This window comes from Larus michahellis, chromosome 2 (genome assembly GCF_964199755.1).
Source record: "Larus michahellis chromosome 2, bLarMic1.1, whole genome shotgun sequence".
Taxonomy (NCBI): domain Eukaryota; kingdom Metazoa; phylum Chordata; class Aves; order Charadriiformes; family Laridae; genus Larus; species Larus michahellis.
The window spans coordinates 143,989,160-144,061,248 of record NC_133897.1 but is presented as its reverse complement, the minus strand read 5'-3'; the positions used below and the strand labels follow the sequence as shown (position 1 = coordinate 144,061,248).

Below are 72,089 nucleotides of genomic sequence, written 5' to 3'. Positions count from 1 at the left end.
CAGTCACCTAACAATGAGGCTCAGTCACGCCTGGATGTTAGAAATTGCTTTTTGGTTCCCTACATGCTTCTCCACACCATCAGAAACCATGTCTCTATTTTTTTAAAAGGCGCAAAAGCAAACCACAAACACAACTGGTATGTTTTAAAGCGGGTGGGGGTGGTTTATCCCACACTAGTGGAGACTCAGACTCTTTCTCCGAGACGCACCTAACTTCACATTAATTATACTTGAGCATCTTCCCCCTTTCCCAGGCACAGGTCTCATCTGAAGTCCAGTTTTCTCCATTAGCAGCACAGGACAAGGCTAGGGCCAGCCCTATGCTGAGGGGTGAAAAGGGGAGTTCTATCATCTGAAAGGCTACGCAAACCAAAAGCATTGTGCATTTTCTACCACATTATCCTCATTTTCTGCTGTAAACTCTGGAGAGACCTCACCCCCACAACCTCTTCTGTAGGACAAGTTTTTGCAGCAGATAGCTCGATGGGCCAAATGACTAATTGGCACTTTATCCCTGCAGGTAATGGCACGAAGGCAATCCTGCACCTCTCTGAGGGGTGGGCAGCATTTGCTCACCTCTCCATCACCCTCCACCCTGCATGGTTGGGCTGTGCCCGTTAGTAGCTCCGTGCCCACGGCAGCCCCATCGCCCAGCTGCCTGCCTCTCCCCATCACCCGACCAGCCAAGGGCCGGTTGTAAGCAGCAGCTCCTGGCCCAAGGATGGCCAGGCACCAGCAGGCATCCCAAAATCATACATGATGAAGGACTAAAAAACACGTGTCTCACCTTCATGAAGGGGTGCCCATTGGGGTGATGGAGTGGGCAGGGTGACGCAGGGTGCAGGGAACCACATCTGAGCTGCCGGCTGCCTGCGTGGTTACAAGAAGATCTGGAAAGTGCACGTTCTTACTGGTTTTTAAATAGAAAAATCAGATCCCAGAAAATTTCTGTTTCAGTCAGGAAGTTTATGTGGATTTTAAGCTGTCTGGAGGGAAAAGGGCTGCTTGAAGTAGGGGGTTTGGCATTTCATATGAGCTGTGCTGGTGCTGGGCTTTGCTCGGGGTCCATGTTGGCATCATCAGGGAAAGGAGACGTCCTCTAGCTCAGGCAGACCCTCGTGGCAGGCAGCGCCCAGAGCAGTGGGACCACAGCCAGTCCCCAAACATCAAACAGGGCCAGGGACAGCCCTGGGTTCTGCTGGAGCTGGGGACACCACCACGCTGTGCCCAAGCACCTGCAGTCAGAGCAGGGACCAGCAGTGCTGGCAGGCAGGGACAGGGCAGGGACCGCCTGAGCACCATTACTAATTTTTACATTATCACTTTCTACAAAACTACGGCTTAATTTCCTCCTGCCCAGGGAGAGAGCACTCCACCAAGAGGAACATCCAGCAGCACCACAGACATCCCGGACCAGACTGACCACAGCTCAAATCCTCGTTCTTCTTTTTTTTCTAACCCATTTTACCTTCTTGTTCTCTAATTTGTCTCCCCTTCCTCTTTCTTATCTCACTTCCAGGCCTTTCTCTCCCTTTTTTCCCTTTGCAGCCCCTTCCCTGGCTGCCCTCCCCTCCTCTTTTGCAGCATTGCGGGGAAAACCATCACCCCTAAACACGGCTGCTGGCACTCGGCAGCGGAGATGATGGCCTCACGTTCCACCCCTGCCCCCGGCAACTCTTACCTTGCAGGCTCAGCAGCTGTACTGCAGGCTCACAGCTCTTCCCTGTCTGCATCCGAATGGGCAGCAGTTGAAGAAATGTTCTGGATCTTGGCAGGAGCCCACACGGTGCCTCCAGCAGAGAGATCACACCACCAGCGGCCACCCAGAAGACAGAGGCTCGTTTTACCCAGGCCAGCCCCAGCTCTCCTCTGCCAGAGCTCCAGCAATGAAAGATGCTCCTAAATTATGAAGCGAGAAGAGGGGGCCGCTTTGCTTAAAGGGTTTGTACTTTTAGGCCATTACGCCATTTGCCACGGAGGCCAAGGGCAGGGATTGACCCTGGGAGGACAACCAGGGGTGAGGAGAGCAGCGATGTGCCCAAAGTGGTGGGATCAGGCTTTGGAAGGGGCTTCAAAGCCATTACGTACACTGTGGCTTCACCAGAAAAGACACCAAAGCTGCCAAATAAAAAAGAAGATAAAAAGCAGGAGCAGAGTAGCATGTTGCACGAAGCTGCCACCTCTCAAGAATTCAAAGATCACAAGTCAACGCTTAAAAAACATGAATTTACATATAATACACTTGGGCTCTTTATCTCTCCTTCAGATTGGGAGCCTTTAGGGTTCTGTTTCAGTTTTCCTCCCAAACCACTTACTGCATAATGAAACCTGACATTTTGATGTACTTCATGTTACTCTGGGGAGGGGGAGCTTTAGGAAAACACCAAATATATCAAGAGCCGGCAGCACTGCTTTCATTGCCCTCCGCAGCTGGCTGCGATGCTAATAGCCAGCAAGAGGGTTCCTCCGCCGTGGCCTGACGGAGCAAATTAACCGTTCTGACTTCCCTGCTGAAGGGAAAAGCTGTGTGGTGTTACCAACCCAAAAGGAATGACGGCAAAATATGAGAGGGGCGGAATCTGGTGAGGAAGGAAATGAATTTTCTCCCCCTCCGCTTTGTGGGAAGCTCGGCTGGAGCAGCACCTCGTCCTCACGCTGGGTAACACGGCAGCATCGTCCTGCCTGCTTTGCAGACAGGCACCCAGCCTTGCTTTGCTGTAGGAAAACACAGCGCTATATGGCTACCCAAAAACGAATGTACAGCGCTGCCCAGGGGTCTCCGTACACATGGCCTCCAGCTCGCCTTCTCCGAGGGCTCTTCTCATTCTTGGTTTCTCATCCTGTTTGTGTTTCGACACTCGGAGGTACGGTTTTAGGTAGGTCTGCCGAGGAAAGCAAGCCTTCTCTCTTACTCCACACACGCACGTGCCTGAACAGTGTTTGAACCTGTATTTTAACATAATTTGATAAGGGGAAAAAAAAAAAAAGTAGAAGCCTTGAAGCCTGCGGAAGTCTTGTGAAGACACAGATAGCAAATGAAGATCTTGCCATCACCGTCATGGCAGGACAGGCTGATAAATGAAGCCGACTTGCAGCAGGCATCAAGGAATCTCACGGCAAAGCGCCCTCCCAGAAACCCATCTTTCCTGGCGCACACAGCTGCCTCTTTACAGCACTTCTGCAAAACTCTTCCTGTGGACAGTTATAGCGTTTCAGAAACACCCGCAGCATCCCTCTCGTCCTATGCGGCAGCAGCTGCACGTTACAAACAGCAGCTCTGGCACTACTTGTCGGCTACACGGGTACCCAGGGAGGCGAAGGGTTCAATGCAGAAAGGCCCCGGAGGATGCGGTGACTCTGCACGATGATCAGCAGATACTCTTTGGTCCACGGAAAGCACAGCGTAAGCGAGGTTATGGCAATAAGCAGGTTTCTCTGCGTGCAGCACGGTCTCCCTGTGATGTTCTCCGCATCAAGGTGCCTACTCGGTTTGAATCATGAGCCTTCTGTCAGATTTCCTTCCATGATAAGGCTTTTAATAACTAACTGCGCATACAACAAAGTAAATATTCAACCGGCTCAGAGCTAGATTGCAGATCAAATATCTCCAAATCTTTCTTCTTTCCCTTTTAAAAACAAAAACACACACATGCAGCCTGCAGGGGAAGAGATTGCTCGCTTAGCACTTCCCTCGGCTCATCAGATAAATAAGCAACTACCAGTTTTGTACTTTACAGAAAACAGGCGAAGCAGCTGCTCCGCAGCATGCCGCAGTGATGCGATGGTGAAGAGCCAGATGCCTGCTGAAGTTTGGCTCCTCTCCTGTCCTTGCTCTTTAGCTCTGTCCTCCAACTCGCTGCGCCGGCACGGGCTGTCTCTGGCCGAGAGAGGAGGTGGGTGCCACCTCCCGTGTCCTTCCCCACTGAGTGGCGGTGCCGCATTCATAGAGACTCAGACTAAAGAAAAACTCTAGAGAGACTGTGGCTACAAAGCCCAGGCTCAAAACAGAGGGAGGAAAGAGTGAACAGGAGACGTATCCTCTTTCCCAGTTGTGGATCCTGCAAAAGCATGTGCCCGCCCCAGTACAGGATGTCCCTGGGGTGACCACACAGAAGCCGATGTCCTCCCATTTCTGTAAAGCACCAGGGCTCGACAGGAGCACCTTCTGCAGGGCACAGCGGTGGCTCTTGGTAAGGGGGGTAAACTCTCCTTCCCCCATTGCCGGGGTCATTTCACCTAAAGAGGGACACAGTCCCTCGTGGAAAGCATCTGTATGGGAAACGGCGGAGAGGGTTTGTGCCCGGCCTCAGCCAGATGTTCAACAAATCACAACGTCCTCGGTGTCCTCATCCCTAAGCCCCAGCACAACCACACCCAGCACACTCTGCAAATTGCTTTGGGACCGCTGGAAAGTTACTTTACCCATCTCATCCAGGTCCGGAAACTTTTAGTTACGAGAGCTAGCAAAACGGACCTCTGAATGGCACGTGTTTGGGGCTGACCAGCAGCGCTCAGTTTGGAGTGGTGCTTTGTTGCAAGCACCAAATCCAAGATGGGAACAAAGTCTTAAAGCTTCTCATCTGTGAAGAACTGAAACTTCAGAGACAGAGGAAAAACCTACAATTAACCCCGTACTGCTTAAGCATGGCTTTGGCTGCCCACTGAGCGTTACTGACTGCTATGACTGTCCCTCCACCTCTTACTCTGGTGCAATAACACATCTGGGTCTCACCAACAGCTCGGCATCTGCTCTGGTAGCACCAGGTACTGAACAATTTCCCCACAGGACAGGTAATGACTAACAGTCACTCACCTCCGAGCATTTTATCAGGGTGCTAACACCTATTCATGGGTTCCAAGTAAATTGTGCGCCTGTGTTCCCATTAGTTGTACTGCTGTGCTTGCTCTTGGGCCCACAAGGATAAGGATTCCCTTAAAGGGTTTTGACTGTTATTTCTATTAAGACTTGTGTTGCAAAAGCAACTTGGCAGCACCTAAACACTAAAGTTTTCCTTCTTGCCCTCAGCTTATAGGCAAACAGCAGAAACTGGCTGCCTCTCCCTTCCCCTCTGTACCTTTCCTGCCTTCCCCTGCAGCACGCTAGGGAGAGAGCAGCCAATTTCCTTTTGCAGCTGCTCCTCCGTGAACCCCCTGGGAAGCAGCCTCCATTTTCATAGAATGGTTAGAATTGGAAGGGACCTTAAAGATCATCTAGTTCCAACCCCCCTGCCATGGGCAGGGACACCTCCCACTGGACCAGGCTGCTCAAAGCCCCATCCAGCCTGGCCTTGAACACTTCCAGGGATGGGGCATCCACAGCTTCCCTGGGCAACCTGTTCCAGTGCCTCAGTACCTTCACAGTAAAGATTTTCTTCCTAACATCTAATCTAACTCTCCCCTCTTTCATTTTAAAACCGTTACCCCTCGTCCTATAACTACACTCCCTGATAAAGAGTCCCTCCCCATCTTTCCTGTAAGACCCCTTTAATTACTGGAAGGCTTTAATTACTATCAGGCCTCCCTGGAGCCTTCTCTTCTCCAGGCTGAGCAAACCTAACTCTCTCAGCCTGTCTTCATAGGAGACGTGCTCCAACCCTCTGATCATCTTCGTGGCCCTCCTCTGGACCCGCTCCAACAGGTCCATGTCTTTCCTGTGCTGAGGACTCCAGAGCTGGACGCAGTACTCCAGGTGGGGTCTCACCAGAGCAGAGGGGCAGAATCACCTCCCTCGACCTGCTGGACACCCTTCTTTTGATGCAGCCCAGGCACTGGATGCAAGCATTTCCTTATCTGCGCTTGGACGAGCTGCCCTCCCTCGCAGTTGCAAGGATTTTCATGCCTTGGTCTCAGTGGAGCGCACTGAAGCAGAGCCCCCACCTCGGCACAAGCAGAGGACAGAAAATGGCCGTAGCCCAGCCCTTGGGGAGCTCCCCACTTCACAGCTGCCAACAACAGCAGCTCCAGCAGCCCCCGCTACCGCACATTGTTCTTAATCCAAGCTGCATTGGAAATCTATTAAGCGCAGCTCAAATTATTATTAAGCACAATGCCAAGCCAAGGCGCAGGGGACAGCGAGGGGACAGGGGACTTAAAGATCTGGGGGAGGGTTTCTGAAGGCACCGAAGAGCTTCCTTGAAGGCTGCACGACGCGCTGCACTGGGAACCGGGCTCTGCTTGCCCCCAGGAATGGCCAATGCTCAGTCCGGGGATGCAGCGGGCAGATGCCGTCTGGGGGCAGGTGGGCACTGAGGCAGGGTGGGGGTTAGACCATTTAGAGCTTTGCAGAGCATCAGCTGCACCTTACAGCCACCAGCTAAAAAAGCCCTGCCAGCAGCCGGAACAGCAAGGGTGGGCACAGCCTGGGAACCCCTCTCCTTCCCCCATGGCCTCTGCAACTCCCAGCACAAGCAGTTACACAACTCCTTGTGTAATTCCTCTTGTAATAAGAGGAAAAAACCTATCCACAGCATTACTTTATTATTTAACTTTGGTTCAGCTACCCCCATGCCATTACATGCGAAACTTGCGCGTAATTCTGCTCTGACTTCTCCGTGCATAAAGACAGCCCCGGTTGCCTGGCCACTAACAGGAATTTACTGTAAACTGGACACACATCGCCTTCTCCCCGGTACCCACGAAATGCAGCTCTTAACGTCCAGATAGCACCGTTGTGTGGGTCGTGCACCCCGTACAGTGGAGGACCAATGCTAAGAGGACCCTGGTGCAGCTTTCCTGGAGCCACAGCAGTGTTGAGGGTGCTCCCGGTGCACAAAGGTGGTATGGGGAAGGGGGGTGGGGAGGTGTGAATTTGCACCCAGGTCCCCAGCACTGTCCTCTCCTCCCCAGAGACAGCAGATGCTGCTGCTTCTGTAAGCAATGGGAGGTCAGGCCTGGTCTCCATATCTCTGATCGACGAGAGGAGGAAACTGCTCACGGTGGAGAAAGGGAGCCAGGAGGAAAGGAGCACACCATCAGCTCCAAACCCTGCCCTGGGCTTCTCTCGCATTGCCCTGAACCAGTTGTTTCTCTGACTCATCTCCCCTTCTCCTTTATCTGCCCCTTTTTTCTTCCAAGCCTGTAAAAAAGACAGGTCTAGGCATTTATAAGAAATGAAGCAACAAAGGAGCCCTTGTCTCAGGGGGGATGTGGGGCCACTTCCGTAACAGCCAGGGTGTTGCCTCCCAGAGGGGTTGCAGCCCAGCAGGAGAAACACCACTCCCTGCTGCCCACATTAAACTGCTTTAGGCATTAAGGACAAGCACGTTCAGGTGAGGGAAGTCCTCTTCCCCCGGCCAGAAGCTGTCATGGTACCAACACCCACAGATGGGCTATTTTAGTCATAGGTGGACCCGCAGGTGAGGTGTGATGTGCCATGGGCAGTGTGTCATCTGGGACGCAACCACCCCAGCCGTGGCAGGCTACACCAAGGTGTTTGGTGCATGAATTCCAGGCTGGAGCAAACCAAATCACCGCATTATGCTGGCAAGGCCAAATCGAAGCGATGTCAGCACTTCTGCTAGAAAATAGAAAAGTGCTTAAGAGGTTGGATAATGGTTCTCCCACCACACTCACAGTATGGGTGAGAATGCAGGGCAGAGCAAAGGGATGGCAACAAGTGGAGGGAAACAAACTTGTGTGAAAAACCTGGGTACAAATAAAGAAAATACCAGCAACTGTTAGAATCTCTTACTCCATCTTTCCAAAACCATAAAAATTCAAGTTTTCTCTTTCTCTCTTTTTTTTGAGGGGAGGGGGATACGACAACACAGGGGGACCAACAAAACTGAAATAAAGAATCAAGTTACCAAAAGTTTATAGCCGTAAAGCAGCGTTTTATGATCCAACTTACATGAGGCAGAAATATGCCCTTGCAGCAAAGGCAGCTAATAATATCCCCAGCTGCATGAGGGAAAATATTGCCAGCAAGTGGAGGGACGTGATCCTTCCCTTCTATTCAGTACTGGTGAGGACCACATCTGGAGCACTGGGTCCACTTCTGGGCTTCCCAGTACAAGAGAGACATGGACATACTGGAAAGAATCCAATGAAGGGCCACAAGGATGATTAAGGGACTGAAGCACCTCTCCTACAAGGAAAGGATGAGAGAGCTGGGAGTGTTCAGCCTGGAGAAGAGTCGGCTCAAGGGGGACCTCATCAATGTGTGTAAATACCTGGAGTGAAAGTGCAAAGAGGATGGAGCCAGGCTCTTTTCAGTGGTGCCCCGTGACAGGACCAGAGGCAATGGGCACACACTGAAACACAGGAGCTTCCCTCCAAATGTCAGGAAACGCTTTTTCACTGTGAGGGTCACCAAGCCCTGGCACAGGTTGCCCAGGGAGGTTGTGGAGTCTCCATTCCTGGAAATATCCAAAAGCTGCCTGGCCATGTTCCTGGGCAACCAGCTCTAGGTGGCCCTGCTTGAGCAGGGGGTTGGACCAGGTGACCTCTAGAGATACCCCCAGCCTCAGCCATCCTGTGACCTCACACGGGAGGCAGGCAGACACCATCTTCCTTTCCCTCCCAGTTTACACAGGTACAGCAAGACTGACAGAAGAGCTCGCAGGTTTTTCTGCGGCCATGGAGTCAGGCCAGTCCCAGTTTCCTGTCACTGGTCCAACAGCCCACAGGACAGAGGAGCACAAGGGACCTTGCATGTCACTGTTGGTCCCTTGCTACTGCAGGCTACTGCATTACATAAATTCTGTGGACCAACAAGCTCTCTTTCAACCCTGCTTAGGTTGCCACCACGTGCTGTCATGAATAGCATCAGCCACAAAACCGGCAGGGGCAGAAGCTGGCCTGGGGCAGTAGTCACCTGTATGCCAGGCACCGACGCTTGCACAAGCAGGAGGACAACTCCACACACCTCTGACGCTTTTCTGACACAACCGAAACAGCCTCTTAACGCAGGTACCGCCAAAGAGCACTGGATCCAAGACAGAAACTGCAGATAAAGCTTCTCAGGCAGCAGCTTCAGTGCCAGGTATTCATCACCGAGCCCCACCTACCCCACCAAAGCCAGGCGACACGCACAAGACATGCTGACGCCTGCCCCTACCAGCAGATTGCAGTCTCTGGACTCGCTCTACTAACCAACTGCAAACTTCACCCCAAGCCGTCTGCGCCCCAGGGCGATCCTCCCTGCACCTCCCACCAGCCCTGAGCTACCCAGCCCCGCTCGGGGGGGGCTTGCCGGGGCACAGCCAGGCAGCAGAAGACCTCCCACCATGTTTGAGGAGCTGCTGTAGAGCAGCCAGCAGTGCTGGGCACCCCGTTTTTCCAGAGCGGACAGGCACGGGGCATTTCAGACACGGCATGGCTCCTTCCCGATTGTGGTTTTGGGACAGCATGGCGCAAAGTTACCTCTCTCCAAAACTACACCAAAGGAGCCTCCAGTGTTTGCAGCTGCTAAGGATCACACATTGCACTTTTCAGCATTAATTTGTACATGCTGACCAGCAGCAGCAGTACCTGTTCTCCCTTCCCAAATTGCTCCTGTCCCATGGAACAAAGGGTGGCAGGGACCATGTCAGCATCGTACTCATCTGCTGCTCGAGACCTGCTGTCATCACCTGAAAGCCTGAAGCCACCAGCTTCCACGGCACAGCACATGGGGGCTGCTTTGTTCTATGCATAAGGGGAACTGCACTCTGCTCAGCTGAATTGTGTTAAATATTTCCTGCAACACGTAAAATGGGTTTATTCACAAAAAGATGAGGTTTTTCTTGGACTTATCACCCTATTAAAGGAGGTAACAAACTCTTTTCATTATTTGCACTACAAACACTAGGAAGCAAGTACCCCAACAGAGAGTAACTTTCCTCTGCTTCCAGAGATCTCATACGAGAGGAGCTATATCCATCACTAAAAGGCAAGAGAATTGTATTCAAAACGTGGGTTTTCTCCTGTGTTCCTCCTCTCGTACCCTACTGTTTCAGTGCTGTTAAAAACATTACACAACTGTCCTGTTTAAAAGCCAAGTTGGTCCTTCTAACCTTTAAGGACTCCTCTACTCAAAATGCCAAGTTATATATAATAAAGGTCAGATCAGATGCACACAATGAGTAATACTATTACAGTCTGCCTTTTTCTTTTCTCCCCCCTTTTTTTTTTTTTTTAAATAGCAACTTTAGCTTCAGAAGAAAAGCCTCAGAGCAGACCACAGGTCCATTCTCACTGAAGCTGGCTGCCTTTCCTCCTGCATCTGGCAGTAAGCTCCACAGCTCTTTGCATGCTCACGATTGAGAGGCCAGGTCTTTCCTTCCAGACAATGTTAATTTACCAGTGTGTTCGTTTTCTCAGTGTAGCAATTAGTTCTGTTGCCCTCCTTATTCCCGGCACACAGGTACACATCTGTGCACATCCCACAACCCAGCGTAACAGGACAGCAGCGCTCACATCATCCCTGTCAGACAGGAGAGGCAGGCTCAGCCCTCGGTTGCTCATCTTCCAGGGTAATACCCTGATAAGGCAAGTATGAAGCAAAACCAGGTGGAGAAGGAAGGAAGTGACTCTACCTATATATTTATATACACAGCAGCAGGTGTCCCAGTTCATTTTGGAGCTGTCATTCTGGAGACACAGCACAGACCTGGACTGGGGCAAACGGGTACCAGAAGGAACCAACCGCTACTTCAGGCGGATCAAGCAGGTCCCCTTCCTTCGCCTTCTCAGAGACTGCTGCTGTTATGCAAACCCGTTACAAGCCCACAGGTTAGAAGTGCTCAACGCTCTATAAAAAGCAGCCAGCAAAGCCCTAACTCTTACTACAACACAGGCTATGATTAAATTTGCATATAGGCAACAGCTTTTGGAGAGAAAAAAATCTAAATAGTAAGTCTAGCCAGAAGCTAAAGTGACTTGCAAGCAAGCAAGCCACTCACACCTGTAATAGGGCCGACCACATCTACTTTTCATGACTAAAAAAGACTACCTAAGAAAGGTCAACAGGTGCTCTTGAAGATCTGATTGTTCAAAGTTTTGAGCCCTTGAACTCATTAGCATTACACCTCAGAACATCTGAACAAAATGAGCTCTTGCTTTCTGCCTGAACACTGCTTAGGCTGGGGGTATCATCTTGTGTAAAAGGATTTCTAAAGGTTTCTTTTAGATATGTTCTTACCATTTAATTCAGTTACCTTCTGTGTAACTGAGAATGATCCAGACCAGAGGGGACAGAATCAGGTCTCTTTGCATCACCTTCAGTTTTGCTGCTGCTGCTACTTGGTAGCTTTTTATGCTTGCAGAAATTAACCCAAGACAGAGTTTCTTAAAATACTAGATACAAGTAACTGCAAGCTTTATTATGTAAAACTTCATCCTAATGGAAAGATTCTTCCACTCAGGCAGGTTAAACAACAGTTAGATGCACTAAGTGACCCTGAAACGCCTCGTGCTCCTTAGCAGATTATTTCACTGTCACGCCAATCAATTTACATTGGTAGTTTTTATCCTAAATGTGTCTAAGTGCAGTTGAAGTGTTGTAATTTTTACTCAGGGCACAGGGAGTATTTCACAGACAATTAAAAAAATAACATAGAAAGCAATGAACCCCCAGTCTGAAGATCGAGATTCAGACTTCTTATTCCTGATGGAGCTTAAGAATATTTATAGAGATGCAGTAGGGCTGTCTATCACGCTACAGCAGGCCCATCGTCGCTGTGCCGCGCACCCCCGGTAGCTCCAAACTCCATCGCAGCAAGGGAACAGAGCAGAGATTCTTGGCAGTGAGAGTGCCGGATCCCCCATGAGCCACCGGAGCCGGCGCTGGAGAGAGACCGGCTGCAGGCACAAACAAGTAGCTCAGATTTTATCAAATGAAAGGCAGTAAACAGCCAAGATACTTTCTAATATTTACTACAATAATTTGCAACTGGAAGGGAGATGGGGGGAGTTGGGGGGGTGGAAATCAGTACTCTGACTCTTTTCCAGCTGTATCTGCTGACAGAACCAGACATTCTTCTATCAATTCAGGGAAATTATAGGAAAACAAAACAAAAAAAAAATCAAAATAATACAATCCATAATCTGCTTCTACTTAAACATTAACCAGCAACTACGATAACCACCGTTTCGTTTGCATTAAGAGATTAGCCAAAGCGTATCCCCCCAGGGGGAAAGCCCCACATAAATACAAGGTTTCCGCGTGTCATTTTCATAATCTCTCTGTTACAGAAGAGATCATGAAACCCCCACTGCAAACTCAACGCTCATTAATCCACCCGCCCTTTTTTTTTTAAGCTTCATTTTAAACTGAGTAACAGTGCTTGACCCTGACAGATTGCTCATTAGCTACAGGAAGTTCAGCTGCATCAAACCTGAAAGGAAAACAGTCTAATTTATCTCAAGATAACAACAGCAAGTTTAGGTGCAGAGGCTAAAATTAGTAGGCTTTAATTAAAACCTCCAGAAAAGAGACTTTTCCCTTTCCTTTAATACTTCTAGCAAATGAAGTACAAGCAAAGAGTGTGCAAAATGTGAACTCGTATAAAGCAAATATGTACTTATTTCTCCAATATAGCATCTTCTACAAAGCAGAAGCTGACTGCAGACCCTTGTGAGAGAGATGCTGCTGCTTTTGTTCCATTGGATTTGGAAAGCTTATAAAAATAAATGAGTGGGTTAAGTCTACCACAAACAAAAAAAGTACCTAAAATACACAGAGACTGACCGTATTTAATCACTAAGATCTTAAGAGCGTAGCAGTTCTGGGAGAAGCATTAGGTTACTCTCCAGTTTGATACCATGAGAAGTCTCATCCCCAGGGGTGGTTCAACGGGGCTGAGACCTGCAGCACTGGGGGGGCTGCCTGGCACCCCACCGCGCATGGTGGGGGTCCTCCAGCCTCTGACGCTGGCTCAATTGCCACCGGTGCAACAAGAGCCAAACTCTGCAACACACTTGGTCATCCTTGCCTTAAACAGTTACTCAAACACATAAGTGGCTTCTAAATCCATAACTACATTTATATCCAATTTAGTCTTAAATTTCTTGTGTGTTTACACTCACAGTTTATTAATCCCTCCTGACAATAACTACACTTGCTGCTACAATACTTGCCAAGACAAAAGACAGCCATCCTATCTTCTGTCACTCTTGAAGGCCCACAGTTAAAGAAAATTAAACACAGAGTTGAAGCTACACCGTATATTTGTAAATAAAATAACTTGACAGAACGAGATTACAAAGTACGAAACAAGCCCTTTCAGTAATTTTTAAGTACAACAGAAGTTGATGTTAAATCCGTTTTGTAAAGTTCTAAACAGATACCACGGAGGGATAGGAGTATTACCATAAAATACTTTTTTTAATGCTTTCTTAAAAAGCTTGGACCACATACATCAATTGCAGATGATAAATCCCACACGCACGCATTGGTTTGGTTACAGCTTCAGGGATCAGTGCAGCATAGTGCAATTTGCATTCACAGATAAAAAGATATTTGAAGTAAGTACAAGAACATTCTGCAAAATATAGGATGTGATCTAACTGTCGGCACCCCTCTTCCCACCCCCTAAAAAGTGCTGAAAAGTAAGCACAACATATAGAAACACAGGGAAAGTACACAAAGAGACGGACTCTTTAACAAGACAAGTTAATATTTGACAGCTTAAGAGGGAACAATTGCATCAGGAAGAAAACCATTGTTAGTCATCAGAAGGTATGTACAAGGGAGGTTTGTACTTTGATTCTGTAGAAAAACTGAAGCTGACAAGCCTCCATTCCTGAAATATAAATATTGAGTAAGAGAGGTACAAAAAGTAAGCACTATCAACTGAAAGTGCCTTCTCAGAAACAGATGGTTTTCCCCTGCTGCAGGTCACCATTCCCTCATCTTTTACGGAGTAAGTACATGTAGCTACTTATTTCAGACAGTCTTTGAGTATGTACAATTGTTTATTGCTTACTGGGCAATTCTACAGAATCTTCCTAGTCCCTAGTCTCCATCAGAAAGCATTTTCCCCTTTTAATGCTTATTTCAATGTAGATTAAATACTCTTCAGTGCTTTAAAAAAAAAAAAAAACAAACCACCCAACTTATTTTTAGATATTGCTCAAGCTAAAAACATTAATGCAATTTTCACCCAAAGCAATATATTGCAGACTATTAATGCAGAGAGCCTCCCCTAACGATGCTAAGTGCGTCTTTAGCCACCAGAAACCTCATGGAGGGCTACAGCTTTGAAGTGCTCTGCTAGTTTTTCTTAAAAAGAGATTCTGACTGACATTTACAGCGTACAGAATGGGAGACTAGTGCAATATGCAGCATTGATTGTTTATTCAATAAATATTTAACCCAATTATTGCCAACCAAGGCAAACAGTGCAGAAATTGTCACTTAGAGAGATACAAAAGGTTAACATTTTTTTTGTATAAAGTCAGTTGCTACTATACTCATACAACTATTTCAAAGAGGTTTTTCTGCTTCAAAATTGACACTACCAATATAAAAATATAGAAACATAGCATTTGGGGGTTTAACACGTCTTTGCAAGTCTAACTTTTACATTTATATAGGAATATGACATTTCTGTATTCAAGAACTTATTAAAAGTAAAAATGAATACTATGATAGAGACATTTTCTGCACTGACGATTTCATTACAGTTCTTAAATACATCTTTCTTGGTCCTGGGTATACATCTAGAATGAAATAACTTGCATGTCACATTTAACCTGAGGTCAGCTGTGTAAAAAGGAAAGCCAATTTTATAAGGATACTTGCAGGCTTTTTGTTCAGAATAGGAGGTTATTTTTAAACAAGCCAATAAAACTCCTGGAGAAAAAAAAAAAACCAACAAAAAACCCAAACAAACCAACCCTCTCACCAATGTTTTAAGAAACAATTTAGCATCGCTTGGGGGAATTATTTAAAAAAAATATAGAGGCCATCACATTCAAATGCTATATCACCCAACTAAAATTTCAATACACATTTGCCAAATTTGAAACTTACAAACTGTTCTGAAAAGAAAACACGGAAGTCCCCATGAAGAGTCACCCTAAGCTTCTCATCTCAAGATCCCGACCCGCAATGCAACTCCTGCAAGAAGAACCCCACTGAAGCCTGTGGGCATCTGTGGAGTCTTCGGGTCTGCCTGCACAGGTGAGGACGTGAGATTCGGGTCTCTATCACCCACCACAGGGTACAGTTATGACCTTGTCAAAGCTCCACTTTGAACACAGCCGTTATTTTCAATAGCACCAACAATCTCTCAGATACCAGCATCAGACAAATACAGAGGACATAAGTTTGCTTCTTCCTGAATCAGCACAATTGGTACAAGGCACTGCTTGGCATAGGAAGTCATAAATAAGAGCAAAACAAGACAATTTCCAAGTTTTGTGACATTTAAGTTTGTAAGTTATGTCACATTTCAACTTATTATCTACAATGGTTAGAAAAATAAGATGGTCTGAGGGATTAACCAAAACATCACCATTCCATGCATGCTTACAGTTTTCCTCCCCGTATGTAAAAAAACCCATATAACATATCAATATGAAGCATTAGGAAATATGGGTTGTTAAATTAAGAAAGTACATTTTATTCTCCAATCTTCCACAAAAGTCTAAACTAGACACAACTCAAGTATAAGAAGTTGGAAAATATTCTGATAACATTTGCAACAGTCTGTCCCTGCAGAGGAGTGAAAAAAATATTGTCTACAGAATTCATAGATTGAGGCACATCGCAATTGAAGTTATTCAGGCATATTTTATGGCTAGAACAGGGTTTTTCTGAGGAACCTCACTACAGACTTCCCCAAAAGCAGCTCCATATGGTTTGAAACACAAATTGCAACACATGGAAAAAATGTCTGGTCCTTAATCACTACTGTCTTCGTCATCATCATCATCAGATACATCATTTAAAGATGATTTAGGTGACTGGCTGTAGGAGTCTGATCTAGTGGACTGACAAGCAGTCATCTCCCCGGTAGAAAGAAGATCATAGCAGAAGTCGCAAATTCGCACAGGCTTGGAAGACTGGCTTGGGAGAAGAAACCTCTTTTCAGAGCAAGGCCCGCAGACAACAAAGCCGCACTTGCGACAGTGGTGACGACGGTTGACGGGTGTAAATTTTGCTTTCTGACAGCGCATGCACACAGTGGCTTCTGAGTCTGGTACCCAGACAGCTGCATGTTCATTGCTAGGAGTCTTCCCGCTTTTGGAAAGCAAATCGGAAACACACTTATTTATGTGGTTCATCCACTCAGACTTCTCTGTAGCGGTGGCAGCGTAAACCGCGAAAGACTTGGTTGGTGTCTTGATAAGCCACCCATTCCGTAAGTCTCCCTCATCCTGGATGGAATCAATAGTGACGTTTTCCAGTGGGATTATGTGCTGTTTATTGTATTTCTTCTTCTGGATGACAATGTTACCGTAAACAAGAATGTCGTTGAACAGGAAGAACTGCCTTGCTTTGGGCTTCTTCCTACACAGCTTTGTTAGCACTCCCTCTCCGATCAGAACACGACCAGGAATAGTTAGGGGTTGACCAGCTGCTCCAAAGCAGTTTTCCACTATACTTATTCTTCTAGTATTTGCCTCACTGTTTGCCAAGCGATCCACCATCTTTCACAACTATCCTAAAATTAGAAAAAAAAAGTTTGTTGTTAGAACAGGACTGATTCAACAGCAGCCTTCCTCAAGGAAGGTACCAACCCCGCATTTCTTAAAATATCTCACAGAACCTGCTGGCTCAGAGGCATCGACTTGGGCTAGATTTAAATAAGTATTAACACCTAAGAATTTTTAGCAGTCGATTAGTCTTTTTGTCGAAAGCAAAAGTGTTCCATCCAGCTGACAGCTATCTTTATCACACAGCCAGCACCTACAGCACTGCTCTTGAGAGCCTCTGGCAACAGACCAGGAGCCTTCCTCTCTAGTAAGGTTACTGCATCCTGGTTCAACGCTCATGTTTCTCTGTATATCCTCCTGCACCTGCTCTCTGGATGGCAAAAGAAAACATCATCCATCATTCCAAATTCTAATACTGACAGAAACACCAACTTAACTGAGCAGCTTGAAGACCCACGTTAGTGTTAACATCACAAACAAAAATGATATAATTGACATTCACACAGGAAACCACCATACCCAACCTCAGTATCGCTCTTTCTTCAGTACGTAAACCTTAAATCACAGGCCAAAACCATGAACTAGAAACATTTTGTACAGACCACAGCTTGCACCCCACGCACATCTGCTTTCATGGCAAACTGTTGAGCCAGGAGCAGGGAGCGAGTCACGGCTGGTGGCCCATCACCTGCTTGCTGCTGCCTTCTTTTGGCAGGGGCCCCACAGACCCACCCTCCTCGAGCCACATCTGCATCCATCATGATCAGGCAATGTACACAGACGGCCCAGCACAGAGGACAAGTCACACCGCTCACAACTGCTCCTGAGAAAGATTAAGTGACCTGCACCAGCTGAAAGTTGAGGCAAGAAGGCTTTGTGTCTCTCAGGAGGTGCTGATGAACTAAAGAGTACATACATTCCAGTTACAGCTTAAAACCACCCCTCATCCATCCACAAGTAGCAAATTAGATTCTCTCTTGTAAGGGTAAAATTCCTAACAGAGAACTGAAAATAAGAAGTCGCTATAGTGATTCATACCTCAACAAACCACTCTTTAGCATGTCTTTTACCCTAGAGCTTCCTGGGCAGATGTCAGGCAAAGGGAACTCCTGCCAGTCTGATCCAGATCTGCTCCCCACAAGGTCCTCCCAAGTACAGCCATGAACCCTTGTGCTTGAGACAGCCAACAGAGGCAACTACTGAGGGCAGACTTGTCTCTCAGCATGCAAAAGACAGCTCTCCTGTGCTGGCCTTTCCAGCCACCACAGGGCTGATGCTCATGACACCCTTTGGTACAGCCACTAAGGCCTGAAGGAGAGCAAACACTCCAGTGCCTACTGTTTGCACTTCCCAACACGATTGCAGTTTGGGAAGTCCCCTGTGTTCACCTACCTTTTATTTTAGATCTACGTTGCCTGTCATCAAGAACAAACTGGGCTGAAAAAAAGGCTCAAACTCACTCACTCTGCCATAACCCAGTCCAGTCAATCTTCCTCCTATGAATCAAAGCTCAGATACTTCCTTACAAAATATGGATGAAACTTCTTCACAGAAATTTGGCAGCAGAGAAACCTCTCACCAGGCCTCATCTAAGTAAGTGTGTTACCTGTGATTATACAAATCCACATGCCCAATGTTAAGTGTGATTAAAAAATAACTTCTAAGTTTCTGCTTTGAGAGTCTAATTAATTCCACACTAAAACAGTTTGACAAGTGGGCTTGCTCAGATGTAACTAAACTGACTTTTCTTTTTAAGCTCTGCACGCAACATTATCTTGTATGAAAGTCTGACACTGAAGACAGAAGAATCTATTAAAGATATTACTCAGCACTACTTTTGAGTTTTATTTATGTGCCTTACAGCACTAGTTACAATATGCAAGTATCATGTTAACCAGTTTTATGATTAGTGGAATTACAAAGCCACCAAATCTGGAATTATTTTGATCTGCAGAAGGCCAAGACCAAACAAACTGCCTTATAAAAAGGGTTCAAGAGATTTTATTGTGCTGCGTAAAAAAAGGCTGACCTCCTCCCTGTCCAGTGGCTCCCTATTTGATCAGTTAGAAAGTATTTTCTTAACAGTAAGCTTAAGTCATCCTCGCTGCAAAACAAACATTTCTTTTCACTCTTCAATGAGAATAACCATCACTGCTTCCTCTATTAAGCTTTCTGAGGACTGAAATGCTTGTCACATCTCTAGAGAGAAGACTGGGAGTCCAAGTGGAAGGAAAAAAAAAAAAAACAAAACCAAAAAACACCAACAACCCTGTTATTTCCCTCTCCTTCACCAGCCCTACTTTTCTGAACCATTAGTCTTGTCAAGGTTCTCGAAGCTTTGTCCATCATTCCCTCTAAGAGATGACCAGAAGTGGACACTGTACTAATTCCCTAAATCCTTCTGCAATACCAAATTTATGTGACACGGTTCTGCCTTGTTTCCTTCTGTGGCAATACCTATTTATGATATCTGCCCTGCTCCCTTGTGCCTTTTTTTTAAAGGCTCTTTTATCTTCACAGAGAATTAGATCAGGGCTGATCAAGTTAAGAACAAACCAGAAAGTTTTAGGTCTCAGGTTGGCAGGATAGCCGCAGTAGAGGGATACAATGGGAAAGGAGGTTCTTAAGACAGTGCCTTGCATACCTTGGCTTACACTGCTAAGTAAACAGAAGTATTACAGTTTGTGTTTTTTTCCTCCTAGAGAACAGCAGAAGACTCAAGTTATATCAATATGATTCATTTTTTTTAATGCTATGACTATACAGGCATGTCCAAAATTTACCTTTCAATAGACACCTTATTTTTTTCAAGCATTCCAAGCACCAATACTAACTTACACGCATGGGGACACACAATACCCACCCTCTACATGTTTTATTCATCATTAAAATCTAGCCACTTTCCCCCCCCCCCTTTTTTTTTTTTTTCATATACACCTTCCACCTACCTACTACCACACAGCAAAGAGCAACCATACTGGCACTTGGGAATGAATTTTTCGGGTAAGTGATTGGCTTCACTTCTACTACAGCCTTGTCTAACACAGAGGTGCCACTCCACAGAAGTGCTGTTGGCTTGTCCCAACTCTCATCTATCTACCAATGAGAAAGTACAAAGGAGGGAATGCAAAAGATAAACTAGGAACTTTTTGATGTGTATTTGCTGTAGCCCTAGTCTCAAAAATCAAATTCAGGTGCCTGACTGCTAAAGCCCAGGATTTGGAATGAGGGTTAATTGCCATTAACTACCAAATAACCATTTCCACCTAACAACATACTGGCCATAAACAGCCTTTGCAAGTGCCAAAGCTGAGCTGACAGCCGCTTTGGACTTAGAAAGCAAGGAGTCAGTCACAGGGTCAGTGTAAAGTTATTCAGTAATCCCATGTTCCCTGTGAAGCGGGCAAGGAAATCAGTCCTGAGAGTGCAACGGGGACAGACCAGAATACACTTTTCTGCAGGCACAAATCAACATGTGCCACTTATAAACTTACACTTTTATACAAGTTATCTGCAAATTACAGCAAGTTAATTGCTTTTGCTAGTCCACAAGGGAATTCCCTCCCATCTCCCCCCAAAAAACCCACCCACAATTATACTGATGAGCTTCAGTGAAGCAAGCTCTTGGTGTGAAGCTACAATGACCTGTAGGAAGCACTCCCTGCCCCACGACTTCGACTCCAACCCAGCACGCACTGCACTCCCTGCCAATAAACAGCAAACTTGGATCAAGGTCACCACGAAAGCTTTCAAAATACAAGTCACTGGGAGAAGAAAACAGGGGGAGAAAATGCTAAAGGCTTTAATTAGCTGTTCTCTAGGACAACCTAAGAGAAAACAGCTCCAACTAGGATCATTTAATAATCATCATGGCTTGAAACCAAGCCACATGACTCCAGAACTTGTGCTGAGGACTGTACTTTCAGCTTGTTGTGAAAATAATCACTTACCAGACTTAAAGCAAGAATCCACAGCAACTGAAGGACTAATAAGAAAGACAAGATAATCGCATCTCTTCTAGACTGAAACTCTTGTCTATAACATTCAACAAATTCTCACCTACCAGCCTCAATTAAGGCAATAAAAGCCACAGACTGCTGATGGATTATTCCACCTTTCCAGGACACGAATTGTATTTTCCTACACTAATAGATTAGACTTTTTAAAATAGGCACTCCAACATTTTTCTCATAAGTTTTTAAGAGAACTAAAAATTAAAAATCCATCTGAAATCCTATGCACGCTGATGCTCATTCACCTTCATTAGCCTTTTCTGAGAAAGGAAGGAAGTTCAGAAATGGATCATGAGAAACCACCTAGAAAGTATCACAATTACAAATAATAACGAAATGTGGAAAAAACAGACCAGACAAGCCATCCCTAAGTCACAAGACCTAAAGTTAGGAGAAGAGGTGCACCTCTTCTCATGAGCATGAAGACCAAGGAGCTGTTAAATTAAAACACTGTCTGGGCACACAAAGGAACATTTAACCCAAGATGTCATAGTCCAAAAGCTATGCAAGGTTATCGGTTACCAGTCTTTTAAAATTACAATCTTTTCTTAAAGCATATTCAGATATATGGTAAAAGGTAACAGATCAGACCCTGGAACTGCGTGACAACATCCTGTGCTCTGACAGCTAAAAACTTTCTTCTGAAGTTTCTACTGTTGGCCACTACAAGAAGCACATACGGGGTTGTCTTCAAGATACAAGGTCTCAAGACCCGATCAAACAAAGCAATTCCCAAGCGATGGCAAATCACTGAAAACATGTCCCAGATCTTTCCCAAAGCAAGTGAGGAATAACGCAGAACCATGGGCTTCAAACGACAGGCTACACAGCTCCACTTAAGGGGAAAGTGCGAGCATCTTATGCACAGTCCAGGCTTATGGATGCTGTGAAGTCAAAAACCTCAAACCTATTGTTCAGACTTTTATCATGTTTGACTCGTTTTACACTATTTGCATACAAACTCCCGAAGGTCCCCAGGCCCTTATGCAAGAAGGACTCCATTTGTCTATAAGGACCATCACACCAGATTCATTTTCTGTGTCCAGACTGTACTGTAGAACTAGCTGCTAGTCAAAACATTCCAAAAATAAATAGATAGCCTTGTAAGAAAAATTAGCTACACAGAGCTGCACCATGAGCAGGGTTTAGCAGCTTTTCCAAATAAATAGATTTCAACTCTCAAAATGCTGCAATACCTTCAGTTTGTCCTCCTCCTCATATGCATGCTTTCAGTAAGCCCATTTCACTATGAAGATGCCAGGCAAAGGCTTTAATCTCCATAGCGTAATACGCTATTTAAAGGTCACAAAATATTTCATGACACAGAAAGCCCCAATTCCTCTGCTATGCAGAACGGAGCTTCACACTAAGTTATTTCTACTTTTACTCACAAGTAGGTTCTACAGAAGTAACAATTCTGTTATCAAGACATCAAGATCTTGTTCCTCCCCTATTTCACTCCAGTTTTACATTTGTATCCTGTTGGAGAGAAGAGTCATCTTCAGAGTGAGACAACATAGATATTACTGAAACCTTTGAAAAACTAAGAAGTTACCCACTTACCTAAAACACAACCCATGTTGAGGAAGTCACGTATTTACTACAGTCATTAACATTCCAGACTACTACAGCAGGAGAATAATTGTTAGGGTTGCTGCACGCTGACAAGTCACTCCCCACATAGTTGTTTCTTTCTGCCACTGTATCCTGGTGACCAAACTGGTGATCTCCCACGACTCCATGCTTCTACGGGTCTTACTTAAAAATAGGAAAATGTTTATTTTATATGCTAGCTCTGCTCTTGATAGAGGCCAGACTAAACTGCACAGAAGAAAAGCTGTAGTTGAAGGCAGACAAGAGGAGTCAATTAAAGAGAAAGCAACCCTGGCTGACATAGCTACACCTAATTCGGCACTGCCAGAAAAGTCTTTTACTAATACATCAGCACTGTAGCATTTGGCCTGATCGCCACAGAGCAGAACCACAGACAACATAAAGGTGCTGGAGGGGAGAAACGAGATGAAAAAGAGCTAGTACGGCATAGTGATACGGCTTGCATACAGCTCAGCAAAAAAACATTTCCTCACCGCAGCTCAGGGCATACCACCATCATGACTGCACGACAGGCACAAACAGTATGCAGGAGAGGAACACAATCCAAATTCCCAAGTTTCTTTATCCACACAGCAGCGCTGGCAGTGCTCCATTACTTCCTGGCCTGGGCAAGAACGAGTCTTGTCCAATAACCAGTCCCTAACAAGCATTAATTAATAAGCATCTAATTTTTAGCATTATTTTTCTTCAAGGGAGGAAAACACTACTGGCCTTGCCACAATTACCAGTGTATTTATCATCATCTTTACAATTAGCAATTAGGCTGTTAACAGTTACATTTAACACATTGCATTAATACAAACCAGGCAGTCTAGATTTCTCAGAGCCATGGTATAAGGATGCAGGCACCTCATCCATTACTATGTACATTTACAGTTATAGTGACAGCTTTAAAGGAAAAAGAAGAAAAGTGTATTTAAACTGCTGAAAAAAGTACAAGAGCTCAAAACTAACCACACAGAGTCCCATCCAGTCCTAAAGCAGCAGCAGATACTGGATGTTTCCAAGCCAGATTCAGTAACACGAGTCCAATTAGAAAAAAAAAAGTCTCTAACCACAGTATCTGATCACACCATTAGATCAGATGAAATGAGATCTAGATATTGTTGCAGTGAAGCAAATGTAGAGAACAAAAGAGAGAAGACTCGGAAATGGCAGAATCCAAAAGGAATAAAGAAAAAATATGTAGAAATAGCAGATCTAAATGAAAGCACATTATACCTTGCAACCCAATAAACTTCCAAATAATTACCCAGCTGTCATACAGAGCCCTTGTTCTCACACCTGCATTTGTACATACAGCCATCAGCAACTATGTTCCACCACGTACATTCAAAGTAACCCATTTTCCTTCTTGCCTAAGGGTAACACGTGTTTCATAGGGAAAGTTTCTGTTTAGAGTCACTTGAAGGCAAAAGTCAAAGGTTTTACCACATCTGACTCCACCACTCGAAGGCTCTGAATAAAATAGAGATTTCAAGCAGAACTGAGTCTTGTTTTATTATACTTAATCACACAAGTTAAACATACATGAAAGGTACATAAGATCAATAAAACTTTTACAAGACAGAAACAAGTAAATTGTAAACCTAAAGTGGACAAGGACTATCTGCAGATCAGATATCTAATGTGCATTAAATGACTGGTTTGTAAAATGACTCATCTTTTGGATCTACAGAGGAAAACATCACACTCTCCTTAAAAAGAGTTCATCAGGCAGAATCAGTCATTTAGTACATAGTCACATATCTTTTTTTAATAACAGGTTTCAAATAATCATTATACATTATATTATCACGTCAGACTCATTCAGCTTTCCTCTTGCACTTTACCTATGCAAGGAAGATGTGCTAATTTGACTTACGATTGAACAAACACAAACAATTAAGTTACCCAGTACCCTCAAGCACCCCTCTGACTTAAAACTCAGTCTGAAATGGTAGTATCGCTACTTTTTGTGGACAAACTTTCAGCTATGAAGGCATCTCAGTATTGTAAATACAGTACTCTAATCTCTATTAATATTAGACATATTGCTCTTAAGAGCAACACTTGACTTAGGGCACCACTGCCAAGTAAAACACAGTGTAAATTTCTGAAGTGCAGCCTGTTTAAGGAAACTCATCAATGTCTAGTTTTGGTGTGTAAAAGTGCCAAACTAAACACATGCACAGCAGATACTCTTAAGTTTCTGATACAGGTCAGAAATCGGGATAAATTTTAAATCTTACTTTGGCCTCACTAGTTTCTTCTCCTACACAGCCTCCTCCAACACATACAGAGAAGGATGATACCATTGCTTGTCCTGAATGTTTCACTGTGTCATCTCTGTTGGCAAAATTAAGCTTTCTGTGCACTTAGATCTGATTAGCTGTAATCAGAATCCAAGTGTTCACGCACAAGTCAGCACCACCTGTCAAGGACCATAAAGGTAATACCAAGAGCTGGATTAAAGATTATACAGAAATACCAACAAGAGGTATTTAATTGAACTTTATTTCTACCATCCAGTATGTAGAATAAAATATTGAGGAAAATGAAGGTTTAAGTATCCATTAACCCATTTATAAATCCATTAATATTTCATTCTATATTTTACAGTTACTTAAATACATCTGTAACAATTAACTTGCAGGGTTTTCACTATATATTTCCATTATTCGCCAGTTGCATTTTATGAAAGAGTAAAAAGATCAATTTGACCATAAAGTTAAATGAAATTAAAAGAAATTTCACCCCAGAAATACTATGTTGAGAGGAGATACGTATATGACAAACGCTTTCTAAAGGTCTTTATCACCGCTAAGAGCTAATGCCTGTAACTGTGCTGGAGCTAGCTGTCCTGGATGCTATTTAAAACACAAGACAACAACTGTCACTTAAAGAGAAATACAGCCCTCTAACAAGCAGTTCTCTAATAATTCTCTTCACAAAAGTATTTCCAAAACTGTTGTATTTGACAAACTGTCTTGCTGTTGCTACTGTAACCAGCTGCTAAGGATGCAGAGGATAACCCTGATGGTATCTGAAATATACAAGTATCAAAAATGACAAAAAGCTACATCAGAATACTGCAAAGAAATAAGAAGGACCAAGAGATTAAAGATACTATATCAAAGTAGAGATGACAGCAGGAAAGGAGGCAATAAGATCCCTCTGAACTTCTTCAATACAGTCTTTATCCAGAATCACTTTTGACTAATCTGGTTAAGGGCTGCAGCATTCGGAAAGGTACCGGTAGCAAGACAGAAATTTTAACTTTATTTACAGACACACACACAAAAAAATATTACCTTGTCCTTAAGGCAATGTATGCTGTTGCCTCTTTGCACCATTTTTTCATGCTCTTATTAATTATGGGCCTTCAATAAAGTCAAAAAAGCAGCAAGAGAAAACACCGGAAAAGGATGGTGGCAATACCAAGGCTGCTTCGGACTACTTTAAGGAAGCAAAGATGTTTGTGACATTTTTCATCCAAACACTACAGAGACAACAGTGTAAGCACCAATCAATACTACACTGGCAGGAAAGCAGAAGAGAGGATACTGTGGACCTCTCCCAAGTCTCATTTCTATGATTCTCAGGGTAATGTTTTCTACATTAATATGATTTTTTTATTTTTTCTTCCCCACTGTGAAGACATGGCTTCCTGCATTGCGCAAGCCTGTGGAGCAATAGCTGTGACATGGGGAAACACAGATGAGCTAACTCACTCCCTTACTGGTATATCCAGTATGAACCAGCAGCCTTAACCTTTCATTTGTCTCAACCTGTTGGCTGGTGTTCTGGCATCAGCCACAGACTCACAGAAACCATGCTGGAAACACATTAAAAGCATCCACATAACATCATACTGTGCGAACTCCGAATACTCTGTCTTGCCAGTATTTTAGAAATCTTTAGATTATTTCTCAGTCCAGCATTTAGTCATGTCCAAATTAATCATGAAAGAAAATCCATGCATTTGTCTAGTCAGATGCCACCATAAACCTATAATTACCGTAACAACCCAGACAGATCTGTTTGTTTTTTGTTTTTAAACTGCTGCAAATGACTGTCACAAGTCTAGTCCCACTAAAACTCTTCTTGAAAGGTACAATGTAGAAATCCCTATTTTAACTGCCTAACATCTTACAGTTTAGTAATTCTTTCAATACATTGCAGTTAATTTTAGTATATTCTAATTTCTAAGTTACAAGGAAAGATTAACATTTCACTTTAATTGACCAGTGGTATAAGAATTGCTCATAGAATGTAAGTGATTCTAAATGAAGAACAACAAAAAAACCCTCTATTATCAAACCTGCATGGCAAGTGTGTTACTCTTCAAATTTGCAATAGCTAGTATCCAACTGAGCGAGGAATGCCTGGAAAGACCAATTCCTTTTTGGGGATGGAGATCATTTCTAGGTAGATCTTTCAAGATGTATGACCTTATATTCCCCAATCCACTCAGAAGCTAGTTTGGGTAGAGAAAGCTATTTTTAGCAAAAGACTCTCTCTTTTGCCAAGCAGCACATGTATTAGCACAGCAAGAGCAGAGCAATGCTGGTTTACTATTCAGGCTGCTCTGCTGAACAGTTAGCACACTGCCCGAGCTGCTGTATGCAGGCAAACCCATCCACCTTCTGCACAATCAGCTTCTCACCAGGTTTGGTATTTAACACAATAAACCTCAGCCGGAAACAGAACACCAATTCGACCTGCTTGTAAACAGAAAGACTAGCTCCCACATCCCAAATGAGTTGTAATGTTAAATAATCACAGAGGAGACCCGAGGAAAATAAAAGCATGCGTAAGTGGGCTGCCCCACCAGACGAGTCTGGCCAGTTTGCAGCCCGCCCAGCATGAAGGGTAAGAGGAACCACCTTGGCCATAACGCCACGTGCTGTCATGCCAGCATCCCTGCTCCAAGCAAGAAGCATGTGGCGCCCATTAAAGACACACGAAAATCCAGAATTGCTGAGTCTCAAAGCTGCTCTCACTACCTTCTCCCACTTGGCCGTAACAGAAAACAGGAAAGATGGAAACCCAAACAATACCACAGAGAAGTACATGATCAGGAGAGCTTCAATCCATTCCTAGACAAACTGGAAATGGTTGTGTTTCCCTTTTATCCCCAACTTCACTGGAGAAAGTCCCTGAATGCCTGTTAGGGGAGACGAGACCTCACTGCAGAAGCCCAGGAGCAATGTTCTTGTAAGAGATCCAGATTTTTAATGAAATCAGCTGCTTGTTACCACTGTCAGGCTTCTATTTATAATAAACTATGGTAGCTGATATTGTTTTTGTCTCCTGGCATGATAGAGACAGAGCTGCCGCTGGAAAGAAATACACAGTTCTCCATCCCCCACCTGGCAGTCAAGGGCTGAAGCAACAAAAGGAGCAACTTCTTAAACTCCTTTCATCTCCACATCCTTATCCATCTGCATCCCCAAGCACCAGTACAGGCTTACATGGCTCTGAAAAGCACTTATGAAACACAGTACTGCTGCCATTTAGATGAGAAAATTTTTAATGCCTTTCAAGATGTGAAAGAGGAGGTGCATGCATGTGGAAAAAAAAGGTAACGGCTAGAATTAAAGGAATCTTAAAGAAAAAAAAAAAAAAACAACAAAAAAAACCCACCCAAACAAGAAATCCAACCCTAGAGCCACACAACCCCGAAAACCTGAGTTCCACAAACAGGTGAACATGCAGGCGTGACCCACCATGAGCAGTGTTTCCAAACTCATCCATCAAAGCACAGAAAGCAAGATCCAGGCAGCTATGGGCATATCAAATACTTGCAGCTGTCAGCATAGTGAAATGAGTATAAGTAAAAAGGATGAGTTTTTGCAAGTATATATATAAAAACTATATATTTATAAAGCATGTAACACACATGTGCCCTTTTAAATTAATTAACAATCAACTGAAAAAAGTCCAATATTCAGATCAAATCTTTGCTGTTACAGGAAAATACCCTCTTATTTTGACTTTGCATTTGCATGTATTTAGGAGTGCTAGCGGCAGTTAGCTTAGCCTCTGGTGCTAGCAGACTGCATCTTTCACCTTAACCAAAGCATTGGGAACATACACCAGAATATGGTATCAAAACCAGCTTCCACAGATCTTAAGGCCAAAAAAATTTAAGATCCTTCCAGAGTTCTCCTCAGCTCTGAGTAGCTAAAAGCCATCAGAAAAACAGCAGACAATAGACCAACTCCTTAGAAACACACCAGAAGAGTCAAGGGAGGAGGACAGGAGCCTGGGATGCTGCTCCGGCTCAGGAAGCTCCAGCAGACACAAACCGCACATGCTGGGCCAGTGCCTAAAGGATCACTCAACCAGGCTGCAATGCCAATCACTGGAATAGGTTTTTCTGTTTACAATTTAACGTTTCCCTACTCCAGTTGTTTAGCTGTTTGAATACTCTCCCAGCAAATGTTATTTTCCAGTTTGGCAGCAGTGACTTATCCCTCCCTTCTAGGCCGCCTGGACAGGCACCGCTGTGCCCTTCCCATCCGAGACACTGCCTGCGAAGGAGCAGCTTAACTGATGACAGCCCACTCCAGCAGCACCGAGGCATCCACCTGGACATCTGGGCTAGCAAATAACTTGACATAGGCAAATACTACCACACTTAATACTAAATGGACATTGGGTGAGGGACATGGGGGGGGGGGGGGGGGGGGGGTGGAAATCAACCAAAAGGATCTGACCAATTTCAGAGCAAGCTTAAGTTTTGCCAGCCCCTCACACCAAGAGAATCCACAGCATCAACATACCTTTTAAGTCTTGAAATAGACTTATTTAAATCCTTTCAGGGAGGAGACCCAGTATCAGTATAGAAAAAACAGACAGCTCTTCTACAAGAAGTCTTGCCCAATCCACCTTGCAAGCAGTTCTCCAAAACCAGATTGGTTGTGTGGTTTGCTGTTGTTATAGACTATTGTATTTAGAGCACACACAGAGGCAACTTGCTTTCGGCTACATAGACCGTCTCCCGGTCAACGTGAAAATGAGGATTTGGTCTTCAGTGACTGAAATAAATAGTATTTGCTAGTATGCTTCTTGCAGCATCTTTAACCTACAAGTAGAGAACATTTACAGAAGGATTTCCGACGTATATATCTCATACACAAGTGTACACTAAAAATAGCACCTCCTAGATTTCAGAGCACCTGCGTGTTTTAGCATTTGAGAGCTACCAGAACATCTACATGTTCAAACGAGCTTCCTCAGGTTAACAGAATTTTATTTTCCCCTTCTTCAGGGATGCACACCTATGACACACCTGACTTTGATCACTGGCTTATGTCTTTTTACTATGCACAGGTACTTAAAACAGGCAGCATAATAAAAAAAAAATAAGTTTTCTGGTTTAAGTTTTTTTTAGTTTACTTTTATTACCATTACGAGAGAAGGTACGGAATTTTACTAACAGTCCAACGGGGACTAGACTATGGGTAATTGATTATAGCGTGACCAAGCTACAGAAAGACTTACCAAGTAGTCAAAGTTCAGCAAGAGACATTAACTTCCTACAAATTACTGCAACACAAAAGGACTTTTGCTTTTATCCAGACATGTTTTTTAAACAAAGTTTTCCATGCAGTCTCACAGTTTACAAGCACAGCTGCATAATCACATCATTATTTCATTTTTTTTATTATACCAATATTCATTATTTTCACTTGCATGTGTCCTTTAAATTCAGATACCTTGTTATAGGAAAAGAAGCTGCATGATAAAGAGGTTTCTTTTACCAGCTCAGTAATTCCAAACATTTCCACACAACTAAACAAGACACAAGCCAAGTAACAACACTCAAGTCTTCTGACCAGGTGCAACTACCTCACCTTTTCATTGCTCTTGACTTAAGTTAAGAAATCTCCACTTTAGGGGGCAACCCTAATACTGCAGAAATACTCTCAGGAGGCCAGGCAGCTGGCCACTACCTAACAGAGTCAGACAAAGCACTGCTGCAGAACATTTTCAATATTTTAATAGGAAACCAGAATATTCAGACATACTAAGGTCCTTAAAATCCTGAAGAAAACAAAACAATAAAAGGCAGCCAAACAATTCCTACCACTATTTCACCAGCAAGAACAGACTAAGGGCAAGTATGGCTGGCTGCAGGGAATCTTTTTCCTATCATTTAAACCTCTTGAAAGAAGCTGCTCAAATTGGTACCAAAAAATGGCTCAAGGCCCAGTAAGCATGCGCACAGCAGGGCCGTCATCAGGCTACAAACCACCAGCCCAGCAGAAACCAGGGGTTTGCAGGCAGCCAAAATACATTTTGGGGCCTGGAATCAAACTACATGTTGTGATTTTCAGGAAGCTTGACAACACTGAAGTGCTGCAATCATGGACCTGTCCCTGTCGCCTCCCAGCAATATTTAACATTTATTTATCCAGCAATATGTAAAATACATAAGCCAAGCACTGAATTGCTCCTTCTTGAGCAAGGGACATAAGCCCTTTTTTACACCCAATGGTGCTACCTGGTGACATAAAGGTGGACAGTGAAGGTCTAGAAAACCGACATCTGACAGCTATCAACCAAAACCAAAAGGAAAGCTTTAACAATGATACCATAAATATAACTTGTCGGTCTTCAATGTCACCAGCTTTTCAGTCATAACCCATGTGTTAAAAGGGTGTCTGTGCTGCTAACCTAGATCAGAACGGGGGGAGTGTTAAAAAAAAAATTAAAAAAAAAAAATCACTGTCACACACAGCTATCAGAACAGAAGTACATTGAAAAAAAATCAGTCTCAGAAGTTTTGCATTACCAAGTACTGACAGCTAAGTCAGGAGAAATTTAAAACAGAATCAGAAGGGAAAAAAGAAAAAAAAAAAAAGTCATTTCCTGAAAGAGCCCCATAACCACAGCAGCTTACTGTAGGTGGCCTTCCTGGGAAATGCACTCGCTGGCCTTTTTCCCTTTTACTGCTTGTCAAATGTGTTTGATGCATTTTAAAGTTATATGGAAAGCACTTGGAGTACAGACATTAGAGCACTCAGCACAGCCCAGGCCTCCGAGCGCAATAAACAGCGTCCAGAATACCGCAGGGGCTCGTGGCCCACGTGATTCTCTTCCAACAAACCATTTTCCTTTGCTCTTAGGCCCTTATTGCTGCAGCAAAGACAACACAATCCAGAGGAAAGTTTGAAAACTGCACAAAGGTTTGCACTGAAGTTAACCTGCACAGCTCACTGTTCTGAGAAAGATGGTATCTGACAACCTGCACAGCAGTGTGTACAGTACACTCTTTACTATTAATTTGCATTAACAAATTATGCTTACACTTTAGAAATGCAAATGTCAGAGAACATGCTGTAACTTTTCCTTTTGCAGAAGGCATACTAAGTACTTAAAGGAAAACGGTTACCTCTAGATGATATGCTTGAGGTACAAGAGGTATCGAGTGAAAGCTAAAGATGCTGATAGAAAGATACATCACTACCTGACAACCCCGCTGTATCTGTTCGAATCAGTATAGCTTCTCAAGAGATTGCATCTTAACACAGTAACTAACAGGTTCCACGTCATCTTATCACACTCAGGAAGGGGGCGGGGGAAACGTAGGGAGAACATTCCTGTATTTGAAATCCTTAACTTTCAACTGGGTTTTTTTTCCCCCCCTTCTTTTACACTTATACAAAATGCAAAAATCCTGCTATATTATATACAGAATATGGTTGAAACTGTTTTATTGTAAAATATAAGAATGCAAAGAAAAAAAACAGAAAAGAGGCACTCAAAAATAATTTTTAAAATCCACAAGTTTGCCTTATTAGTAGTAGGTTAAAAAAAAAAAAAAGCATCATTACATCCAAGGCAGTAGCACTCTTACCTATTTATGTAACTTTAGAAAACCAAAGTAAACATATGAGTGTATTTTTGACTAGGTAGTACTAAAGTGTCAGGCTGAAAAACATGAAGTACTCTTCTGTTCAATAACACTTACGCACAAGAATATTTATTTTCTTAAAAGGAGAATCTTTGTCCTACAACTCTCAGTCAAGCCGCTTCTCATGCAAGCAGACTCCTTTATTTCAACAGAACTACTCATGTGGCTCAGAATTTGTAGGACTCTACTTGCTAACACAGTTGTCATCTCATCTTATAGCTTATGACAATGCTAAAATAATCTTCAGTATGCTAAACATGTTCTACCACACCTATCTACAGAGTAGCTTTTCACCCCCCTCAACTGTAAAAACAAGTCCTCTGCTAAATCATGAAAACAGAAGTTATTCTACAACAGCCAACTTTGCATTTGCTGCATAGGGAAAGAGTTTTAAATATGCAGTTCTACTTCAAAAGCCTATTTTTGCACCTTATTTATTCTCTTTTGGAACAATCCCAATTATCACACTTCCACCAAATTACTCAATTAATCCTTGCAAGTAGTAAAATATGCACATACAAGCCTCATCTATCATTAAAAAAGAGTCATGAAAATCAAATGGAAAAGTATGCTTGACTATTAACAAAGCTTGAAATAAGGCGAAAACATGCCTTTAAAACTTGAAGCAGTACAGAACAAGGTTTAATTTCTTAATACAAAACCCAAGAAGTTAACAAACTTTCTTGCCTACCAAGAAACTTATCCATCATCAATGTTAGGGTTTCATTATTTGATATCACCCACTAATAAATGGCCTTTAAGACCAAAAACTTGCACGCTGTTTGTTTGCTTCACCACCGCTTCTAACATTTTAGCTAACAGACATCTTTCCAGAAAATGCTATCTGCAAGTATCAGAAACCTCAACTCTCCCCTATCTACATGCCGTTTGACCCTAACCTTTCACTTTAACACCTCTAGCCCTCTTTGGTGAGGACAAGTCACCAAAAATGCTCCAAGTGTGGCAAAGCCAGGTGCTTGTACCCTGCCTTTCTTGCCCTCACTTTGCTCTTGGCAAGGTCGGCCAGATGTGCCAAGCCCCATCATATTGTGCCTCACCTGAAACTGCAGTTCCATCTCTCTTTACTGCGCTGACTCAGGAGAGATGAAACCCTCCCGCATCCATTAACCACAACAGTGAAACCTAAAAGTCACGAAGCTGTGTGAACAGAACAACCATTTTAACGATAATTTTTGTAAAATAACGGGCTTCAGCATGTTACAGGTAGATCTTCTGTTCATCCATGGACATACGTAACACTAGATTTAAGTCTCAGCCCGTAATTTAAAGGAAACAGAGTGCAGCTCTTGCTAAATAATGATTTCATCACTTCATCTAATGAAAACTTGCTTCTAGGTGAAAAGACACTGCTCCATTTCTTTTTAGAAGATATGAGAGGAAACTGATCCAGCTTCCCCAGCTCCAAATTTCTACTCACCCGTTTTCATTTAGCATTTAAGAGATTTCCTTTATGTGGGTGTCTATGATGGGCAAAACTCACAGACACTCCAAAAAGCACACGGCCAATTTGCATTCAGAAGCAAGAATTTGGGACTCAGGCACAAAACGCTTCACTTTCACTGCTGTTTTCAACATAAGTAGCACTGCCCTCGTACAACTGGGAAAGCGTTATTTAAGAAACTCAGTGGCTATGCGCGACATTTAACTACATAAGGATTTTTATTTGTCACTTGATTTGTCAACAGTATTTAGATTATATAGTTTAACAGCAAAAACACTGCCTTCTGAGCTAAAGAACAATTCCTTTCTACATGTTGAGTGCATACAAAGAAAATCATCTCTAGCATCTCAGCATTGACTACATTGCCACCTTTAAATATTTGCCATCTTTAAATCTTCCCTCCTCTCAGGTAGCCATCCGTAAAATAATTCAATATACAAGCATCAGAACTTGAAAGCTGAGTATTTAAGTTCTCTTTATTTCAGGAGAGAAACAGGAATTGGCAATCTCAGTTCTGAAACCGATTCCCGTGTAGTTGCCTCCTGTATTAACCTCGCCTGAACTTAAACTGCTAGGCACATCGCAGCCTCAGATGTGGTGTTGGCCAAACAAGCACCAACCCCTTCGGCAAATACTCAGCACACCCCACAGCCGGAGTTAGGACCTAATGACGCTCCTGGAAGCGCTCTCATCAATTCAACCGAAATACAGGCAAAGGAACCCTCTCAATCTCGGGTTAAGGATACGACGGGTCATCTCGGTTATTAAAAACTATGGCACTGACGCTCCGTGTCAAGACTTGGCGCTTCCCTCGGCGGCGGCGGAGCCGATGCCAAGCCGCGCTGCCCGGCCGACTCGCTGCTCCCCTTCTCGCCCTGAGGAGCCGTTCGTACCGCGTACAACCGTCGGTGCCCGTGCTCGCGGCGTTTCGCGGGAGGCGAGAGGAAAAACATGTGGCTGCCTTCTCCCCAGCCGCTTCCAGACAACAGCTTATGCGCCACACGTACCTTCAGCAGAGCAGTCCTCTCCAAAATACAAGGATTTCACACACACACACACAAAAAAAAAAAAAAAACAACAAGAAAACCCCACAGCACCTTATGCTCGTAGCCGCACCACCCGCGGTTCCGCTGCTTTTTTATGTATGTTTTTTTTTACTACAGCATCCAGACTTCTCAGGCGACTCGCTCCCAGAACGACGACGACGGGGCGGGGGGTGTTAAAGCCGCAAAACGAGGCGCTTCCCCGCGGCGGGGGAAGGCTCCGGCGGCGGCACGGCCCGCGGGGAAGGAAGCTCCCTCCGCCCCGTCCCGCCCGGCCCCGGTCACGAGTGGGGGAGTTTCGGGCACTTATGTAACCCCGCGGGGCCGGGGCCGTTGTTGTTTCCCCCCCCCGCCGTCGTTTCCGAGGCCCCGCAACTCCCTCACCGCCCTGGGACACGCCAGCGCCCGCCGCCGCCGCCGCCATCTCCCCGCTCCTCCCCAAGTCCTTCCCGCCCCACCGCCTGCCTCCCGGCGGGAAGCGCCACTGCCCCAGCCCCACCACCTCCCGCCGGGCAAACCTCCTTCCCCGCCAGGCAGCCCCCAGCTCCCAACATGGCCGCGGAGAAGCGTCTGAAGCCCCGTCGGGGAAAAGCTCCGCCAGGAAAGTTTCCCTCTACCCTCCCCGACCAGCCCCAGCAGCCAAACACTACCCCCGCTCCCCTACCCAGAAGGCAGCCGGAACCACGCTGCTCACCCAGTACCGCTCCGCTCCGACTACCTCCACCAGCCCCACCACCCTCACCCAGCTCGGCCGCGGTCATACACCCCGCCAGCGGGGGACGGGCTCCGGGACACCGCCCGCGCGGGGCGGAGCCGCCGCCATCTTGGGAGGAGCCGCGGGGCGGGAAGGGCTGAGGCGGCGCCACCGTCCCAGCCGCGGCGGGCGGGTTGGCCGCGGGCCTGGCCCCGCCGAGCCGCCCTGCGTGGGCCCGGCGCTTCTCAACCCACGAGTGGCACCTGGTGGACCAGGGGATCTCAGGCCACGACAGATTTACCTCAGTTTCCTTTTTTTTAAAACCCCACATTTCCATTCTTTGCGGACCGTCCCAGGCTAATGTTTTACATCCATGGCTCCAAGCACGCTCTCCCAGAAGTAAATACGGATGGTCACGTTTTCCATTACCTCTCTCTACATAAACCTTTTGTAGTCCGTGGAAGGGAGTTACTAACGTGTTTTAGCTTGAAGAGTTGCCAGCCTGGTGAAGCTATGCCAGGTCTCCTAGTACGATTCCCACTGGGAACACCACGCAAGGAGCCCCTTCCCTGTATTACCATTTTTAGCATCCACGCATCAGGCCGTCTAGAGCAGCATTTTCCAAATTAGCAGCTGATCTGCTCCTCCCAAGATTTCAGGAGGCTGATGGGTGCCCGCAGAGCCTGGGGGTGCTCTGGGGAGCTATGGGGTGGGAGGGAAGGGGAGACAGCTTCCCCCATTCCAGCTGTAGCACCATGCGCTGCTCCAGTGCCGAAGTCTCTGCGCTGGAAAATATCCTGAGGGGCTTTTTTTTTTTTTTTAAAAGAAAGTTTTCACTTACATGCAATACAGCAGGGTTTCAATTTCCAAATTTCACATTATTGGGCAATAATGCGGCTGGCTTTTCTGGGGAAAAGAAATAGAGTAGTTAGGTGGTGGGGCTTTCCAGCGGTAATCACGAACGCACTGAAGTTTCTGAGTTTCTTCTGAATTTTTTATCCCAGCTCAGACCGGGGCATGGACAGGCAAGAGCCGCATCACCAAGTTCTTGGCAAACCCACCACAGCCAACTAAGCAGCTGACTACAGCCAAAGACGAACTGCGGAAACTTGCTGTTAATCATTTCTTAACACCTTGGTTCTCTCTCCCGCTGTGGGAAGACGGACACGGGGAAGGGAGCAGGACATGGAGGGCTGAGCATGCGTATCCTCCTACCCTACTGCACGGCAGCCTGGTGGTCTGCTTCTCTCCTCAAATCCACCTGGCGCTCATCCCGAGCCGAATGCTGCCCTAAGGGTTTATTTGAGGACAGAAATGAAGGAATGGGGCTCTGGAAGTGGGGCACAGTCAAAAGCTTCTGCATGGTGGTGTGACAAGTGACATGGACAGCTGTAAAAGACAGTGCTAAAGAGAAATGAACAGTGCTAAGGAGAAAGCACCTGGTGAAGGAGAGCAAATCTCCCCCCAAGACAAGAAACCCATGGCAAGCCACTTGGATTCCACGCAGAAAACCAGGCATGCGTGAAAAAGATTTTTATTAATGCTTTTTCTTTTCCTAAACAATATTGTGTTAGCTTCTTAAGCCCGGATGTAGACCCATATATGTTGCCTGTCAACAACAATTTTATTTTTTAGAGTGTTTCTGCGAAATATGTGAGTTTTCTTTTTCACCCTTATCACTTCCTCGCTCCTTTTTGGGATCTGTTCATTTTGTTGTAGACAAAAATAGAAGGGGGAAAAAAACCGCTAACAAATAAAAGCTCCATAATGCTCAAAAGAGACCCCTCTGTTCTTGAAACTCAGCAGCAGCCAGAAGTGGTGCTTGACGTCCGGTTAACTTTGTGCCTTGTTCCCAACAGTCACCACTACTGGAGACTTAAGAAAACCAAGTAAAAATAGAGCAATTACGTATTTATCTCATTAACTGAGCTTTTAATAAGTTGTCTTTTTAGGGGGGAGGAAGGAATGTGGGCTTCATGTGATAGGGGTTGCAATTAATATGTGCCTTAGTAGACACCAGCTAATAATGAACCCCTAAATTTATCTAATTCTTTTTTTCGCCTTCAAAATGTGTCAATTTATTTATTCTTTGAAAATTCACTATTCAATGATTGGATGGTTGAATTGATTATTTCAAAATAAATTAAAATATATATTATCTATAAATATATCTGACTCAAATTTTGCTGCGCTCTATTTCTATTCATTCTAGGGGATCCAGCACACCTAAGAGTATAGTTTGTATCTGGAAAGCTATTCCACCTGCTTGCTAACCTTTGAGCGCTTAATTCTTGACAAACCCAGCACAGCCAACTACGCAGCCGACTAGAGACAAAGATGAACCATGGAAACTTGCTGTTAATCATTTCTGCACCACTTGGTTCTCTAAACATAACTCAGGTCAGCGAGTGTTTTACCTTAAGTTGGGTCAACGTGGGGTTAGAATTTTACTCTCAGCATAAGGAAAAAGAAAATTGTTAGTAGCAAACAGACCACAGTTGCAATGGAAATAGCGAAGTGATAAACAGTCTCACACCATTTTTATGGAACTCCATTTAATGCTCGTAAAATTGATAAATTATGGTTCTTATTTTCCATGTAACATTAATGAGAAGAGGCAGTCAAAAGAACATAATTCAATGCCTTTAAGCATTTCCTTTTTAAAATAAAAACATGCAAATGTATGGGCTTTTTTTTTTTTTGCTGTGAAAAAGCACAACATTTGCCTGTCTCATGTATTATAAACAACATGCCCAGCAAAACAGGACCATCTGTAATTTTATATCCTTTTAAAATATTTTGTGGAGCTTATGTTAGTAACATGAATTTCTGTCTGTTAGATATCTTCCAAAAAAAATTGTTGCAAAGGTTTCGAGAGTTGCATTAAAATTACACTTACTGGTGCACAATGAAGAGCTTGCTGATGTATTATTGTGAAGGCTGGTATCTGTACATGTACAAACAGAAACTAAACCTGGGGACTCAAATGCAAGACCACAGACTGATTCCCAACCTCTCTGGGTTAAAATTAACTCAAGTGTGTTCTATAAATTTAGCCCCAAGCTGTGAACTTGAATTCAGATGGTTATCTGTGGTTTCTGTCTGGTTTTGGTTGAGCTCTGCCCATGTACAACTATTACCAGAATTTAACATTTTAACCAACCTGAAAAGCTAAATTGCAAATTGATAGGTTATTTTTTGAAGTGAGATCAAGAGAGATTACAACGCAGTGCTTTTTCTTTTTGGCCTTCTGCTGTACATCCCATATGGATGAGACTCAGCAATAACCATTTAACACTGTATCTTAACAAACAACAGAGCCAGAAAGACTCCAGCCAAGCTCATTTTCTGACGGATCGCTTCTCCGATACTGACAGAAAGGGATCACTGGTTTTGACACAGTAAGGATTTCTGCTCACCATCTGTATATTCAAAATCTCTTTGGAACCTGAGGGCAATTTCCGATTGGCCACAGGAAAACTAACAAAATCCATCATTTGTGGTCTGAGTATGATGAGAATTCATCATAACAAAGAGGCCGCACTCATTGTAAGCTTAAGGTATGAAGAATTTGGCAAAGTAGTAGCCACAACAAGCAAGGCCTGTCCCTAAAAATAATGTTTGTAATAGAAATTCATATAAACATAGAACAACCTTTCATTCATTTGGTGTTCATCCCATTTTCATTGCAGAAACTCAGTTTTCTTCCAAATAGCATTCTTTTTTCTCAGTTTCCACAGCCAAACTGCTAGCCAACAGCCTGAGAAGAAAGGGCTCAGAAGCTGAACCAGAAATACCTCTTTGTTTCCGAGGGATCAATGTGTCTCATTCTGTCTCTGCAAATATTCATGTAATTTTTAACTTTATCTTTCATTAAATAATCCATAATGCTGAATTCTAAACTTGCATGGTTGAAAGCAAAAGATGATTCTCTCTTCCTTATAAGAAATTAATCTGATAAGATAGATTTTTTTAAGGGGAAAACTTCAATAGCTCCTAAGTTTTATACTTTTAGTCTTTCCAAGTACCATAAAGGTACCATTTTTGCAGTTCAAAGTGTATTACCTTACTAAAAGTTTAGAGTATAGGATTTTTTAAGTATACAAATCATATTAACCCGGCTTTGTGGAGGGTTCCACAAAACACTGCAGGAGTTCAGCCCCATTTGCCAAAATTTGGAATTCCATCTTTAAACTGTCCTGGTCAGAGCTATTGTTTAAGAGGATGAAATCCTGTGTTCAGCTGGGGCAGAAAAGAGCAATAGCTCAATTAAGAAAATGTGGGTGGACAAATCTTCAGGGTGCTTTTACATCTCCTGACGCTAGAAGATGACAAATAGATGTTATGTTATATTTGGATCTGTGGGGATTTTTAAGCAATGATAACCATGTCTGACAGTGGGCTGGCAGGACCTCCATCCCCCCAGGAAGAGTTTGTAGTGGAGCTTCCCAACAGACTGAGGCCCAAATCCACATCTTAAAGGTACACAAATGCCTAGTTCCCAGCCTCAGAAGCAGACACCAGAGCCTGCTGCTCGGAGGTGACAAATACAACCGCTAAGCTGTATGGCCACGGTCCTTCTCACCGCTTTCCAAATGCACTGTGAATCCGGTGCTGCATGGTGGAATAACTCCTGTGGAAAAAGCTGAGTCACACAGAGCAGCCTGTTTACATCTCCAATAGCTTCAGGTTAGCTGTCTCCTGGTGGATAAGGCACCCTTCTGCATGATGAGGCCTTGAAAGTGCTACAAGACAGAGGGAAGCTGGGGTGGGGGTCTCTGTTCCTGGGATGCCCATGAAGGACTGCAGCCATGGCTGCGTTCTGGGAAGGCCCAGCTGTTATGTCCTTGGCTCGCTCAGGGGCTCAAGAGGCCTCAGTAGAAGGACACTGTATATCCAGAGTCTGTATGAGAGAAACATCAAACTACCCATACTGGGACAGCTCTGAGCCTGCCCAGAGACACAGCTGAAAGCACTTTCAAGAATTTGAAAGACAGGGGTCTGTAAAGATTAGCGGTGGCTCTTGGGCGGCAGGGTTACTTGCATTGTGATTTTAGATTTATGGGGTCAATTTCTCCTCTGCCTCACATTAGTTGCTTATGTCATAGAATCACAGAATGGTTCGGGTTGGAAGGGACCTTAAAGATCATCTAGTTCCAACCCCCTGCCATGGGCAGGGACACCTCCCACTAGACCAGGTTGCTGAAAGCCCCATCCAGCCTGGCCTTGAACACTTCCAGGGATGGGGCAGCCACAAGCTCCCTGGGCAACCTGTTCCAGTGTGTTCTTCACTTACACTACACAAAAAGAAGTATTTGCAGGCAGGCAGATTTCATGCAACTTCTGCAGCTACAGTTCATACCTCTCATTTCCAAACATTGTATCCGTTATGAAGCCCCTTACACATGTCCACCGTTGGCCCAGCCCTCCTATGGAGTTTTGTTTTGGGGGAAAAGTTGTGTTGTTGGGGTTGGGTTTTTTTTTTTCAGTTTAGAGTGAAAATGTCTGGGGGAGTCTGACTGAGTCTGGGAATCTCAAGATTTGTACAGAGCAAAAGCAGCCAACCTTGGCTTGGGCTTTTTGGTTAGAACAGAGACAGGACTTCTAAATCAGAATGCCATATGCAAAGGCTTTGTTGAAGGAATGTGGTCTTTCTGACGCTGAAGCAGCCCAAGAGTTACATCTTAACTATTTTTCTTTCCCCTTCATTTAATTTTATGCTTATTTAAGCATGACAATGTAAATAGGCATGGATGTCCTAGACCACAATGTTTTACTCTGCCTGGGGTAACTAAAGAAGGTGTGAAATTACAAAATCTAAGCTTTCACGCTTCAGCTTTAACTGATTATATGCAGTAATATGTCAAGGAACAGCATGAAGATACACTCTGGCAAAACTAGACGTGCGCTATGAATTTTTAAGCATTTGAGGGTTTGGATTTGTTTTTTTTTTAAACCACAGGCTGAGAGAAGTCTGATGGATCTCCCCACCCTAGCCCCAGCATTGTGGCTTTGATTCTGATGTAGAAAACCATACGAGGTTGATCAGTATACAAAATTTCCCCTGCCTATTATAGCGCCTCCCTTGTTGGCACAGATGAGAGCCCAGAGTAGTCACTATATGACAGTCACTATATGACTGAGAATCACCTGTAGATGTATTGCCCTCCGTGCTCCACTGACAGCCCAACGAGATTTTAAACATCCTTTACGTTGCTTTAAAATAATCCTGAAGAGTAGCTGTAAATCCTGAAAAACCAAAAGCAAAAATCATTCTGAGTCCTTTCTGCCATCTTCCTAAATTGTAATAAATTATAAATTCCAAATCTCTGACAATAAAAAAAGAAATCCTGTTATTTAATGCATAACTTAATCCATTTACGCATAACATTTCATCCATAAAATGGGTAACAGGATGCTACAGCTATAGTTGATTCTGCTAATAGATGGACTGGTACTTTAATTGCTTCCCAGGGTCCCTTTCGGCCCTATTTTTACGATGCTGCACTAAATATCTGAGTGAAATCATCAAGATGTTTGCATAACAGATCTGTATGCCCAATTGACCTGATTTGTTCCCACTAAGATACTGCCCATAGGGAAAAGCAAACAGAAGACTCGCATTTGTGGCTATTTGGGAAAAGGAGATCTTTCAGGCTATTAGAGCAAGTTGTCAGTGAACATGAAGGTTAAGTGGGCATAACGATTCATTAGGGGCTTACAGAAAAAAACGTTTAGGCTGATGAACTACAACTGGGCTAATTTAATGAAAGGACAAATCAATTTGAGATGAACTAGTGAAAATACCCTGTCTTGTCACACACTGCCTACCTACAACTTGAAATAAGCTGCAGGTTTTGTGCATTACGTACAAAAGGAAAAAAAAAGAAAATATTTTTGTTCTTAGGCAAATTCCAGCCTTCTAAATAGTGACTGACAGAGCTTTATATTTTTTTTTTTTAATTATTCTTTTGGAGACTTCAGATCAATAAAATATGAAGTTTGAACAGCCCAGGTAAGAAGGGAGTGTGGTCAGCATGAGATTCATGGGGCAAAATAATGCTCAGCTCCAGACAGCACTGCTTGGGTAGCTGCTCCTAGACCTTACAGCAGGTTACACAGGAATAGCATCCACATACAGGTTGCCTTCCACAGCTGACTTGCCAAAAAAACCTCCACCACTTACTATGGCACAATTATAGGTTTTGGAAGTTCCCCCTTTAGTAAGAAAAAAGAAACCCAGCATCCTCCTTTAAAGGCTCCCAGTTTTTTATCCACAAAACAGAAATGCGCATCTGTGCCGCCTTTCTGACTGTGCAGGTACTGAGAGGCCCATTCTAGCACACAGAATCTAAACTATCAATAGCTTAACCCACTGAATATACCTTATCCCCATTGAAGCAGGGTGCTAAACACCATTTGCTTCAGCTGAGAACACGTATCAGTGAATGATTGTCCACAAATGATTGCCTGCCTATAAAGCCAAACACCAATCAATGTATGTAGCATGACAGACTGCTTGTGTATTTTGTCCTGGTTTCTATTTATGACAATTTTTTACTGGATTGAGTTCAGTGGATTCAATGTGTTTGAAGGTCAGCCACATTTCAAAATATATTTGTGGGTTTAGAGCAAGATTCATGAAAGCTGAAAAAAAGATGGAGATGTTTTGAGACAGAAGGACAATTCTAGTTTTGAGAACACACATCTGCCATCAGCAAACGCAATGGGAAAATGTTCTGAGAACATTCAGCATAAAGCTGTTTCCCCTTCTAAATCCTTTTATAACTAAACCTTTGTAGTTCTTAACCTGGCATCAGAGCAGTAATAAAAAAAAAAACAAACCTTGCTATTTTGGTGCACCGCTCATAATCATCTAAATGGTTCCTCTTGTATCTTCCTTTGAAAAACACGGATACACGTGGAAAAGAAGAAGAGTGCATTGCCCTCCCCTCTGCGGTACAGCAGTTCCTATGTTTATGGCTGGAAAGCATTTTCTGGTACCGTTGAACGTTCTGACACTAAAGAAGACCAAAATAAGATGCAGATATTCAGATGCTAAGTTCTGAGGGAAGTGGGGAAAATCTGGAGGATGTATTTCTCAAATGTGATGATTGAGATTTTTGCATTTTTCCTTGAAAATTAATCTTATCTTCACTTTGCTTTTACTAAGTCTTTTATATGGTTAAGTGGGAAACCAATTAAACCACAAGATCACAGGGCAAGTGATGTCTGACGTGTTTCAATTTGTTCAGCACTTTTGACCCCACTGTTGTTACCAACCACGGACAAAATATGACCTGTTAGAGCAGTAATACCATTGTTATGTTCTGCTAGCCTAAACCTGCAAGTCTACTTGGGAAGAGATTCTGGAACAGACTCCAGCGAACTGCTCTGAAAAGAAATATGAAGATACAATTCTGTGCTTAACCCAAAAGAAAGCAAGACCATAAAGATGAAAGATACACAAAACACATAAGGTCACTGAGGAGGATAGCCGCTAGACTGCCGCTTTACAGGGACGAGGGTAACTAGACATGACGTAACTAGGCATGGAAATTATTTTCCAAAGTGCAATTAGCAGCTAGTAATAGATTTGCTAATTCTGTTAGTTGTTTTTCTGATAAAAACGACCAGTAGGTTAGCACCAATACGAGAAAATATTTTGTCAGATTAAATAAATAAAAACAACAATAGGACAATTTTTTGTAGGATGTGGAATGATAAATTACCAGAACTGAGGAATCGAATTTCTTATATGGCACCACTCACTATGGAGAAATAAAAGGAGACAATACTAGTGAAAGCAAACAAATTAAGACTACCTTGTTTGACAGGTATTTAATGCCTCCATTCACAACACTGTCCCTAAGGGCAGAAGCAGGCATGACCATCCCAGAGAGGCTGTTCCCCGAAGGATACAAAAGGAGACATCGATTGCTTATTCAAGCAGCCTCCTGGCATTTGCAATTCAAAGAGCTGCTTTTACTTTCTGAGGTCACTCAAAACTCTCTTGTGACTGAAGTCATAACTTGCATTTATTTATTCCATATCCTGTTTACTAATTCACTGATAAGTCCCTCTCACCATGCTAACCATTCACTGCCTCACACGGCTTCTTTTCTACACTAGAACAAATCAGCCCTTCCATTGATGCCTTTGGTAAGCACATTGTCAAGATTTGTTCCACTTCAACACCAAAGCGAAGCGCTGGCCTTGTGGCCTGGAAGCAAAATATCACTGTAGCAACGTACCAGTGATAATGGATGGCTTCCCTTCTCTTCCTCCTTACTGTACTGCGCTCCTGCCAAAAGTTAAACTTTACAGGAGAGCGATCCCTTTTGAGAGGACAGACAGGGCCGCCCCTATTGTCCCGACTGGCCACGCTCAGAACAAAACAAGGACCAACTGCAGAAAGAGACATTTGTAAGGCTTTCTCCAGAACATAAAAAAAACAGAGTGAATGCGCAGCTGGCCTGGTGGCAGCAACAGAGCCTGAGCCTTTCTCTTCGTTTGGCACGAAGAGCTGCGGTGCCTGCATAGGAAGGAAACATTTTCTTTTCACCAGGCCTCTTAAGCCACATTCAAAAACACCCATGATAAGATACAGCAGCTGACTTGAGAAGTGGACAGAGCCTGTTAAGATTTTACTTTTAGAAAATAGCCGGTATACTCCTAATCCAGCATACACGTGTTTTTCTAGTTCGTATCAACCTTGATTATTACACCTCTTGTAAAACAGATACCAAGATCCTGAGCTGAACAAATTCAAAGAGAAATGGCCTACTTGGGAATGGGAAACTGCAGAATTAACCAAGATCTGTACCACAAACCGACTTCAAACATGTAAAATAAAATCACTGAATGAAGGATCTAATTTTGGGTTCCTAAGATTTCTACCATGTTGACAGTTTCTGTGATTAAAAAAGCCACGAATCTTGTTCTCAGAAATTCATTACGTAGCATTGTACACTAAAATACGGGATGCTGTTATACAACCAAGCATCTGGGGAGATTAACCCTGATTAAAAAAAAAAATCCCTGGGAAAAAAGGCTATTTAATAGAACAAGGATGACGGCAGAATAAACTACCGGATTTGTGCAATTGAATCAAGCTGGATGTTAGGAAGCATTATTTTACCAAACAACAAATCGGGCAGAAATATTTACCTTGATCCTAAAAGACATTGAGTACAAAGCTCCCGGTAATTTCCCACCAAAAAAACAGAGCGTTATCTTTACAGAGGGGGGGGACTAAAATGACGTAGAACATTCAGGAATACTTTTCTTCACAGTACCAAAGAAAAAGAACTCCAGGAAGCCTGGCAGGAGGGTGTCCTGGGAGACATGGTGAATACAAACAAAGGGCAGTCGAACCCACGCTGCGATGACAGCTGGGGGCAACAAGAGTGAGACAAGAGGCCAGGAGGGAGATGCTGCCGAGCTAAGCGCAGAATGAAAACGCCTTTGGCTGAGTTGGAGATAAAAACCTGTATAAGGGTTCTCTTGTATGTTGTAATGCTCTTCTCCCACCACCTGTAGTCACTTCAAGGCTCGATCTCAACACGCAGTTAGATAATTTGTGTACTACATCTCTACTTCACCATTCTGAAATTCTACATAAACGCTACATAATTAAAACAGCTAAAGCTTTTCCTGACAGTTTTCTTGCATTCAAATATATGTGCTCATTCTTCCAACTATGAAGCATCATTAGTACTTGCAAGAAGTCTGTTCCTTGCACTGAACAGAACTGCTTAGCTGATTTATAAGGCATTTACTGTAACTGCTTTTGGGCACAAACAAAACAGTCATTTCTTTTTTTTTTTTCTTTTTTCAGTAGAGCGTCAGAACTGTCAGAAGTATCCATTAGCACAGAATTTGTCCAAGAAGAATTCTATCATATTGCTGTTATTACAGGAAAGACAAGAAAAGTAATCTCAGACAAGGACATATGACTTGGCAGACATGCAAAGCAGAGACATCAGCCTAATATTCCAAGAACAAACTTAACTACTGCCAGCAAGCTGACAGCTACGATTCACGCGCATCTGCTGTCTCCCATGAACTGCACTTTGCAGAAGTGTGAAGTCAGACACTTAACATTTCTATCAAGTTAAGACGTTAAAGAAAAAACTCAGCACTCTGAACCCATATTAAAAAAATTTAATATGTTTTTTTCCAAGATCTAATATATAAATGTAATGGTAATAATGTACTCTTCTTTTGTAAGCTTGGATGAAATATATTGAAGTCCACTTTTTGAATATTACATAAATAATCATCTAAAGCAACCTAGAAAAGAAGAAAAAAGCTTAGTCCGTATGATGCACACAAATAACGGGGCATTAAGTTTAAAAAGCAATATATGAAACCGAATGGGGAAGTGCAAAAATGTGTGACAGTTTGCCTATTTTATTAAATGGTAATGTAACCATTCCATTCAAAGGATACAAAAGAGGCAGGTCTTGTGAAGAGAAGCATTATTTTTACTAGACCAACCAGCACATTATAAAAATAGACCAGATTTTGTGCCCTTGCATCAGAACGATGGTCTATGAATATACAGACATCTCGGGCGAAATTATGTAGTTAAAGAAGGATTAGAAGTGTTGATCAAAACTACGAGGTTCCACAGTCAGACACACATTACGATATTCATATTTTTTAGGTATTACTTCTTCCCAAAATAGACATGTGAAGCATTAGTTAACCATGCTTAATTTGATACTCTACTCTTCACAAACAGATTAGCACAGAAATGAGTCCATCGCTTAAAGAGTGCACGATATCACACCCACCGTACAGAAAAAAGCAGGGTATGCCTTCACAGGAACTTTCTTACTGAAAGACCTAGCCTGAAAGTAAATGGGGTAAAGTGGGAGAAAAAAAACAAACGTACTTATCAGGAGAATTTTACATTTCAGATTAAAAATCAAGTACTATATATAATGGTTAGAGCCAAAAGACTGTATTATGAGCTTCATCCTTTTTTGACATCCTGAAACTATAATTTTACATTATGTGCAAGCCAGCACCATCCCTCACTGTATATAAAAGTAATTACACAGAAAGTATGTAATACTGGGAGAGGCCTGCTAAAATTCTTTTATGTCTTGACCTTACAGTTTACATGTAATAAACCAATGTAAATTAGCGTCCCGTGTTCCAACAAAGCTCCAGGTTGCACCTGATAAATACAGTTTAAGACTTTTTTTTCCCCTGCCAAATAACTCTTTGCATCCCAAGAGACAGATATGATGGAAGACCAGAAATACATTTCTCCAAGTGCATCTTTTTGCTCCAGTGTTCCATCAGTCCCACAAGTCCAGTTATGCTCCATTTACGTTTATGGGACTCTGAAAGGATCTCCATGCCTCAGGTCCTCAGAATCTATGTATAAAGAATCTAAACCATGGCTGAATCAAATCTACAATTTAAACCCATGTACAACTCAGGTACATCTAACAGACCTGAAGCAAATCTTCCGGTAATGCTTCTTTATAAATACAAAATCCCTCCTTGTTTGGCCTTTTCTTACAGTTTAAACAAACAAACCAACCCTTTATGAATACTGATGCGTATGCATGAGTTTCTGTTAGTTTTCCATGGATCTTTCCAGACAGCTGAGAAAATCAGGCTGAAACTTCAGGAGGGAAAAATACTGACTCTTTCCAGAGGGCAAATTATTTTAAAACTCTGAGATGTAATAATATATATGTATGTGCACGTATCAATAAAAAAGGAAAATGCTCTTCCCTGATCTATTGCTCTGCCTTACTATTATTAATTGCAAGATGGAAAAAGAAAGTAATCTTGCTTGACCTTCTTAACCCAGAATGGGTTGCACGTCATTCAGAAAGCACGTTATCTTCCTTGGTAAATTGAGTCCATAATGATCTAGCATAATTGAGATAAATGCAAAAAGCCAAAAGGAGACCTTATTTTTAAAGGGAAATGGGGGAGGGAGTGCTTAAGAGAAAAGAAGGGGAACATGTATATGTATTTGCAGGCTTTCAAAAGGATCACTATGGGACTGACAGAGCACTTTTATTATATGTTTTTATTCTAATACAACACAATTCCTAAAGAAAACTACAGTCTTCATTGTCTTATTTTGCCCTCTGCTGGTCATCAGTTGCAGTATCAGGAAGAGCTGACCACACTGCAGAAACTTTTCTCCCGAGATTAAAGCCACATTACAATAAAATTCATATAAAATCGCTGAAACTTAATTTAGCATTTGAGGATTATGTTTCTTCTGACCGTGAAAGGGGGCTGGTAACTGTTACCCTCATCCTCTAAAATATGTGGTTTGTGTAACAAATGCTGGGATTGTTGAAACCTCCCTGCAGGTGTAAACTTTATCCTACCCTGTAATTCCAACTAAAACAGAGGGTAAGTGGCTGAAAAGACCCTCAGGCAAAACAAGATGGTGGTTTTATACAGGAGAACAGACGCATTTAACGACATCAGCCCCTTACATTCACCTAAAGTCTTGAAATACCCATCAAATGTTGCCAGCAAAAGCCCATTTCATCCATTAGGGGAGAAAGTATCTTTATCCTTGCATTAACAAAGACCATCTGATTATCAAGGAGGCTAATCCCTATTATTACTGCCAATTATCGCCAGTTCAAGTGATTTGAACACTCTAGAGATCCTGCACTGTCAATTATTTTTCACTGATGATGATGGAGGCTGGAAGCAAGTATTCACAGAGGATTTTTTTTTTTATTTTAATTAAGACAATATAACCCATCCATTAAAAAAAGGGGGGTGGGCAAGGGTGCCAAGATCAACATTCAGTTGAACAAAATGCTAATGCTGCCCTAATCTGGTTTCCTTGTGTTTATACGTTTCTGTATAGTCTCCAATTACACGATCAGATTGCATATTTTCCACAGGACCCTCCCAGTGCATAACAAGGGCAGGGCTCTAGGAATGGAGTGGGAAGGAAGGCAGGGGAAAGGTTCTGCCTGTTCTCTTCAGAAGCTGTTTGGCACGTTGGGAACCAGGGGACCAACGCACTAAGAATTATCAAATTATCTGGAAGGCTCTGAAGAACTGAATTCTCTCCCTGCTTCTGTCCCAAAGTTTCCAAGCAATACCAGCAACCAAATTTTAAAGAGCTGGACAATAAATACACGTTGCTCCTTTTCCCTGCCTCCCATCCCTCATACGAGGCATTTCAGGCCAGGCACTTGGCATTTTTGTAAGCCACAATTGCAACCAAAGTCAATGGGTTTTATACACTGTGCATTATGGGTTGAGATGTGGGGAATAAAAAAAGAAAAATCAAAATATTTTAGCTTGAACAAAGATAGTAGTTTTGACCTTGCATTTTCTTTGTTTCTGTTCCCTGCTTCTACATGGAATAAACAGTTTCCTTGGGCATGTGACAACAAAAACTGAAACATCAGGTGAAACAACATGAACAGGAATGCATTAAATGCAAATTATAAATAGTCTGTATTAAAAATAAAGCCCAAGGCTACATATTATTAACAAAAACTATAAACATTAATCAACTAACCACTGACTGAACAAACCACGGATGCCTCATTTTACCTTCAGAAAAATGAAGGAGGGTTCTCCTATTATCTCTACGGCAAAAAATACTGTGATCACAGGTAACACTGTAATTGAGGATTATATTAATGGTGCAAATGTGGAGATAAATCTGGCATTTCTTTACTTTGAAGTGGTATCTTTTCAGACTACCTTGATTGGAACTATTGGGTGCAGTACTCAAAAGTATATGCGTACATGTACTTGCAGGCATAAGAAACGCTTTACAGTGCTTCTTGCAAGTTTTGTTTTCCAGATAAAGGCAGACACAGCATCACTGATGAAACATTCTTTTGTTTTTGCATTATGTACCAACAAGCAGTTCAGAGTGTAGCTAAAATAAGAGCATAAAAGAAAAATACAGCAGGCCTCTGCAGTTCTTCAGGATTCATTATCCACTGTTCCAAGCAAATACAGTCTTTCCTAATTCACTTGGCTGTGAGCCAGAAAAGAAATAAACAAGAAAGCACCTTTCCCAACATAGCTTTGAGCGTGGCTGGTCATGTTAGGGAACGGTTCCCCCCTCCCACACGCACTAACCAGCAGTTAAAGGCAACATGCTGTGCTTTCCTGGCAGCCATTCCACTGTGCTGTGAAATACCATACGCAGAAGCGCATTCTATGGTGCCTATTCCATGCTGGCATATAGTTGCATTTATAAAAGTCTGCTTGAAGATTCCCTTCCAGTAATAAGGTTTTTAGGCTGTATTTATATACATGCAATTGGACCTGGCTGTGAGTAAACTACCTCCTGTACATACAGATAAATATAATATTCATAGGGAAGTAGTTGTAGTATGTAAAGGTTTTGTGTAGTGTTTTTTTCTTTTACTCTCCAAGTAATTAAAGGTAAAATATTTGAAATTTGAAAATATTTGAAATTAAGCATGCAGCTGTAAGTCTTCTAACAACACACATGCACAATGCTTTGTGAAGATTAGCATCAATTATGTTTATTTACATAAATAAAAGGGAAGGAATCTCACATGTTCTAGATGAATATGGGCCTGGCTGGCAATGTCGTAAATTACATCTCTCACATTTTTCTCTTGCTTGCCTCTTATGAAATCCTCTTGTGAAACTCCATGCTAGACATAGGAAGGAAAATCAAAAAGAAAAATCCTCAATAAATAGCAAGTTTCCTTTTTAGCCTCTCAAAAATCCGCCCCAGCAATGAAAATAGTGACACAAGACTGAAACAGCCTAAATGTTTTACCACTGTCCCCTCCTTTTTTATTTCCCTTTGGTTTTTTTGTCAGTCACTTGAAAAAAAAAAAAATCAAGAGAACAAAGAGAACAGTTGGTACAGGCACACGCTGCATGAGTTTGTTCCCTAAAGACTTTGTGGTCAGTCAGATAACCAAGTCAGATTTTAAAGTTTTGGGAATTTAGATCAGTTTTGATGCCCAATTTTTAAAACCCTAATCCAAGAACCAGTATTAAGCAGAAGAAAGTTAGTAATAGCTAACACAGAAGCCATGCTGGCTTCTGAAGTCAGTCATTATCTTGGGATTGGTGTGCACCACCAGGCTTGCAAAAAAACCAAACCGAAAAAAAACAATCCCAAAACAAAAAAACCCAAACCACCCAAAAAAACCCACCCCAAACTTAGTCTTTGACTATAATGACCAATATAAGACATAATATGGTATATTCACAATGGCACCAGTTGCCTGTTCTCACGAGCACTCAGACATATGAAAGCTGTGTAAAGGTAGGCAGGTAGGCTTCACAGAGACAGAGACTCCAGTAGAACACAGCGATACTTGCCAGCAGCTGAAATGCTTACAAGATGCTCAGTCCGCACAGAAGGGCTACAAGCTGTTTTTACAGTTTCACTGTAAAACACCTTCCATGGCAAGGAACGACTGTGAATTTTCAGGCTATGTTTGAAAAGCTAAAAACTTGGAAGGCCTCCCATACCATCCAGTCCCAGAAGGGCTGAAAGCAGGGTGCAGCTCCTTTCTGCAGTCTTATAACCCTGACCTATATTACTATCTACATTTTTTGCAACTACCTAAATTACTAAACTTCAAATCAAAACTTTCAATTGTACTGAAATTATATTCAGAAAATACTAACACGACTGCCTTAAGCATCACCATAATTACATAAATTTTGCTGAAGTATAAAAAGAACAGCATTAAAATATAAAAATAAGGACTGGAGATAAAGGAATAACTGCTGAGATGCCTACAGATCTAGCCAGAGAACCTTAACGAAAAAATTTGAGCTTTAATCCCATTTTACCCAAATTGCAAGATCTGCTAAATGCCAATGCATATTAGGTGTATAGTTTAAATTGGAGGACTATACCATCTCCTGCAGTGATGTATGGAATATATGCTTATAGCTATCAAATATGTAACAAAAAAACCCCCACAACCCAACCCCCAAAGAAAACAAAAAACCAAAACCACCAGCACATTTATGAAAAGGTAGTAAAAAGAAACCCTAGATGGTTGTTCAGAAGTAAAATTTCTCACAGTGTTTCCTTTATGGGAATAGGAAAAGAAAAAAGACAAAAACAACATAAAAACCCCAAAACCCAGGCCCCATTTCATATGTGTATTTCTATACACTAACGGAAAAATTCCTGAAAGCTAAAATAGTACTACATTTCATTAAAAAAAATAAAAAATAAAAAACCAGAAACCCTGGAGTTTCATGAAGGTCACTCCTCTCACCTCCCAAAAGATACAAACCTGTGACAACGGTGTATTACTAGGCCACAGCACAAAGAGTTAAAATAAAGAAAAAAGGTGTTTTGTTTCTGGGCTAATAAATTACAATCTCATATCTAGCGTTGAAAGACACAGTTAAAAACACTATTACTGTTCAATTCCAGACATCTTGCTTCTCCTTACCAACATACAAACGTCCATGGGAAGAAAGACCTTTTGTCTTGTACTGTGATACGGAGTTGCTCTTAAACAGGTAACTATGCCTTGTGCTTTCCCAATGTGACTGGCTGCATGGTCGGCATGGATGTCCCTCACACCTAAAATGGCAGAAATAATATGTTTAAAAACATACTGTACAGCCTTTTGAGGGGTATAATCTTCCCTGATGGGTATCAGAGTCATATTTAAGGGAAGCTAAGTGTGTTGGTCCTTGATAGAACTGTCTACATTAATAAACTGCCTTGAGATCTCATCTCAGAGGTGCAAAACAGCAGGCAAATTAATTGATTTCCACATCCAGAAGGAAGATGACTCTTAGCTTGTTGCAGTTTCTGCAAAGGGTATACTTAGCAGAGCAGCACCTATTCAGACATAATACATCAGTACTCAAACTCATTTTCATTGGCACGTCCTCCCCCAGGATAACTGTATTCCAAGAACTGTTCTTCCTGCCAGAAAAATCATTCAAGTGTGAGATTCCTGACAAGCATTAATGCTTACAGCATGGTTTCACGATTAGCTGCAGCTGATTCAGCAGTGTACTGAAGCCAAAGAAGATGGTCCTACGCTCCCCCCCCTCCAAAACATGTATTTTTGCCACTTCCCTCATGCTGTCAGGGGCAATGAGGCAGTAGCATGGCAAACTGAATCAGATCACCAAAGCAATGGAAAACTAACTTTAGTTACTGCATGGTCACACAACTGTGAGAACTGAAGGAAGAGGGAAACGAGCTGGGCAGAGCAGCACCATCACTCTTCATGGCAAGACTGGCTTAGATTGATCATAAAGCCACAATGTTTTCACAGGACTGACCTGCGAAAAAATAAAATTTAAAGGAAAATTGAAATTAAAAATTAACGGAAGCTCTAACAGAAGCAGCATTCTACAAAGAAAGAAATGAGGATACAGGAATTACAGACTAGTGCGCCTGACACCTGAAAATGATACTGGGTGTACAAAATTCACTGCCTAAGCCTGCCTGAGCCTTGCATGGGTCTCAGAAGCCTTTGCGAAACAGTGGCTATAGGTAAACTACATGGAGTTATTTTGGCAATGGTAGCACAAAGCGGAGTGTGGCTTGGAGGAATCCATGGATATAAGCTACTGATACTGACTGGGCAGCTCAGGCTTTACATACAACTAGGAATTTAAAAAAAAAAAAAAAAAATAGCTTGAGGAGTTTGCAGTAACTCATGCTCAACCTGGGAATATATCCCAAAGGTGAGGTTCTGAAAAGGTTTAACAAAATTATTGAGTAATACCAGATTCCTAACTACATAGGCAATGAATCAGAGAGTACAGTATTAGTATTTTTAAATGACGGGAGCTGGGAAGAAGTACCAGACTTTGGATGACAAGATTACCAGACAAAATAAGCTTGACAAAAGAAGTAACCCAAAATCAGTAAGAATAAAGCAGCAGTACTACTGGGAGAGGTACACACAAACTGAAGACAGGTCAGGAATAAAGAAGCTAAAAAGCACAAGAAATTTCGCAAACATGACCTGTAATGAGATCAGGTCCCCCTAGTCTAGAAAAGGCTGCTGATGGAAAACACCGAGAAAAGGGCTGCGTTCAATTCATTCCTCCATTTGTGGGAAAAAAACCACAGAAGTTAACTGTTTAATGTGCAGTGAAGGAGACTTCTGCTTAGATACTTTGTTACACTGGTATGTTTAAGAGAAGTTAAACATGACAATAGGGCCACTACAAAATCCAGAGCACCCCCAACAGATTTTCAAGATGATGATCATCTGACTTGTATCAGGAGTGACCCAAGCATGATGAAACTTTTTCAGGATCGAAGACATTTCTCAAAATGGAAGATGCTGGTATGTCTCATACTCCTGAATTTCTTCAATCAGAAGTTCAGCAAGACACTTGCAACATTTCACTGATTTCCTATTGAGGAAGCGAACATCAGGTGTTGAGGTAGGTTCCTCATTTCTTCCCAAGAAGAACGTGGTCACCATATCTCTCTTCTTACTTTTTAAACCCTTTCAGCCTCAGCATTGGCCTTCTATCAGACTACTCTGATAAGCAAAAGGAAAATATTGCTACTACAGTACTAAATACTAATAAATAATTCTCACGCCTCTTTTCCATCTGAGCTCATACAGGGAATATTTCCATAATGCAACAGACACCTAAAAGAAAGTCACCTTCTTCTTCACTGCAAATGAACAGTACTTTCCCAATCTGTGACTCTCATGTCAAACATGACACAGATACTGACTCTTAATGACAAGGATCATATCATCTCCGTTGCATTTTTTCTAGCTATTCAATTATTGATAGTTAAGCTACTTTTAGAAAGAGGAGAGGATTCAGACTCAAATTTACAACATCACCCAGGGACGTTTATAGGTTGGGAAGTCAGTTGTTTCAAGATAACCAGTGTACACCACTGCAATACAGAACAACAGCTGCAGAGTAACTACAGCACTTTGTGTTCTGACAAGTGGGGCAATCAGAAAATACGGTGAAGGGACGAATTTACCACGCACTGCAACAGGAGCAAGAAAAGATAAAACAGCGTTAAGCAACAAATAATAGAGCAGTAGGAAACTGCTTCCCTTCAATGAGCTTTCCACTGAGCGGGTTCTAAGGAAAATATTTAGTTCTAGGACAGGTGCACTAAGATTCCAGATGTATGGTTGCACATTCAGAAGATATCTGAAGTATTACCTAAGACAACTTCTACTGAAATTAAACGCCAGTGGATAGAGAGTGGGCTTTGGGAAACATCAACAAATACTGTACCTGCACTAATGACTCATCAACAAAATCTTAAAAGGGGAAAACACCTACCCAGCATTTCCAAGGTGAGGTACAAGAGAGCACTCTGAGTGTTCTCAGCATATGTTTCAAGCTCCTGGATGTTACGGTACGCTCTATCATCCAAATTCTTCTCCTGTAATATGAACACAGAACTTCAGTAAAATGTAAATATAACTGCTATTTGTGCAAGTTTATTACTACAGTCAAGTCAGCGTAATCCACTATTAGAAAAAAAAGGACAAAATTAAGTGACAGATTATAAACTCAGATAGAAGTAGTCGTTAAAGCTTACAGCAAGTCTAACATAACTAAATAACTACATGCAACTGCATCCAAGTCTGGTTACTGAAGCAAACATAACCTTTTGCAATAATAAGAAATCAGAATTCTTCATTAAAAAAACAGCTGAAACAAAACATCATATGGTATTCTTACACTACGGGGTTGCCAATTTTAATATTTAATTCGCATCTGAAGCACAGAGAAATTTAGATAAATAGGTATGTATTTTTTAAAACATGCAAAAAAAAAATCAGTCCATCAAATGCACACCTGAGTTTCAAAGTCATATGCAAATATCCCCAAAAATATAACATCCTTCAGCATTCTTCCTGTCCTAGCGGCTTTTGTGGTTAAAACGTAACAGCATTAGGACTAAAAAATTCTGAAGTCTTTCATAGTGATGAGACTCTGCAAGTAACAGACCATCAATTTTCCCAAGGTACAACTTCATGAGACACTGACTTTAGCAGCAAAGCTAGCTTAAGAAATTCCTGCCCCCAGTCATTCATTCTTGCCTTTGTGTTAGAGTTGGTAGCAGCATCACTGTACTAGTGAAATAATTCTTCTTGGTTTTCCCCGAAAAAAAGGGTCGTTATTTTAAAACTCATGTGATTTGAATGCTCCAATTTACAACACTGCTTAGAAAAAACCCACAGCTGTGACAAGGAGAAGCAGAAAAGTGTGGCAGAAAGGTTCAGACGGATCATTTAATTTTTGAGATTTTATATCCATGACTCATCAACAAGAGAAGGCTATTTAGGGTAAGAATTGACATGGTAAGAAAAGAGGTGAGGAGGAACAAGATGATGCCAATGGTGTAGACTTATGCAACTTTTTACAATATGCAAGATATCCTTTCCCTTGGGGCAGGATCGGAATGGCACAAAAAGAGACCACATATGAGTTTCCCTTCTCATGCATCTTCATTTCCACTTCTATTAAAATGTACTTTTCCAGAATTCTTAACAGTTGCATATGGAGACCTTACTACTTAATCCCATAGGATGGAACCTCCCTCACTTACATACAGAAAGGTATCTCAGTGTAACTCCAAATGGATTACCTCTAGGGGTAACCTCTTCAAATCAGAAATAGAGACCAGCAACAGAAAACATGAGCACAGATACACTGGTTATCAGAGCAGAGAACAAGAAAGATGTCGACTCACAAATTAAATCTATTCTAAAGCAAAACTAAACAAAAAATTCTACCAGCCATTTTGGCCAGAAAGAGCATAAATTATGAGTAGAGGCTTCAAGGGAGAATTAAAAGGAAATAAAGCAGTACCACTCTTAAAGAGAAATACTACTGTCTGGAAAAGATTAATTACTTAAACTTCTGTTTTACACACAAATACATAAAATTAAAGGGAAAAAACCCACATACAACTAAAAACAGAATCAGATCTTTAATGGTAAATACTTACTCTTTCATCAATGATCTTCATGAACCACATTTTAGTCAAGTTATGCCTCTTGACAGCCTGAAAATTACCAAATAAAACATCCATGTTAATGTATACAAACTGATGGTAGTACTGCATTCTGAAGGCTGAAATATATTTTAGATAGTCTTTTCTTACAAGGACTGTATTGACTTGGTTAAATCAAAGTGGCATGTCAGTGGAAAATTATAGAATCATATGATTGGCTTCTTCAAATACAAAAAAAATCAACTGGCATTTCTTACAAGTTGTTACACAAAAAATGAAATCTTGGCCATCAAGCCAGTTAACTAAAAGCATTTATTTACAAATATTTTTGAAAGTAATTTATTCTTTCATGGAGTCACTGTGGAGTTCCCACAAAATATTTGCAGATAACTATCTTCACTCTCCAAAGAGAACACAGTTTCCTCCAGAGTCAAACAACAAGATTTCCCCTAGAAATTTTCAAGAAAACATCAGCACAACGTATCAATACGTACTGTAAAGACAGCATCCTGACAAAGTAATATAACGAATATTGTGGTTTTGTTTAAAAAAGTACCCCACGGCATTTCATATTCACATGTTGTTCTTTTGGCTCTTATCTTGTATTTGACTTCCCTCCTGTACCACCTCATTCTGTCAGCTTACCTCTTACACACACTGAATTTTGCAGACCACACTGTTAGAAACACTACAATCACATATACAAATATTTATTAAAAAAAACTTATGGGACACATTTCTCACAATCTTAGCCTTTACAGCTCACTTTCAACTTCTTTTCATCCATTACATTTGTAAATATTCTTTCAGGGTTTGGCAAAACTAGATCATCTTGCTGAATCTTGTTGACTCAACAAAATCTGGTTGAGGAAGTACTTGGTATGTGAAAAGGCAAATTTTAAGTTACAACAACAAATGCCAGTTTTGCATCTCATTTGTTCATCCTGAGTACTGTTTTGTAAATTAAATCCTTGAAATAGTCAGAGGTCAAGCCTTAAAGCACCAAACTGAGTTCTGCTACATCACCCGATTTGTACATTACATCCATTTTGAGCTACCTTCACTCAAACACACAGATCCTCATTTTGCAGAAGTTTTAAAAATTGTCTTCTTCCACAGAAATTAATGGAGAAGTAGGCCTCACTTTTCATATGTTCAAAATGGACAGATAAGTAAGAACAAATATCATACAGTTGCCATATAAGTTTATATCAAACTCTCTGAGAGTTGAGCTATTAATAATTCTAGAAATACTATTAAAGGCTATTTATATATTTTACTAGTGCATAAAACTCTTAGAATCCAAATGTGAGTATTCTAGGATATACAAAACTTCAGGAACACATTTAACACGATAAATCAGTATTTCTTCTGGAAAATCAAAACTGTCCTCATACAAACTTAATAGCAAGAAAAGAGTATACATAAAATATGCTATGCAAAAGACATACTAATTCTATTAACAGCTCTGCAATACTCGTGAGTTCAACTGTCTTTCCAAATCCTTCTTTCTGAGAATTGCAACAACATTCTTGAACATTTGTGAAGCTGTGCTCTTCAAACTGGTCATTCTTGGGGTATTTGCTGGAATGTAGAAATAAAATCACATCTTGAGTGCAAAGGTCACCAGGTCAGATTGGATTGTTAGCTCCCTCCAGTGCTCTGCAACATGCAGAGGTATTAGCGTTCCTAGAAATACCTTCTGATTATTTTTCAACATCGTATTTCACAACCTGTTCTGTTTGGATTGTCTTTTATTGGTCTTCCTTTAGAGAAATCATGCTTAAAGTTAAATCTTATCACAAAGATAGGCCAATTCATTCTTCCACTTCAAAATCAATTTTCTATTTTGTGAGAAAGGAGTATGGACTGGCAGTCTTAGCTGTAGGCAAGGGCTGCAATTGTTATCTCAATATCTGAATGATTTACATCTGAACATTGTGCTGGTTTTGGCTGGAACAGAGTTCAGTTTCTTCAGAGCAGCCTGCACGGGCCTGTGTTTTGGATCTGTGCTGAAAACAGTGTTGATAACACGGGGATGTTTCAGTTATTGCTGAGCAGTGCTTACACAGCGTCGAGGCCTTTTCTGCTCCTCACACCACCCTGTCAGCAAGCAGGCTGGGGGTGCACAAGCAGTTTGAGGGGACACAGCTGGGACAGCTGACCCCGAGTGACCGAAGGGATATTCCATACCATATGATGTCATAGTCAGCAATAAAACCAGGGGGGAGGTTGGGGGCGGTGGGGACTGCTCAGGGACTGGTTGGGCATCAGACACTTGGTGGTGAGCAATTGTTTTCATTTGCATCACTTGTCTTTCTTGGGTTTTATTTTTCTCTGTTTTTTTTTTCCTCTTTTCCTTACAGTTCTTATTATTATTGCTGTTACTATTTCTTTTTAATTATTGAACTGTTTTTCTCTCAACCTTCCGATTCTCTCCCCCATCCCACCATGGGGAGGGGGTGAGTGAGCAGCTGTGTGGTCCTCAGTTGCCGGCTGGAGCTAAACCACAACAATGTTTTGGGTTTTTTATAAGTTACTGTTCATTTCCAACCCACACTGATACACCCACAAGCAGCCTGAAATTAAATGTGGTCAAAAGAATATATACAATCCTATCCCAAATGAACTTGTACCTAACCCATTCAATCGGACAACTAAATGAGAGGATATCTTCAGAAACAAAGTTAAGTTAAGCTACGCTAAAGCAAGTTCCTCCTTGGAAAGGAGACAAAAGCATTTTGGAAGAAAACAGTCTTGTTCCTCAGAAGTTTGCCCTATGCTCGAAGAGAGACAGAAAGAATGAAACAAAAGCAAAAGCACAGACAGATTGACATGCAGAACAACCAATTTAGCATTTTAATGTCTGCATTAAAAAAAAAATCACCCTAGGTGCATCTTCAACTCCCATAATCCCATAACAAGGCTCACAACATTTGCCAGTCTTCATTCTAACTGTACAAACACTTTGTTGTGGCTAAAGCACACACTTAGATTATCTGAGCTGCAGACACCTATGAATAGCTCTGGTCCTCCTAAAAGTGACTGTAACAGGTGTTTTCCCTTTGTTTTACTTCTTGGGTTTACCTATGTTTTCTCTTAGTTAAACAAACTGTGTCTTGTTTAAATTCCAATTTTAATCTAAACATGAGTGGTGACGGACAGGAACAAATGCTCACTTATGCTTTATTTCACATTTGAAGGAGGAAGAGTCAGGGACAGGACACAGTTTCAGCAGTGCCAAAAATCATTAAAAGAGGATTTGGAAAGGATTCATTTTTGTGGTCTCAGAGGTGCAACAGAGTGGATGTGAAGCCAAGATGGCAACAAGTGAAATGCTCTAATCCCGCTGGAACTGCGTTGTTCTAACCCACTGTTACAGTGAGTGTCCTGCTTTTCCCAGGATTTTAAGAGGAACAATGCAGATGAATACTTGGATGAAGACTCCACATTTCACTGCCTGTTTTTCAGCAGGTCCATAAAACCACCTACCTATGAGATCTACGTTAACTGTATTCAACTATTGAGACCTAGACAAACTGCAGCTTTTCTTTGTCCAGGAGCTCAGAGATCTTTAAAGTTCTGATCTTATAGAGACCTTACCGTAGCTGCTCTTTTGGAAGGTTCTGAGACTTGCTGTGGCCCATGGCCCTAAGATGAGAAGTTAGCAATGTATGGTATTTCCATCCTCAAAGAAATTCAAAATTCAACTCAATGTGACCCTGACAACCCAACCTAACTTTGATGTTAGACCTTGGAATGGCAAGTTGGACTAGATGACAACCAGAAATCCCTAGTAACTAAATTATTCTGTGGTTCTATATCAGCGTCAAAGGGAAATCCATTTAAACTGCCTTCACACCTTCAATCACTCATCTAACGTATCAATGACAGTCCTAACTAGGAACGAAAAATTTTGCAAGAAAGCCCCCGTTTCTTTGGCCATGACCAGCAGAGGAACAGATCTGTAGGTGTACTTTATGTGTGATGTTCTAGTGCCTGCAGAACTCAGGCATCTTGGTAAAAATAAACTGTTAAGTTCACAAGTACATTCCCTGTTACTCAATCCACTGTTAAGTTCACAAGTACGCTCCCTATTACTCAATGCACGCAAAAGGATCTGTGCAAAACATAATACATAAATAGAAGCCATCAAGCAACTCTTTATGTGAGAAGAAGACTGCATTAATATTCTTCCTATTATCCGGTAACTAGGCATGAAGATCTTGGGCTTTTCCTCATACCGTATTTGCTAGTTCAACCCCTGTGCTTAGTCTCCTGCCTTTTTGTACAGCTTAATCTCTTCAGGCAGGACTAGCACTGGCTCAGGAAACTATACTTATGCACTTCACTTGCTATCAACTTACAGCTTACCACAATTTACTCTGTCCTTCACCTAAACAAGAGAAAAAAGCAGATGGTTCAAAGTCTGACCCTCCAAGTAGGTCCTACCTAAGTATTCTCCTCCAGCTCTGCTCTTAGCTTAAAACATCACACGTAGACACGAATACAATTTACATAATCTTTTTTATATAAAATAATGCTGTTAACTATGCAACGCAGCACACATAAAACAATGACGTTATTTCCCACAGTAATATTTTAGTTAATCGAATTATAGGACGATAAAAGTACATAATTACCCTCCACAGTTCTGTAGCAACTGGCTGATGTGGTGGGTTATCGCAGTATATCTCTTCCACAGCGTCCCTCCAGAACTGCATTCGCATCAGTCCTGTAGTCTTCTGAGTTATGGAGTCTTTAATCTGGAAAGGATACATCTGGAGTGAAATTCAGTGTCTTTAAGGCACTTGGTCTATCTACACTGTAAAGACAGACACAGGACCTAGCCAAACTCAGTAGGGAAAGCGCTCAGTTCTGAATTTACATTTATTCCTCATAAAGCATAAGAACACTATGGAGAGTAAAAAAAAAAAAAAAATAAAAAAATCTTCACCACAACCTGACTTTGAAACCCATGGAGATCAAGTCCTGGGCGACCCTGACCTTAGCTTTCTTCCCATAAGGAAAAGAAGTAGTGGCAACAGCAGCAAGGGAGGGCAGCACCACAGGTTGCCAGAAGCACAGCCCACAGAAGCTTATCCAGGATTTAGCTTGGTCAGCACATTTCCCAGATCACTCCTTTCTGGCACGCGTTTCCAGCTTTCCTGGTTGCACTGGCAGTTTCTGGCCACCTAGCAAAGGGGAGAGACTGCAGCCACTCCCCTCCCACAACTCTCTAATCACAAACTTTCCTCTCGGCAGCCTTTCCATCACCTAGCTTGTGCCAACAAAGACCTGGGACTGATTATATCATCCAAGTTTTTGACAGACCTTCTACATATAGGATTTATCAGCAGTTTACCAATTCAACCACTGCATTTGAAGCCAAGACATAGATGCAATCACATAACAGTATCAAGTACCACAGCTTGTTTGTTATAATTTAATTTTAAATTGCACAACAAAGAGGAAAGCAGCTAGCCTCCCCCAATTTATGTTGTTTATGTATATGAAAAACTATATACATAAACAACATAAATTGGGGGAGGCTAGCTACTTTCCAAGGGCCATTCAAAACTAGAGGTTTATACTGCACTATTTATTCATTGCCCCTTACAGTACAAAAAGTTAACCTCAGCAAAACACCACCTCCTAGTGTAATTTAGAATACTAAAACTGTTATTTTACATTTCCAGAGTTCATAAATATATTTTAATACCTGCCTGAGCCAGCTCCACATTGAAGGCTCTCAAGGCAAAAGCAGAGGTTCGAGATTCCGCAGGTAACAGCAGAGAACACAGAAACCCTTCATAGTCACGCTTTCTATAAAAGAATGAAAAAATACTTTATTATTTATAGCTCTATGTAAATTGGGTGTGCTATTGCTTAGCACTGAAGTCCTAAAATAGTAGCAATAAGTTATAGCTCAAAACTCTGACTCTGCAAAAGTAGCGGCTTTTAAGCTTATTTTAAAATAAGACAAACTCCAAGAAAGAGGGGATGCTGCCTGAACTCTCAGTGCACCTCTCAAATCCAGATCTCAAGATATTTGATTAAGGGCATAGAACAAGGCTGTGGCAGAACTGCAAACAGAATCCAGATTGTCCAACTTCCAGACTTCTGTTCCAAACATGAAACCGCATTTCTTTAAGAGATTGTGCTTTGGATCTTGGCAGAAGAGCACTCACTTAACCAGTACGTTTTTGTTTATTGGCAACTATTTTCAAAGCACAAAAACTCTGGATCTTGGCAGTTTCACTGCAGGTAACTTGTTGCCAACCCAGAGTGATATGCCTTTGTTTGGCCACTTGGGTGTGCCATTAAATTAAAAACAATCACAGCGCACAGAATCATACATCGCAAAATCATACATAACTGTAGCTAACAAAAATACTTGGGTCACCTCTGAAAAGCTAAATTGCTTGTTTTGAACAACATTTTTGTGTACTTTCTGATAACCCTGTAACCTGATTCTTTATTAGAACAGGACCAGCAACTCCAAGTTTTGCCTCAGGAGTAGAGAAGCAGGTATCAAGGAAAACACAGTTACTTATTTTCATGAAGTCTGCTACTCTTACATGTACTCATTTTTCTTTTGAATGTGAGCTTAAAATAGCAAAGCCAACCTAAAACCAAGAGTTATTAGGGTTGCTACTTTTAGCATCAAACAAAAAGGAAGTGAGATTTAACAGGGGTTCTTACCCCTACAACACACAGCAGCTGACAACTAGCAAATGCTTAGAGTTTTCGCAACACATGTGAAACTTGTTTTAGAGCTTGATGCAAATCCAGAAGCATCAACAAAAAAGTGCCATTTGTGAATTTTATCAGGCCTTAAAGGTTACCTTCATATTAAAGAACGGATGCATCAAACCTCCCTCAGTTAAGACACTTTCTGAAAAGCATTTTCAGTTCCAGTCACACTGCGTTGTTCACACAACACAGAACCACCTCTACTTCCAGAAAGGAAACAAAGAAACACATTACACAAAATAAGCAGCAGTACAATAGAGAAATTTGTCTTCCCTCTAGTAATGGTGGTGGCATGTTGGGTTTTTTTCCAATTACTCTAAGCTTAAAAATTAAGTGTCGCAAAAAATAGCTAAGAAAAAAATCAGAAAGAAACGTGAATTTTATGTTGACAGCATGCTCTTGGACATAACAATAGAAAAGCAAATCCATTAAGTCTCACCCTGTAAAATAAAATTGATATTGCCATAGATCATGTCCCACCCCAACTCTCTTTGTGTATTAGGGTAAGGAATGAAGAAAGGAGGGAATGACCTTAAGTCTAGTATTATTTTTCAGAGTTTCCCTCTCAAATAAGCTTCCATATGAACCCACAGAGGGAAGAAAAGTCGGTTATGACCATTACTGGACTTTCAGAATAGTGAAAAATGTAAAGTCTTAAAAAGAATTTCTTACACATTACAAAACTCTATTATACCATCAAGTCACAAGCTTGTCTTTCAGAGCAGACATCATAAACAGGAAGAGACAGAAAAATTACCTGCTAGGGAAACGTATTTTTAATCAAATAGCTTAAAGCTACTTGTAAAAGAGTTATTTAACATAAAAAGGAAAACCGAAGAGAAAGGACACCTTCCATATCGCAATCTACACCATTAAAGCATAATTCAGTTGTTCTTCCTAACGTGTGGGAGACTCAAATTCAGGACTAGGGAATTGCTGATGCTTGCATAGCCTCAAGTGTTTTATTTCTGTTTGAACAGTAACTCCTTTCTCTTTCTCTTATTTTATTATAACTTATGATTTCCATGCAATATATGGGCTACTGTGAACAGCAGCTTCAATTAAATGATGTCAATAGCATAACCGCCTTTCATTTTATTATTCTGAATATTGTGTAATTTTGTGTATTGTGCTTGTGTATTTTTATAAGCATTCCTTCTTATGCTTTAACAAAAATAACCAAGAAAAAGTTTAAATTCAGCCATCTCAGCTTCTGTGCCTTGGAACCTAACTACTCTATTCACAGTTGTTTATTTGAAAACATTTTACCTGTATATTAACCGTATAGACAGCCACTGATCACCTGAGTAACAGGTAAATCCTGGGTAGAGTAACCAGGAAAAATAAAAGCTGTAATCTGAAGTTTTGTCAAGAAAAATGCAACCTGGCTATGCATTCTGATGCATTTGTAAAGGTCTGCTGCTTCGTGCTGCACAGAAAATCTAAGATTGTCACACTTCTTCCCTTTAGTTTTCCTACTTCAAACATTACTGTTGATCACACACACCTTTCTATCTTTTGCAAGCATCAGCTTGGAGAAAACGATCCTGTTCCACTCTTTCTATACACACTTGTAAGCCTTCTCCCTGCTTTTGTCAACCACCTAGGACAGCTGTACCCAAAGAGAAAGTATTTAAGTCTTTTTGCACAGAGACTTGTTTAATTTTTTACTTTGTACCTCTGAACTCTTGTGGACTAAAAAGCAGTGAAGGGCCTTGTTTACACACGTTGTTTATGGCCCACATGCCAAGCAGGAAACGTTGCCTGGCCTGGACGTGTCTGAGCTGCGCTCCTGCTCCTCTTGGAGCATTCTGGATTTGACAAAAATGGGTACTTTTGAAAACTAGACTTCCTCCCCCTCCTGTATCCAGGTCAGTTACTTGGGCTGTCTGCTCAGCTGTTGGATTTCCTCTGCTTTTGCTCATTTTTCCAAGCAGTACTTTGGAAGCTCGGCTATTTCCCAGTAGCCAAGAAGATCTCAAAGCACCTCTTGTTTTTCAACAATCCACTTCGGCGATCTTTCTCTCAAAAAAAAGCCGACACAACGACATGGAAACGTTCAGTATTGCCGAAGAAAAGCAGCTGTGCGGGAAGCGGGGGAGGGAAATTGCCGCTCACAGGTTAAATCATCCATGTAAGCTTAAGTATTTCTCGAGGTTCCGCTGCTGCCCCCGAGCAGGCCGGGCCCCGGCCCAGCCCCACCTACCGGCGCCGCTCGCTTCAGCGCCGCGGGGGTTATTTTGGCGGTCACGGCAGCCCGGGCGAGGCCGAGGAGGAAAACGCCAGTCCTCTTTTTCCGGGAAACTCTGCCGCCTTTCCGTCAGGAGGGAAGCTCTCGCAAGCTTTCCTCCGACAGGCTCGCCGACCCCCGAGGAGAGGAAACCCCACGCCTTGCGGGCCCTTCCCCCCTCGCCTTCCCGGTCACTCACCGCACCAGCTCGGCGCAGTACTGCACCTCTCCTCCGGGCGCCGGGCGGCCCCAGCCCGCCGCCGCCGCCCTCCCGCCGCCAAGCCCCGGCCACGGGAGGCCGCCGCGGGCGCCCGCCGCCCTCAGCCTGGGGTGGCAGGGCCCGTACCGCAGCCCGCCCCGCGCCATGGCGGCGGCCGCCATGCTGCCCGCCGCTCCGCCCCTCCCGTCAGCCGGCCCGGGGCCCACTCGCTCTAAACGTTTAACGGAGGCAACACCGGTAGATGGCACCCGAGAATGCGGCGGTTTCGAGCCGGGGTTTTGTGGGAGCCTTACGGCTTTTTGTTGTCCTGCAAATGGCGTCCGTCCTGACGCCTTTGCCTCAGTTTCCCCCGGCTGAGGTGAATTCCTCTGCTCCCCGGGAAACCGGGCACTTGGGGTTTTAAGCCGGTAACCCCCCCAAAACTGAGGAAGGTGAATTGTAAAAATCTCCAAGCTACGGGCATAGGAGGCTTAGAGGAGCAGCTGTGGGACTGGGGGAAAGCCTCTGGGTGGGTTTGGTGGATGCGGGAACGGAGCAAGGTGGTTCTGCCTGGGCAGCAGAGCTGACCCCAGGCCTCAGTCCTCAGTAAAATGTTGTGTTTCAGGTTTGCAACAGAGGCCCTATTTCCTCCTCTTGGCTGGCAGAGGGGCTCCATACTGCACAGGATGGCCGGAGTTTATTTAGAGACACAACGGGCCCGTTAGTCCTGTAGTCATGGACAGAGTAGCTGTGCTCCCTCAAAGCTTGGCCTATATGGGGACAGGCCAGCAAATTCACACAAAAGTGTCACCATGCTTAAGAACAGTTTCATCTTAAAACTACGCCAGCCCAACCTATTAATAACTAGCCCAACCTAGTTATTATGAGAAGCAACAGCAGTCTGGCTTTTTTTTCTAACCCCAGCCTTGCCATCCTCTTCCCTGGTGCCAGCTTTAACCATCAGCCTATGGTACGGTGAGTTGTTTCAGGGAGTTAAACCAGCAGAAACACATCCACTGCTCGCTTTTGGTTTTCCTGAGTTCGTTTCTCTGCCAGTTTGGTGCCTTGAATCAGTTCACTGCACAGTCAGAGCACCAGCTCCAGCACAGGGGCTGTGGACTGGAAAGAGGGTAGGATCTCCCGGTTTGTGGACAGTAATACAGATGTTCATTAGCTTAGCTGTAAAGCGAAGCCACACAGTAAATATGGGGAGAGTTTTGAGTGGGCTGTGACGTTCATGTGACAAGGCATTTGTTTGGAAATGAGAGCAAGCCTTTATTTTGTGTCACAGAGGTGAGGAGGAGAGGGAGGTTAGGGATCTCACTTAAGCATTATTTATTTTATTGATTAGCGGCTCTTGTGGGTTTCCCCTGAGCCTTTCTTCTTCCCGTTCTCTCGCCTGTAAGGTTCTCTTTGTCTTGAAACTCTGGACCTTGTTTCAAACCCTTGCTATGCCTTGAGCAGGATTTATTGTTTGTCAAGGCACCCAAAGGAGGTCATTTAGCTTTGGGTGGAGGCTGAAACTGCTGTTGTTTAAGTTTTCAGAGGGAACCCCTAGATAAATGAATCCAGCTCTTTCAGCTGCTGCCAATTCCTGGCAGAAGGGTTACATAAACATACTCTAAACCTCAAGGGTATTATAAATAAATCCTATAAAATATTAACTTTTGTTAATCTCTGAATGAACCAAAATGGTGCTAAACTGATTTAAACCCCTAGTAAGGAAAGTGTAAACCAGGTGTCATATAAAAACAATAATCCTGACCTCTTTCTCAGTGTGCTGACATTTTTTTCGTATTGTTTTGTACCTTTACTGTTCTCATTAAATTACTGCGTTTTTCCCTTAAGTAAATATTTCACCTATCATGTATAGTTTTTGAAAAGGTTCTTCAAGTGTGTGTTGATTCTAGTAAGTTAGCCTTCTGTGTTGCCAACGTAGTGGTAGTAATGATTTGGCTTAATGTTTTAGTGAGTTTTTAACACTGTATTGAAAATTTATGCTCAGTAAGGGGCGTCTACAAACTTTTTTTAATGAGGAAGATTTTCCCTTAGTTGAGGAGGACCGGGTCAGAGACCACTTGGCCAAGCTGAACATTCATAAATCCATGGGCCCTGACGGGATGCACCCGCGAGTGCTGAGAGAGCTGGCAGATGTTATCGCTCGACCACTCTCCATTGTCTTTGCAAGGTCATGGGGAACAGGAGAGGTGCCTGAGGACTGGAGGAAGGCTGACATCACTCCGATCTTCAAAAAAGGCAAGAAGGAGGACCCAGGGAACTACAGGCCGGTTAGTCTCACCTCTGTCCCTGGGAAGGTAATGGAGCGACTCATTCTGGATGTCATCTCCAAACACATAGAGGAACAGGAAGTTATTGGAAGTGGTCAGCATGGATTTACCAAGGGCAAATCATGCCTGACCAATCTGATAGCTTTCTATGATGTTATAACGGGTTGGCTGGATGAGGGGAGAGCCGTAGATGTCATCTACCTTGACCTTAGCAAGGCTTTTGACACTGCCTCCCATAACATCCTCATTAGGAAGCTGAGGAAGTATGGGCTAGACGATGTGGCAGTGAGGTGGATCGAGAGCTGGCTGAGTGACAGAACTCAGAGGGTTGTGATCAGCGGCACAGAGTCCAGTTGGAGGCCTGTAACGAGTGGTGTCCCTCAGGGGTCAATCCTTGGACCAATTTTGTTCAATATATTCATTAATGACCTAGATGAGGGGACAGAGTGTATCCTCAGCAAGTTTGCTGATGATACCAAGCTGGGAGGGGTGGCCGACACTCCAGAGGGCCGTGCTGCCATCCAGTGTGACCTGGACAGGCTGGAGAGCTGGGCAGACAAGAACCTAATGAGGTTCAACAAAAGCAAGTGTGGGGTCCTGCACCTGGGAAGGAAGAATGCCAAACACCAGTATAGGTTAGGGGCGGACGTGCTGGGAAGCAGCTCTGAGGAGAAGGACCTGGGGGTCCTGGTAGACAGCAAATTATCCATGAGCCAGCAGTGTGCCCTTGTCGCCAAGAAGGCCAATGGCATCCTGGGCTGCATAGGGAAGACTGTGGCCAGTAGGTCGAGGGAGGTCATTCTCCCCCTCTACTCTGCACTGGTGAGGCCACAGCTGGAGTACTGTGTCCAGTTTGGGGCTCCCCAGTTCAAGAGGGACAGGGAACTACTGGAGAGAGTCCAGCGTAGGGCAACCAAGATGATTATGGGACTGGAGCACCTCCCTTATGAGGAAAGGCTGAAAGAGCTGGGACTCTTTAGCCTGGAGAAGAGAAGGTTGAGGGGGGACCTGATTAATGTTTACAAGTATCTAAAGGGTGGGTTTAAGGAGGACGGAGCCAGGCTCTTTTCAATGGTTCCCAGTGACAGGACAAGGGGCAATGGGCACAAGCTAGAACATAGGAAGTTCCGTTCAAATACACGGAAAAACTTCTTTACAGTGAGGGTGACAAGAGCACTGGAACAGGCTGCCCAGGGAGGTTGTGGAGTCCCCTTCTCTGGAGATTTTCAAGACCCGCCTGGATGCAGCCCTGGGGGATGTGCTTTAGGCAATCCTGCTCTAGCAGGGAGTTGGACTAGATGATCTCTAGAGGTCCCTTCCAACTCTGAAGATTCCGTGATTCCGTGATCTTCTGTCAAAAAGCATATTTCACCACCTTTTTCAATATTTCTCTCAGAAGTTGAAAGGTGATTGCTTGTCTTTCTGATGTGTAATTCTTACTGCAGTGTTTTGTCCAGCTGACTCCTTAGATAAAACTCTGAAGTCCTTGGGCAGCAGTGTTAGTGACAGCAATGGCTGATTTAGGTAGAGATAATTCAGTTATTGCTCTAACCCGGAATTTCTGAAAAAAACCCAACGAGTTTTGTGTCAGGAAATACCAATTAGTTACAGCCAACCCTTGTTAAAAGGACATCCGGATATTATTTGTCAACATATAAATGAGACAAAGAGACCCTCAGCTGTCCCATGATGGCCAAACAGAGGCTGAAGTTTAGGAGGTCTATGTATATTCACATGCTTGTACCAAAAAAAGCCTTCATGCAGAGGAGAAGAGAGGAGAGAGAGACGCGCCTCAGAATATCCAGTGGCCAGAGGCTGCGGTGTTCTCTGGAATATGGGAGACTGGCACCAGGATCCCTCATCTGTAGCGATGAGAGCAGAAATATGAACAGTGATCTAACAGGTCTGTTCTCTATGCTTACATGGGCAAGGATATATTCTCCCTCTCTCTCATTTTCCTCTTCTGAATAATCCTGGATTCATTCCAGTATCAGAGTTAAGGAAAAATCTGTGTGTAGTAACAACAGTGTTTCCTGTCCAGTTCCATGCCACAGCAAACAAGCATATGCAGTTATTTTTACCTGTACTACTAAAAATATTCAATAAAAAATCTTTGTTTAAAGTAGTGCGCTAAGAAAACGTGTCTAACTGCAGTCATTTTACTGCTGGCCACAGAAAAATATATTAATGCATGTGGTAACAAGCACTGGGCCACTTCAAAACACAGTTTACCCATTTTCCGTGGTTTGTACATTTAAGTCTTTAATTACAAAGTAGATGGAAAGTTCCAAAAGGATGTTGCAGTGAAGAGGTTTCATCTTTGTTGCTGCTGCGTTTGTTTATTTTTTTGTAGTTTTGTCTGTAGGTAAGTGTGCTGGTAAACTTTCATTTATTTCTTGTTACCCTTGTGCTCTTTCACTCCCTAGTTTCAAGCACAAATAAAAGTTGTAAAAGGTGCTATGCTAACAGCAGTGGGAAAGAGTGATTTATGGAGGATGAGGACCACTGCATGCTTCCTTGGCTGCGTGCTGCAGGACCAAGCTGGAGAGACTGTCCTTCAGAGTGAAAACAGCTCTTTTTCCTTATCCACTAACACCTTTGCCAACCATGGGCATACTCCGCTGCACTCAGCAGGAATTGCTGCTCAACTGGTATTCTCAAGCCTCCTGTGGTTTTACCTGAGATTCAGTTTTACTCCATGAAATGGATGAATCTGTCAACGCACTTTACATACAGCATCAAGTAAAGGCCAGATATTACCAACTTTCAATTACTCCTGATTCAGACTGCAGATTTGCGAGTGAAACAGTGGGTATTCAGGTCACGCAACTTTTATTGCATGATACCTTTTGATACCTATCTTTTGTTAGGATAGTCTCTTATACCTTGTTAGCCTGTGGAGTAAAATAGGACTTCTACAGAGAGTAATTCAGAATAAGGACATAGCTTCAGCACTCAGATCAACCTTAGTCTCTCTACTGGTTGTAGGTTACTAACCCTCTGACCAGGAACTTCTCCACAGCTCTGCCACGTTCTCTGAACACACAAACAGGCAGAAGCAGAACTTGAGGCCAAGTTTTCAAGGGCTTAGAGCATCCTAACTGCCCAGCTTACACTTTGACATCAAAATAGGACCTTCAGAATTAAGAAGCCTTCGCCATGAATCTAACGAGTTCCTTAGAAAATCCTGCTCTCTGGGACAATGCACTCTCTTCAGAATTTTGTCTCTAGTTTTCCGGGAGCCATCCTAAAACATCCATACTGTCATGAGAAGAGACGACTTATCTGGCTGCCCTTGCACAGAAACACAGGCCCACGCAAACACAGTT

At 42.7% G+C, this 72,089-nt stretch overlaps 2 protein-coding genes across 13 annotated transcripts; both read right to left on the bottom strand.

Annotated features, from left to right (window-relative positions):
• Positions 1-14,261: 14,261 nt before the first annotated feature.
• On the bottom strand, positions 14,262-35,423 carry PLEKHF2 (pleckstrin homology and FYVE domain containing 2). 5 transcript variants are annotated; one of them, XM_074577471.1, is made up of 2 exons: positions 35,318-35,423; positions 14,262-16,592 (listed from the first exon to the last, which is right to left on the bottom strand). In XM_074577471.1, the coding sequence occupies exon 2, from the start codon at positions 16,576-16,578 to the stop codon at positions 15,829-15,831; it is 750 nt and encodes a 249-aa protein (XP_074433572.1). In that variant the 5' UTR covers positions 16,579-16,592; positions 35,318-35,423; the 3' UTR covers positions 14,262-15,828. The 5 variants fall into 5 exon arrangements, with proteins under 5 accessions (XP_074433572.1, XP_074433574.1, XP_074433571.1 ...); XM_074577473.1 differs by having other exon boundaries at positions 35,366-35,397; XM_074577470.1 differs by having other exon boundaries at positions 35,288-35,394.
• A 2,440-nt stretch (positions 35,424-37,863) lies between these two features.
• NDUFAF6 (NADH:ubiquinone oxidoreductase complex assembly factor 6) lies at positions 37,864-66,673 on the bottom strand. Of its 8 annotated transcripts, none has more exons than XR_012585775.1 (11): positions 66,473-66,673; positions 63,014-63,113; positions 61,931-62,053; positions 57,282-57,338; positions 55,604-55,706; positions 52,756-52,889; positions 50,875-50,976; positions 47,119-47,175; positions 43,163-43,338; positions 41,468-41,566; positions 37,864-39,950 (listed from the first exon to the last, which is right to left on the bottom strand). XR_012585775.1 is itself a non-coding variant. In XM_074577464.1 (10 exons), the coding sequence occupies exons 1-10, from the start codon at positions 66,652-66,654 to the stop codon at positions 41,536-41,538; spliced, it is 1,065 nt and encodes a 354-aa protein (XP_074433565.1). In that variant the 5' UTR covers positions 66,655-66,673; the 3' UTR covers positions 37,864-41,535. The 8 variants fall into 8 exon arrangements, 6 of the variants coding, with proteins under 6 accessions (XP_074433565.1, XP_074433564.1, XP_074433568.1 ...); XR_012585776.1 differs by having other exon boundaries at positions 37,864-39,947; XM_074577464.1 differs by having other exon boundaries at positions 37,864-41,566.
• Positions 66,674-72,089: the final 5,416 nt, after the last annotated feature.

What these genes read in the sequence shown, in the direction of transcription:
- PLEKHF2 (XM_074577471.1), bottom strand. Translation starts at nt 16,578, where the DNA reads ATGGTGGATCGCTTGGCAAACAGTGAGGCAAATACTAGAAGAATAAGT.
- NDUFAF6 (XM_074577463.1), bottom strand. Translation starts at nt 66,654, where the DNA reads ATGGCGGCCGCCGCCATGGCGCGGGGCGGGCTGCGGTACGGGCCCTGC. An exon ending in TCAATGTGGAGCTGGCTCAG is followed by an intron (nt 62,054 to 63,013) that starts GCAGGTATTAAA and finishes TATCCTTTCCAG; the next exon opens with ATTAAAGACTCCATAACTCA. An exon ending in CCTCACCTTGGAAATGCTGG is followed by an intron (nt 52,890 to 55,603) that starts GTAGGTGTTTTC and finishes CTGCCATTTTAG; the next exon opens with GTGTGAGGGACATCCATGCC.